General features: G+C 38.6%; 2 protein-coding genes across 2 annotated transcripts; both read left to right on the top strand.

Annotated features, from left to right (window-relative positions):
- Positions 1-15,803: 15,803 nt before the first annotated feature.
- Positions 15,804-17,309, top strand: LOC121987078 (zinc finger CCCH domain-containing protein 2-like). Its single transcript, XM_042540986.1, has one exon. It carries the CDS (start codon positions 15,895-15,897, stop codon positions 17,041-17,043), a length of 1,149 nt encoding a protein of 382 aa, XP_042396920.1. The 5' UTR covers positions 15,804-15,894; the 3' UTR covers positions 17,044-17,309.
- A 12,014-nt stretch (positions 17,310-29,323) lies between these two features.
- Positions 29,324-35,569, top strand: LOC122043977 (RING-H2 finger protein ATL40-like). The gene is made up of 2 exons (XM_042604532.1): positions 29,324-29,439; positions 34,969-35,569. The coding sequence occupies exons 1-2, from the start codon at positions 29,324-29,326 to the stop codon at positions 35,567-35,569; spliced, it is 717 nt and encodes a 238-aa protein (XP_042460466.1).
- The last annotated feature ends 36,520 nt before the right edge of the window (positions 35,570-72,089 follow it).

The following is a 72,089-nucleotide window of genomic DNA, read 5'->3' as shown; positions in this document are numbered from 1 at the left end:
CCTGGCTGGTCTCCAGCTCGCTAAGCTGTCTACTCGCTCGGCTAACTTGTCCGGCCGGCCTCTCGCTCGACCAATCGCTCGGCTAACTCACCCGGATGGCCTCTCACCCGACCAATCGCTCAGTTCGCTCGCCCGATCGGACTCTTGCCAGACGCTCGCTCGACCACTGTGAAGCCTGCGTTCGGCACTTGGCAGACACTAGTCCCTGTTGGCAGTCTGAGATTATTAACTCAGGTCATTTCAACAGATAAATTGAATTTAAGTTTATATATTTAAATTTGGCTAAATTCCCAAAATCTCCGATAGATTGTTTTGTCTAACATTTATACCAGCACTTAAATTGATGTAACATGTGGGGGTGGTGCGTGGAGTATCAGATTACGTGAAGCAGTATAATTATACTCAGTGACGGATCCAGGAATTCAAGTATGGAGGGACGATCAGGATAAATAAGGGGCGGTATCCTCCATCTCCACCGGTAGAACCCCATAATACTAGGGGTTCCACCGCCGACAAGGAGGGGGGGGGGGGCGACCGCCGATGCCGCCCCCCCCCCCACTGGATCCGCCCCTGATTATACTAGTACGGGGTATAGATGACGTGATTATCCGATATGATTGAAATACATCTATGTGACATTTTTCCTATCGTGACACAATGTCCAATTAATAAGGAAAGAGATATTATTTCCCCTTTAGTAGTATTATCAAGGAGTCCGTTCCATGGCAAAGATATGCTTACTCCTTACTCATACGTGCATATATATATACATACTCTTCATTAATCATCTACTGTTCATTTTCTCATTTCCCCCTCTCCCCAAAAACTGACTTGAGTGTCGGAGTTGACGAGTCAGGACATTATCAACCTCCATTCTAACCCTCTTTTTCTCCCTTTCTTTTTTATGATCGAACCTCAAAGACTCTCTTGGTGACTGACCCATTCTCTTCGGTGTACGGTGACTTTGTCAACACAAATGATAGTTCACCAGTTCATCCGTTGACGGTCCCAAACAGGATTAACAATTTTACCCTATATTGCAATCATCGCCTATTTACCAAAAGATCACACACAATATGATTTAAACTAGATTTGTTTATTAGTATAGTGACCATAGTGGTTGAACGGTGAATTTCGTCCATCCTAAAGGGATTCATGACTCATGAGTAGCGTCAAACTCATGGCGATCCATGGCTCCATGTTCTGTGATTGATTGATATTGTAACTTTATGTTTGTTTTATTATGTGCAATTTGATTGTATTATTGTTGTGATAGTCCAAACAGATCGACTCTAGGTTTTTTAGAGTTTGTGTATTTTGAAGTGTTGTGATATCGAGTTATGTTTATCGGCAATCCAAGTCATGCACACTGTAAGTAGGGCAACTTATAGCATTTGTAAATTGAGCAAAAGGGTGTAATAATTTGAAGACCATGTAGCCATTGATTATAAACATTAAGCATACAATCAAAACACTATAGTAGTGTTTGAGATGTAGTATTGGTGCAATTGTACTTTTGCATCATCAAACTTTTTTTCCCCCATTTTTTTATTAAAATTATTTAATTAATATGGTACAATAATACTTATATTTTTTTAAAATAAAATATAAGTAGGCAAAATGTAGCTTTACCTAAAATAACATTAATTAGTATTTAAAGATAACAATAAGAAGCATGTAAGGCTCTCATCCAGAAACCATGCCTCCACCTGTACCCATGCAAGTGGGCTTACAACATATCTAATGCCAGATTTCCTGCACTTCCATGCACCAACTCCCTGGATTCTCTCTAAATCCATCTAATTATTAATTCCCCTCTTACATTTCTTCCCATGTTCTTGCCCCTCTCTCTCTCTCTCATCTCTATATGTTTCTTCTGCTCGCGTTCTCTACCGGCACATAAGGCGTGTCCCATGGGTTAACTCATATCTACATGGATATTTATTTCAATGGAATTTTAATCCATAGTATAAAATATTTTATTAGATGTCTCATATTTTTTATATAAATAATCATTATTTTAAAATAAAAATATTTTTATAATTTATTTATCTATATTTTATCATAAGACTCAACAATACTGAATAATTTGAGAGGAATAATATCATCTTTTACTTTAATATAAATACATACACATAACATCCATGATCTAACACATTTGGTACCTGGTGTTGTTGTAATAAGTTCGTGGGGATTGATTCCCATCGTATGCGCAATGTCTTACTAGTCACTTGACCCATGCAAGGGTCACTATGTTGGATTTACATCCTTTTTAGATCGCATAGGGTAGTCTAGAGGACCCCCGGATAAGAGTTGTCATCTGTTACTGTAATACAAACATACACACATGCCCTCATGGACGTAGTCAAATTATTACGTAGATAGTAGAAAATTGCATCAGAGGAATAAAGTTTGAATCCCTTGGATTCATTCTCTTATATAATTAGTTTCTACCACCTAAGAGGTTGTTGGATACTGTGATTTATTTTCCTTCTATAAGACATTGGGTCGAGCAATAGAGGGACGCCTAGAGCAGGTATAATTACAGTTTTTTCTAATCACATATAAGCATATAGTGCACCATCGACGTAACTTGGTTGATATTCTGATGGTAAATTTATGCCACAGAAGAATGGCTAGAATCTTTTGGGGTTGATTCTATTAGGAAATAAATTTTGTACCGTGATTTAGGGGGTGTATTCAATGTTGGACTTTTAATTATTTTGAATGACTTTTGTGAATTTTAAAAGTCTAGGTGTATTTAATCTATACTTTTATAAATTTTATAGAAATCTAGTGGTATCCAAATTAGATTTTTATAGAGTTTTAAAAAGTCATGTGGTATTCAAACTTGACTTTTTAAAACTCTATGAAAATCTTTTGATATCCAAAGTTTCAATAGGTTTTCATGGATTCTTTTAGAAATCTTTGGATATAAATTTTAACCAATAATAACTCTCCAAAACACTTGGTATAATTTAAAAAAAAAAAAAAGTCTTCTCCTCATCCTTAAGATTTCTATAGACTTCAAATCGCTTTAATTTTTTACAAATAAGTCTTTTCTCTTCCCGCTCCTCGATTTTGATTATTTCTTTGATCTTAAAAGCCCTGTCCTTGTTCAACCGCTCGGCGACTTGCATCAACCTCTCAACATGAATTTCATGCGAAGTGGAGAGTCCTCTGAAATGTCATTCTCTGACATTATAATGGCAAAAGAATGGATCAGAATTGCTGGAACAGAACAGCGACCGTTTGCAGCCTTTTCTCCAGCGGCGACTCACGACGGCGGGCTGTAGGCAGAGATTTTTTCTTCGGTTGCTCGTGATAGGAAACAATGAGTGTCGTCCGGTGAAGCATGCGGTGCGCCGGAAAGGAGGAAAACAAATAGAAAAATTGTTTGAGGCGGTCGGTGATGCTTCCGTCGACTACTTGCAAGCAGGTTAAAGTCGAAGTTGATTTGGATGACGGCACTGTGTGTAGAGGGAAGAGAAACTTGAGACAGTAGGTTTTAATATAAAATATATATTAATAAATCAAATTAATTCTTAACTTAATTAATAGATAATTTAATAAAGTCTAATGAAATTTAAAAATATTCTATAAAATTTATTAAAATTTTAAAATTCCTAAATAAATTTTATATATTTATATTTATTTATTTTAATAATATTATTACTAATCAAATTAATAATATTATTATTAATTTTATTACTAATCAAATTTATCAATTCAATATTTTATTAAAAGTTTGACCAAATTAAAGGGTTGATCAACATTTCATGTTAATTTGGACCAAAATTATAAATAAAAATATTTAAAATTATTATAATATTGTTGGATTTAAAATTATATTATTATAGTTTTTTTAAAGTGAGATGTTATTTCTCTTTGTTTTTAGCCAAAACAAGATAAACGTATAAAAAGTTGAAAAAGTTTTTCATGGACAAGTATACTATTTATTATTTATTAAAAAAATAAATTTAATTAGGTATTTTAGGTTTTGTTTGAAAATAAATATCGTACGAGACCATGACCGCCTACACTTTTCCAAGATTGAATACCCCTTAAATCCACAAGTTTCCGTGAAATTTACTAATGTCTATAAAAGTCTTGCAAAAAAGTCTATAGAACTCCATAAAATTCTTTTAACAACTATATGAGATTCTATAAAAGTTAATAAAAATCTATCAACTACACAAAAATCTATCATTAAAAAAAAGTCAATGAAAGTCATTCAATTTCTTGATTGAATACACCCCCGTTAGTATAGGACGTGTTAATAACTTATGACCATTAATCTTATCTGAAGGCGCGAAGTTGGAAAGCCGGGGAGGTGAAAATTCCGCTGACGAGATGAAGACCTCGCTCTCTGCAAAACAAAACCAAAATCATAGAAGAGATCCCTGACGTTGGCCCTCCGACACTCAAGTCAGAAACAAGAGAGGAAAAAAGTGAGTACTAAGGATAAAGATTTTTCTTGCATTTCTTCTTACTTGGTGTGCCCTTTTTATACATTTTCTGATGACTCTCCATCTTCCTCTGTTTAATGATATTGATTATCGATAGAGAATATCTTTGTCTTGACTCCTTCTCATTTAATGATAGATGGAGTGTTCTATTTGGTTTTCACTTTTCTTTATTAATTATCTGTCTTTTCTTCTTTATCATTTTATTGATTCATTAAGTGTATAATACCAACGCTATTCTTCGAGCCAGACGGGTGGCCCGCTCGGCTCGGGCTCCCGACCTGCTTAGCTTATTCTCCTGCCAACCGGGCTAACTATACTTGTTTACTCATATGGCCGATCGGACAAGTGTCCCTCCAATCAACCGATGATCCACTTCCTGCTCGGGTGCAGCTGAGCCTTGCTTAAGCCCTGGTGTTGACCTCCTTGAGTTTGACCTATATCGTGGAAATTGACTCGTGCCAGGTAGGCTCTTCCTTATCGCTGGATCACAAGCCTCCCCTTCAAGTATAGTCGAAGGAGGCTGCAAGTCCGACTGACTGAACAAGATGTTGTTGGCGACTCTGAAGCCTGTTCGACCGAAATGCTATAGTATCCGATCGAACTGTGCTCAATCTGTAATCACTGGTTGACCCACAAGCCAACTCCACTCAACTACATTTTGTCGTTGTCGAGTTTAGTCCTGTGGCTCGTTCCTTGCGTCAGTCGGGAAGATGAGCAACAATACTTGGCAAATTGTCTTCTGTTATGTGTTCCTAGGGTGAGTCTGGTCATGACTGTCATCATCCAAATTTCTTGAAGACTGTGCAAATCCCGGCTAATTATGGCCTAGCACGCGGTCATATCCTTTTAATTAAGATCATTAAATGTTATCCGATGATCGCAGGACACATGTCTCTTACTGCCACCGCACGCTCGATGTGACAGGCGGACATCCGCTTGTGATGAGACGTGCACCTTTTCAAAATCAACGGTTGGATTTGCTTCTAGGTTTACATAACCTTAGATTGGACGGCTGAGGTCGATCGACCACGAGGTTTATAAACCTCGCGTGCTTCGCCGTCTTCCTCACTTTGCGTCTTCGTCTTCGTCTTCATTGGTGAGCATGGTGAGCATCTCAGCGACACTACGTTCTTCGCCTTTTCTGGCAATCTCAACGATCTCTCTAGTAAGCTTTCGTCTCCTTTCAATCGAATATGTTCATTGTTCTTAGCGTCCTCTCTTTCAGTCGAATTTCTTCATTATTTCCCGCCAACTTTTGTTTCCGATGACAAGCTCCTCTCAACTTCCTGTTTCCGTCCCTGGGCTCTAGTATACATCCATTGAGTCCAGGTTCGACAGAGGCGATGCTGAGAGTTTGAGAGCTGCCTTTGACATTCCTTCCGATTATCAAATTGGTCTTCCTTTGGCTTTTGACCACCCGAACAAGTCGCCTCTGGGTTTTGTATGCTTCTTTAGGGACCAATTTATCGCCGGTCTGTAGTTCCCGATCCACCCTTTCTTCTCTGTCATTTGTAAATGTTTTCATATTCCTCTCCATCAACTAGTGTCGAACTCCTTTCGGCTGTTGTGCGAGGTCATCATTTTGTTTCACCTGCACGACATTTCCCTTACTCCCCGGCTCTTTCACTATTTCTATTATCTCAAACTGTCTGAGCTGGGGACTTTTCTCTTCCAAGCTCGAGTGGGCCTAGTCTTATTTGACAAGATGTCGTCCTTCAACAAATATTAGAGGAACTACTACTACTTCGTTCGCTTTTCCGAGCGGCCAGATTTCTTGACCCGGTGTCAATTAGAGGTGCCAAACCCTCTAGAGCTCAAGAAATACAAGAGCCGCTTGGACTACCTTCATGCAGCTTCCAGCTTGGTCGGTCAGAAATACCATATACACAAGTTGCTACTAGAAGGTATCCTCTACGTCTTCGGCCTAAGCCCGATCCGCACAAGGCTTCCGTCCAGCCTAGGTACGCTCCTTCATGGTCTAACTTTTGAATCTAACTGATTTCTCCTTTTCTTTTGCAACCCAAGTCATGTTGCATGCACGTCTGGTCGACAAAGCCAAACTCGCGGATGCAGAGATCAATGGTGTGGTTGTGGCTGAGTTGGAGAGCCATGGCTTATAGTCGGCCGGCTCTTAGGAGGATCCTCTCGTAGAAAGCACGGGAGCCCCAGCTCAAGGGAGCGAAGGAGTATCCAACCACATAGTCGGTGACGAAGTGGTTATCGCAGTGAATCCCTCGCCCGAGCTGCTTCCGGCAATTCCAATTGCCGAGGCTTCTAAACCGGCTTCTTCAGGGGAGCCGCTGATAAGTCGGAAGAGGCGCCGCATGGAGATTGCTGCCCGATCCACAACCTCTGCTACACAAACTCCAACCAGGACAAGTCCAAGTCTATCATCCAAGCGGGGCGAAGCCTCCATCCCTGTGCTCGAATAAGTGACGGCTGCCCCCACACACTTCGCTTTCATCCGATTGGACACCGTCCTTGTCCGGTCTGCCACAAGGAACAGTCTATCTGCCGTCGGTCGCTTTCCTACCTCCTCCACCGCTAAAGACTCAAAAGTCTCACATCCGCCCGGCGTCAACATCTCAGTCGGGTGGGAAAGCAACCTCAGCCCCGTCCGCTCTGAGTGGCCAGCGCTAGATAACGGTGGTCATCCATCTATCGATGGACGAGTGGAGCGACTCTGACAACGCTAAATCCCACGCCCCGAAGCACCAAATAATTATCGAGGGGTCGCTCGCCCAGATATGGGCTGACGCCCGAGCCTGTGCGGCGGTCATGTCTCCGGGGGTGCTTGCCGATAGTTATACCCAGATGCCCACTTGGGTAAGTATTCTACAAGTTACTATTTGTCGTCGCTCAATCCCATTTTTTTTTAATTTCCTCATAGTATTGGGTAAAGAGCCTGACCATGTGCTAAAGGCTCGTATTTTTGGAATAGGAAGTCAAGCAGCTGCGGGCCTCGAGCGGCCAATCATCTACTTCCTAAGCTCAGTTGGAGCAGATGAGTGCTAAGATTGCTCAACTAAGAGCCGATCTGAATAAGAGTTCCGAGCTGCTAGAAGCGGAGAAGAGTAAAGGTGTAGAGAAGGCTGCACAGTTGGCTTCGCTTGATAAACAGGTCAGCTCCTTCGAGTCCAAGCTTAATTTGGCTAACACCAGGAAGCTCCGAGCCATCGAGGACTTGGAGATCAAAAATAAGGAGTTTCGGGTGTTAGTCCAAAACCTAAAGGAGACTGAGGCCACTTTGAAGGCTGAGCGGGATGGGCGATCGGCATACCAGACCGCAGCGAAGACCCAGCTTGCCGAAAAAGATAAAGAGCAGGCCAAGTTGACAGAGGAGCTAAAGGATTCCCGCGTGGCCTTAGAGACTTACCAGGGAGCCGAGTTGAGCAGGTTTGATTTTATAAAGCAAGCCTACATCCGCTCGGATGCTTTTAATGATAAGGTCACCGATCGGGCACTCCGTCTATTCGACCTTGCTATCGACAGGATGCTTGATCAACTGAAGGAAGGCGGCTACCTCCCCTCTGTCCTAACAAGCAAGGTCATTAGTTGGGACAAGCTGACTAAGTTGTTTCCCAATGATGTCTTGGATTATTTGGAGTGAGCCTGTTAAGAGTTTTACTTCTGTAAAAATTTTTTTAAGTCTCTATGAATGTTTGTCCGTCCGGCTAATCATATATTTTTTCTCACCATTTTGGTATTTTAATTTTTTGAGTTGTATTTAAGTTCAAGCGTTGTCGCGTAAACTCAAGTGTGGCCTCGTTGATCGACAACAAGTCATCTGTGTTTAGCCAACCGATCATTTTCGGGCTTAAGGTCATCGCTCGACCATCAGTGAAGACATGGATTTAAGATCGCCGCTTGACCGTCGGTGAAGACATGGGTTTAAGGTCGCCGCTCGACCGCTGACAAAGACAAGGGTTTAAGGTCGTCGCTCGACCGTCGGTGAAGACATAGATTTAAGGTAGCCGCTCGACTGCTGATGAAGACAAGGGGTTAAGGTCGTCGTTCGACCATTAGTGAAGACATGAGTTTAAGGTCGTCGCTTGACTGTTGATGAAGACAAGAGTTTAAGGTCGCTGCTTGACCGTCGGTGAAGACATGAGTTTAAGGTCGCTACTCGACCGTCGGTGAAGACATGAGTTTAAGGTCGCCGCTCAACTATTAATGAAGACATGGGTTTAAGGTCACCGCTCGACTGATTTTGTCCGACCGACTCATGAGTCTCGAATGCTTGCGGTTTTATTCATTTTTGTCCTACATTTGGAAGACATGCACACACATACAGGTAAATATAACTATTTACACACCTCTTACTCGACCCTATAGGGTTGGAGGTGGTTCACACTCCACGACTGCTCGAGCCGTCTTCCATCTTTGTCTTTCAAATAATATGCTCCCGAGCGAAGTTTTTGCACGACCTTATAGGGTCAAGTTTGGTGACGTCGTCGACTGGGTTTATCTTCTTCCACACTAGATCTCCGACCTGGAAGGACCATGTGATAACCCTCTGGTTATAGCTCTGCTTCATCTGCTGTCGGTACGCCATCATCCGAACGGCTACCTTGTCCCTTGCTTAGTCGACCAAGTCTAGCCCCATCAGTCTCCGTTCACCATTATCCTTGTCATAGTGCTGCACTAGATCGGACTCCACCCTGACTTCCACCAGGACTAGTGCTTCACCACCGTACACCAGATGGAATGGTGTTACGCCGGTTGCCTCCTTCGGGGTAGTGCACAGGGCCCATAGGATGCTAGGGAGTTCGTCGACCCAGCTGCCTCCTGCGTGGTCGAGTCGAGCTCGTAATCATCTGAGAATCTCTCGATTGGCCACTTTCTCTTATCCATTGCTTTGGGGGTAAACCACTGAGGTGAACGCCTGCTGGATATATACCATACCCTTCATACCACTTTTTGAACCTCCGACCGGCGAATTGACTCCCGTTGTCTGAGACGAGCCATCGGGGATGCTGAGCCAACATAAGATATTTTGCCAGACGAACTTAATGACCATCTGTTCACTTATCTTTGCAATGGTTTGACTTCCACCCATTTTGAGAAGTAATTCACAGTGACGAGCAAGAACCTCCGCTGAGCTATCGCCATCGGAAATGACCCAATGATGTCCATGCCCCATTGGTCGAATGGACATGACACCATAAATGCCTTTATTTCTTTGGTTGGCCGGTGTGGAATGCTGTGATATTTCTGACATGAGAGGAAGATGGCTATTGTCCGAGCATCATCTTCTTGGAGTGTGGGCTAGAAATACCCAGTGAGAAGGATCTTCCGGGCTAATGAACGGCCGTCCGGATGATTCCCACAAAAGCCATATATGATGTACTTTTTGGAGGATGTACTCTATGTCTTCCGATCCGACGCACTTGAGCAGGGGTCTGGAAAAGGCTCACTTGTAGAGTTGATCTCTGATCAATGTAAATCGTCTGACCCTTTTCTTCAGTAGACGATCGGCCTCATAATCGGACGATGTTACACCTGATCAGAGAAATTCGATAAATGACGTCCTCTAGTCGTTTGGGAAGGAGAGACCTTCCATTCGATCAATGTGCGCCACCAGTAAAACCTGCTCGATCGAGCGTTCAATCATGATCGACATTAACGAGCTAGCTAATTTGCCTAAGTCATCTACCGAATGATTGTCTGATGGGGGATCTTCTGTATAGTGACTTATTGAAAACTTGCCCTTAGTTTTTCGAAGACTTCTGCGTACAGCTTGAGTCGGGAGCTATTTATTTCGAAAGTCCCTGACAATTGTTGAGCGACTAGCTGAGAATTCGAGTGAATGAGGACCTTTGTGGCCCTGACGTACCACGCTGCCTGCAAGTCGGTGATTAACACTTCATACTCGACTTCATTATTGGTGGCCCGGTATTTCAACCGAACGGAGAGCTGTATTCGATCTTCCCTTGGTGAGATCAGCAGTATGCCGATCCCGCTCCCTTACCGAGTGGAAGAACTATCCACATATACTCTCTAGGTTGCTTATGGTTCCGCGTTCTGGACTTTTGTAATGAAATCAACTAAGGTTTGTGCTTTAATCGTCGTTCGAGGTTGATATTGAATATCAAACACACTTAATTCAATTGTCCATTTGATCAGCCGCTCGGACGTTTCTGGGTTGAAGAGGACTTTTCCCAGGGTACTCTTGGTTATGACGATGATGGGGTGAGCAAGAAAGTAAGGGCGGAGTCTCCGAGCGGCAAGCACCATACCGTAAGCTAACTTTTCCAGACCAGTGTAGCGAGATTCAACATCTTTCAATATATGATTTAAAAAAATACACAAGCTGTTGTTCATGGCTGTTCTACTTGACTAATGCCGAGCCGATCGCATGCTCGGTGGATGACAGATAGATCTAGAGAGGTTCTCCGACGCTCGGCTTAGCTAGCACAGGCAAGGAGTTAAGATACTCCTTGAGCTCTTCCAAAGTCCGATCGCACTCTGCGTCCCATTGGAATCTCGTAGCTCGACACAGTACTTTGAAGAATGGCAGACTTCGATCGGACATCTTAGAGATGAACCTTGAAAGCGCGGTGATCCGTTCGGTCAGCCGTTGGGCCTCCTTCAAATTGCGAGATGGAGGCATATCTTGCAGGGCCTTCACCTTAATTGGATTTGCTTCGATCCCCCAGTTGGTCATGATATACCCGAGAAAATGACCGCTCCTCACGCCGAACAGGCACTTACTGGGGTTCAGCTTCATTCCATAGGTTCTTAAAGTTTGGCACGTCTCCTCAATGTCCATACAGAGGTCGGCCGCTCGGAGGGATTTTATTAGTATGTCATCGACATAGACCTCCATGTTTCGACCGATCTGCCTACAGAACACTTTATTCATCAGCCTTTGGTAGGTTGCTTCAGTGTTCTTCAGTCCGAACGACATGACGTTATAGCAGTAGGTTCTGTCTGCCATGATGAAACTGACCTTCTCTTGATCTTCTCAGGCGAGCGACACTTAGTGGTAGCCCTGGCATGCGTCGAGCATGCATATTAATTCGTAGCCCGCTGTGGAGTCCACCATTTGGTCTATCCGAGGCAACGGATAGAAGTCCTTCGGGCATTCTTTATTTAAGTCGCGAAAGTCGATACATACCCGCCATTTATTGTTTGGCTTGGAGACCTATACCACGTTAGCGAGCCAACTTGGGAATTTGACTTCCTGTATATAGCCAGCCTCCAGTAATTTCTCTATCTCCTCCCGGATGATCAAATTCTGCTCCGGGCTGAAGTCTCTCTTCTTCTGTTTAACCGGTCGGGAGTCCGGTCGGACATGTAGCTCGTGCTGAGCCACGTTCAGAGAAATGCAAGACAATTCGTGCATCGACTAGGCGAACACGTCATAGTTTCGTCTGAGGTAGGCGACCAACTTTGTTTTCTCCTCGCTTTCTAGATTGACGGTGATAATGGTCGTCACCTCTGATTGGTTTGAATGGATCTGAACCTCCTCCTTTTTATCGTAGACTAGAGCAGGAGGCTTCTCCATGATAGCGCTCACGTCCAAGCGAGGTGTCTTCTGAGTGGTTAGTGCTTCCGTTCTGACCATCTCGACGTAGCAACACCGAGTGGCCAACTGATCGCCTCTGACCTCACCCACCTTGTCCCCCACCGGGAACTTGATTGTCTGACAAAAAATGGATACCATCGCTCGAAACTCATTCAGCGCCAGTCAACCCAGAATGACACTGTAGGCTGATGGGATAAGGCTAAGAAGAGCAGCCAAAGGCACAAGGAATACCTGCCACTCTCATTCTGTAGTGGTCGTGTTCTGTCTCGCCGCATCCACCACGATGAAATTAGTCATTCGTGTCCTCTTCAACGGCTCTTCCCCGAGCAAGACGACCAGGCGTAGTTGGCCGATTGGCAATACTTCGTTGCCGGTGAACCCGTAGAGTGGAGTTGTCATGGGCAGTAAATCTCCTCGGTCGATTTGCAGTTAATCAAATGCTTTCTTAAAGATGATGTTCACCAAGCTTCCTGTGTCAAAAAATTTATGGTGAATAACATAATTAGCTATTACCACTCGGATAATCAGGGTGTCGTCATGGGGGATCTCTACCCCCTCCAAATCCTTCGGACTGAAGCTGATCTCAGGTCCTTCGGCCTTCTTCTTGCTACAACCGACTGTGTGAGTTTCAAGTCATCGTGCGTGCAACTTTTTCGCTCGATTGGAATCACTGCCGGTCGACCCCCCGACTATTATTCCTATTTCACCCCACGCGACATGACTCCTATTTCCTTCCTCTCAAGCTGAGTGTCATCTCTGTTCGGCCTGCTCCCAAACAAAGCTTGGATTGTTCCGTCGTTGAGATTGATTGCGGCGTGGTTCGACCGTTATCTTTTTGTCTTCCCTTCACTCAGTTGATCGACGCCTATATCTCCGATTAAGCGACAATGATTGATGATACTACCTTCTTGGGGCCGGTCTGCTAGCCAGGTAGTAATCTCGGGTATTATGAGTCGCCGACTGATGGAAGGAGCAAAACATCGATGTCCATATTTTGCCCCTGGAGGCTTTTGGGCGTCCGACCCCAACGTGCTGCACGACATGCATCCTAGGCTCGTGTTGTGTTTGAATTCCTCCTGATTGAGGCCTTTTAGGAGATTGATGGTTGCTTGATTGACGCCGCTCGGACGTCGCCGCTGGTTCGGCGGGTGCCTCCTTTTTCCTGGTCATCTGGGCTTTTTCTACATTGATGTATTCATTAGCCCTTTTTTTAGATGACCAAAGTCGTTTGACGACTTCCGAATGAGTGACCGGAAGAATTCTCCTTTAGTGAGCCCCTAAGTGAAAGAGTTTACCAATATATTCGAGGAGACCGCCGGGATGCCCATCGTCACCTGGTGTACCCTTTTTATACATTTTCTGGTGACCCTCCATCTTCCTCTGTTTAATGATATTGATTATCGATAGAGGATATCTGACTTCTTCTCATTTAATGATAGATGGAGTGTTCTATTTAGTTTTCTCTTTCCTTCATTAATTATCCGTCTTTTCCTCTTTTATCATTTTATTGATTCATTAAGTGTATAATGCTAACGTCATTCTTCAAGCCAGACGGGTGACCCGCTTGGCTCGGGCTCCTTGCCCGCTTAGCTTGTTCTTCTGTCGACCAGGTTAACTATACTTGTTTACTTAGATGGCCGATCTGACAAGTGTCCCTTCGATCGGCCGATGATCCGCTTCCCGCTCGGGTGTAGCCGAGCCTTGCTTAAGCCCTGATGTTGAATGCCTTGACTTTGACCTACATCGTGACAATTAACTCGTGCTAGGTAGACTCTTCCTTATCGCCACATCAACCACTATGAGATATTCATACATGTAAGGACATTAATATATATAAATAACTTATACCCACTATAGGACATTCATATGAAGGTTAATAATCCCCTAATGTTAGTAATCCTTATTCTAATCTTATTCTATAAATTTATACTTCTTATGTGAAGTATGTATATGAGAAAAGAAAGAAAAGGAAAGGGAGTCTAAGAAAGAAGAGAATAGTAATCTTTATCTTATTGAGAAGAATAAAAGAAAATTATCATCACACATCACTAGATTAATAGTTGAAATGTTATAACATAAGATAGTTTGATATATATGATTATCATCTTGATTACGAGTAGTTGGTATTTAGGATTCATAATAATTGTAAAAATTTACGGTGCCAGACATTAATGTATCACCCACTAAAGTATAAATTTAATTTTTATAAAATAGAAATAAATTTATATATTTTACTGTTATCAATATTGAATAGGACGTCTTGGCCGGATGGTAAAGGACGCTTAAGATGGGCATTATTAAGTTTTTTTTTTTTTTTTACATCATATACAGACAACTTAAGCACATCAACGGCAATCAACGCCAACACAGGATACATATTTACGTAATACAATCTCAACCCCCTTGGCCAAATAAAGACGATGAGCTCAAAGCCCAAATATATAATTATCAACTCCTGTTCCATGGCACGCATGGTGTTTTCTTTTAATTAATCCACATGACCTGAAGAAATCCTATTGCTGTAGACTGGATGTGATTGTTTAAGTGTTTAAGAAGCCAGGATGAGCTTTCTTTTCTTGTATTGGAATCCATGGCTAGCTAGCTGATGATTAGTTCAAGTCATCATGAAGCCTCTGGTTCTTGTCCCAATTGGTCTTCTTTAATGGCTCCAAAGTTGTATACGAGTAAAGAGGGTTTTTTTTAACTGAAACAAAAATAAATAAATAAATAAATAAATAAATAAATAAATAAGAAAAGAAAAGAAAGCAGCAGTGTTGGGTTCACGGAGACAGCAGGAAGAAAGGCAGGTTGAACAGGTACATTGCATTATTGAAGGAAGAAAGAATGCATTTATTTTGTTTTAACTCTTGTGTAGCGGGTCACTCGTGATAATTAGGTTCGTTTTTTTTTAGAGTTTTTATTATGATATTTTAATTTTAAATATTTTTTTATAAATTTAAACCTTTAAATTTGTGCTGCAATCGTGGGGCCGCATTGTGCCGTAAGTAGCCGTGCCCCAATGGCGTTGCGTAATTTGGCCGTCGCCATCTCATCGGTCGGGCGCCTGAACCGGCTCTTCGTCGAACCGAACCGAACCGAACCGGCCGGAAGTAAATATTAAGGAGCGATTAGTGCGCCCGCACACGTGTGCGCGCCTGGTTCGCCTAGCCGCGAGTCTGTTGGAATTTTTGGACGCTCGATTAATGGCGTGGGGCCCTTCTTAAATCGCTTAATAATGGCCGCTCATCATGACAATTGACGCACCGACTCGATTCGATCGGCGGCCTCAGGCTCGGAGATCCAGAGACCTACCTAGTCTAGAGTAGTGGCAGAAGCGTGATTCTGGTAGAACTTGGAGGCCACGGACTCCCGCCAAAAGAGAGGACGTGTTCGGCGTTCTGGCGCTGGGCCCCGCCTACCTCGCACTCCGCGCATGCCTTCGCCGTGCTCTGATCCTTCCACGCGTCCCACTCCCTCCATAAAACCAACTCCTTCACGACTAACGCCGTTACGCTCGTCCTATCAGATAAGAAGCCTCCCTCAAAATTGAAATATTTTATTTTACCTTCACATCTTATTTAAAATAAAAATAAAAATCTCTCCTTTTTATTACCTTAAAAAATATAGTAAATATGAGAGGGGCAAAATGAAATTGTAGCAAAATCTTATCGTGTCCGATGGTCAATCCACCGTCTTGTCAGTATACCGGGGACACCGTTTGCTTTGACGCCGTGGAGCTCCGTGGAATAAACCCTGGTTAGCGTATTACTCGACCACGGTTAGCGGCGCGTTTATATGGAGTCGTTCCCTCTCACCGTCTCCACGCACTGCCCTGAAATAGATAGGCACAGAGAAAGAGTCCCTCGACTTCCGTGAAAGCGAGCGGAGGAGAAAATGATGGTAGGACGGGAAACCGGTCGGCACCCAGATCTGATGGCTCGCGTACCGCCTTGGTCTTCACGCTTGGATGATCCGGTTGCCTACTGCCCGGCCGCCTGCGGCGGCGGCGGGGTTCATTTTCTCGGCGACTCGGCCCTTGCGGCGGCGCTGCAGAGGTACTTGCCTTGCAGCGGTGACGTGGTTGAGGAGGAGGATGAAGAGGCGGATGATGAGCCTGACAACGCTGTGGACTTGTACTCGTCGGACGAGTTCCGGATGTACGAATTCAAGGTCCGGCGGTGCGCGCGCGGCCGGTCGCACGACTGGACCGAGTGCCCCTTCGCGCACCCAGGGGAGAAAGCGCGCCGCCGTGATCCCCGGAAGTACCACTACTCCGGCGTGTCCTGCCCCGACTTCCGCAAGGGCGGATGCAAGCACGGTGACGCGTGCGAGTACGCGCACGGGGTGTTCGAGTGCTGGCTCCATCCCGCGCGCTACCGCACACAGCCGTGCAAGGACGGCACCGCCTGCCGACGCCGCGTCTGCTTCTTCGCTCATACGCCGGATCAGCTCCGCGTTCTCTCGCAGCAGCAGCAATCGACACCCACAAAGCTAGCAGTCGAGTCGTATGACGGCTCGCCGCTCCGCCAGCAAGCGTTGGAGTCTTACATCTCAAATCAACTCATCTCATCCTCGACGACCGCCTCACTGATGTCTCCACGGCTCTCTTCCCCGACATCCGATTCTCCTCCGACGTCGCCGTGCACGACGGGGCTCAGGAGGGCCTCGTGGCCGCCTGGTACATCCATCAACGACCTCGTTGCTTCTCTGCGCCAGTCGCAAATCAGCCAGGTGAAATCCCTACCTAGCTCCTGGGGACTACAACCAGGTAACAGTCTATTCGGCTCTCCTAGAGCCAAATCCGGCTTCTGCAGTCTGCCAACAACTCCAACCACGCTGACCGGCGGAATGGGCTGGCTCGATGCAGCCGAAGGCACAAGCTTCCCGAAAGGCGAAGAGCCGGAAGAGAGGGTGGAGTCTGGGCGAGCTCTGAGGGCGAAAATATTCGAGAAACTGAGCAAGGAGTGCGTGGTAGAGAGGTCCGTCGCATCTCTGGCACCCGCAACGCCGGACGTCGCTTGGGTGTCTGGACTGGTCAAGTAAGCTATCAAAAATTCAGAAAAAAAAAAGGAGAAAGATGAACGAGATGTGAATCTTGAACTCATAAAGCTCGGCGAGTTCAGACGACCTGTATATAACTGTACATAGCAAATGGTAAGCAGGAATAGGAGGTGGGCTTCTGGTTTGGCAAGACAGCGAAGACGACGAAGAAGAAGAAGAAGAAATTAAGATTGTTAATTGTGTAGATTTCTGTTTTGGATTTGAAATTTCATGTATTCTGTAGAATTTTGAATCAAGATGTTATCCAATTCCTGATGTCTGTAAGAAATGCTAAACTTGAACAAATTTCATCCTCTCTATGAATTGTGTGTGAAGATTAAAAGTGTCTGGAGCAGGCCAGAGGCATTTAGTTTATTCATTTTTATCGAATCGCCAGTTCGACGGCACTGTTTTTGAAGCAATGGCGGCAACAGGGCTGTCCGTACCACAGGAGTTGTGTGTTCATCGCACCCCGCCCTCCTTTTGACGTGGGAGTGGATAAAAGCTTAATGGTTAAAAATAGCAGAAGCTGATAATGCCTTGGTATGGGGGAGCAGCGATCTTATTCCAGTCTTGATAAATACTTTTATATTTAATGTTCCAAATTTCCAGAAAATAAGTTCCTCTTGCATTCTACTGATTTCAAATGTATTATTATTATTCATTTATATTATTGAAAATTATTATTTTTAATAATAAGAAGATTATTCTCAAACATGGGGTCCATGGAATGGGTCAAAGTTCCTTTTTATTTAATTAGTTAAAATAAAACAATTTAAATTATTAATATTGTTGAATTTTTCCTAACAAGATTTTTTTTTTTCACATTACTTCACATCAAATGGCCCCATATATATTGATTGAAATGCACCATTTTATTATTTGGATTTGTCAAGGAGGGAATTGGAATTTTGATAAGTGTGGGGATAGAAGGTTAATTGGCATCAAATCGACTTTGCTATCAAGGCATGGGTTTTGAATGAGTTCTTCTCTATTTGTCACTTTCCTATTAATTCTTTCATTTATCTTTACGAGGGAGGGGCCCTGCCTTAAAATAGTTTCTAACTTATGATTTTTTTTAATCATAAAAGTACAAGCTCGGGCTCCGTCCGCTCAAGTCCCTTTTTCCTCCACGATCTCAAGAGAGCTGATAGCAATTGTCGTCGTTTACTCAATCGAGTTACATTCGATTTCGCTGCTCTATCTGAGTTGAATGAGAGACGTAGGATGGTACTCAAATTATTTACCAAGTGGCCGATCTCGCTTCTTGACGGACCATACTTAAACCCCGAGCACCTTGACATCCCCGAGCATCCGGTATCCTCGAGTGCTCGTTGTTCCTGCACACTAAAGGTCCATCGTTGGATAGACATCCACAAGCACTATGGATGGGCACTCCCGAGCACCATGCTGGTGCTCGGTTTCCAACTTCTAGCAACTTACGTGGAGATTCCTATAACGACGGTCGGATATGATTCCCTAATTGCCTGTCTTGTGAATAGCTGATGGACACGTGACATTCTATGAGTGGAGACTCCCGTAACGGTCGTTGGATTCGGTCCTCTAACAGCCCCGCCGAAGGTAAAGTTGAGGTATGATTTTCTTATGAAGACAACTCTCTATATAGAATTCCCTCTTTGTTAGTTCTCGCTTCTTTTCTTTTGACTGAGCTAGTTATAATTTGAACGTCAGAATAATTGTGTTGGGAATGCCGACCAATCCGGATGTGCTTTTCTTCTCAGGCCATAGACTCTTAGAGCACCTTCAATGTACGTTTTGTCAAATGTTTATAAAATTTAAAAATTTCATTAAAAAAGTTTTTATGATTGTGTAGGTGAAGTTTCGGATTTTTAATTCAAGAACAGATTTAAGATTTTAAGCTTGTTTTTTTTCTTACGAAGGTGGAGCCAATAATTAATGTACATAATTGATCATTTTTAAATAATTTAAAAATAAATTATTTGATGAGCTAATTATAATGTGACAGTTTATAAATAATTAGTAATAATTAAAATTATATTTTTTTTTCTTTTAAAAATAAATATATTTGAGATAAGTTAAAAAATATACAAATGATTATAATTAAATTAAATTTATAAAATAATTAAATATTAAATAAAATGATAAATTATATTAAATTAAAAATTAAAAATTAATTAATTGTTAATTATAAATAAATTAAATTAAAGATTATAATTAATTAAAATATTAAATGAAAATTATATAAAGATATTAAATGAAAAAATTGTATGCAGGTTTTTTTTTAATTGTGGAGAGAATAGTAGATTTGTATTGAAGTTGATGTAATATGCATGGAGCCATGCAACTACATGTGGAGAGAATTACAAAAAAAAGCTCACTCAAAGGTTTAACGATTAGGAATGTTTCAATAAATTTTTATAATATTGATGTGACATGTTAGAATTATAAAAAAAGTTCATTGAAAGTTTCAACGATTGAAGATGCCCTTAGAACTTAGAAAGTGAACATAGCTTCTAGAGAAGAATGTAAGAGAAAAAGACACCACCAAATATTAAAAATAAATATAAAAAATAATTGGCTAAAAAAATACTATTAATCATGCAAAAATCTCTAAAAAATAACTTATTATCAGTAAATGTAAACTTCAATTCCATCAACAAAAAAAAAATTACTTACATAATAACTAAGTAATAACTTACCATCACATGAGATTCTCAATATTATTTCAATCCATCAAAATTCATTTAGTGTGAGTTGTTGGTGCAATCGTTCTCAGATTAAAAGTTGATCAGTTTAACTAAATTTGAATTGGCTCAACCTTGAGTTTCAATATTTAACAATATGTAAGAGAGAAGTCAAGTAGGTCAAGAGAGAACCGAATACCTGTATGAGATAGTTCTAACAGGAGGTTAAACAACAGTAAACACTTACTAAGTGAAGCTAAGCAGTTGAAGTCCTAATAGGATTAGGCAGAAGACCTAGTTGGAAACTAGGCAATGGAAGTCCTAGCGGGACTAGACAGTGAAGACCTAGTGAGTGAAGATAGATAGTGGAAGTGCTAGAGGGGCTAGGCAGTGAAGACTAGTTGAGTGAAGCTAGGCAGTGGGAGTCCTAGCGGAGCTAGGTAGTAAAGACCTAGCGAGTGAAGGTAGGTAGTGAAGACCTAGTTGCGAGCAAGGCAGTGGAAGTCCTAGTAGGGCTAGGCAAGTAAAAACTCCAATTGGGTCAAAGGTTGACTGGACACTTGGTGATCAGAAGTCTAACGGGAGTTAGCACAAGATGAAAAGTACAAGTGGCTTAAAGGTTGACATGACACTTGGTGAAAAAGCTTTGACATGTCAAGGTTGACCGAATGCAAGGTAATAGAAAATTCCAACAAGTCATGGATGACTTTGGGGTCGGGCAAAGGAACCCTAAACTGAGTTCAGAGTTTTAGGGTTAGACAATTGATATCGATTGGCCTTGGCCAAATCTATTAGACTAATCGTTTGGAAAGCTTTTTCGTGAAGCACAGAAAAGTATTAAATCAATTAGGCTAATCGATTTAGCATAACCTAGTTGATTGGGGCAAATCGATTGGATGATGTTTTGCTAACACAGAGAGGTGGTGAATCGATTATGATAATTGATTCAACCTTCCCTAATTGATGGCAATCAATTAGAAGCTGCCAAATTAATTTGTATGACTCACCAATTGATTGGATGAACAAAAAAGAGATGTTCTGTATATTTTGAATGGTCGACCTGACGTGACAATCGATTGAGAAGCCAATTGATTAGGAGGTGTAGAAGTAACCCTAGAAAAGTATTTCGCAAAGATTTGAAGTGATAGTTGTGTAAATACCTTGGATTAATGTTGATATGATCAACTGAAGTTAGTTAGTCTAGTGATCATCTTTTTGATTTTTGCGTGTAGTTGAGTCATATTCTCTCTCTTTTCCATCCAAAGGTTCGTTAGTTAATTTTTGAAGTTGTTCTGTCTTGCTAGCTTGGCCTTCGATGTTACTTCATGAAGCTCTAGGAACTTCTCTCAGAGTTCTTTGCAGAGCTAAAGGCGTCGATCCGGTTGACTTCTTGAGGTGGTAGTACACTTAGCAGGTGAAATTCTATTTTACCATTGGACACGAAGTCGGTCTGCTACTTCTTGTTACATTGGTGCTCTTTTTCTTCTTCTCTGTTCTCATCCCTGGGTGTTTCAAAATCATATTTAATTGTTAAAAGAATATCAAAGTCAGTTTTAAAAAATACCTCCATCTAGCGCTTCGAAAGTGTGAACTCCCTCTCAAAATTTGGTTGGTGAATGCTTGATTCGACTGTCTTTTTGTTGCTTTAGTTGGTGGTTAGTTTTTCTTAGGCACCCGATATTTGATACCACTTGTTGGATCGGGTGGGTCGACTAGTGAGGGGCGAAAAACCTGCAAATAAAATTTACAATTATCTTATTTTCTACTTTAGCAAAGACACACTAATTAATTAAAAATAATTAACATAACAATAAAGTAAGAAGGGACTCTGGATTTATTTGATTTACAACTGAGAAGGTTGTTATCCAAGACAATGAAAGCTCAACTAAGATCATTTTCATGAAAGCAGAGTATCCTCTTACAACGTTGAAAGAATAGAACGAAGTACAGAAAATGAATATGAAATGTAGAACAAGTGTGTGTCTTGAACTCCTAGCTCTATGGTGCTATTTATACCCTTTTGGGCAAAGTTACAGTTTTGTTGTTTATACCCTTCTGGGCAAAGTTACAGTTTTGTTGATATGGTTTGGAGGTGCCACTAATGTCATCTAGGGAGACCTCAATGTGATGTAGTTTCATCCACAAAGCAACGACTTTTCAATGGCTACTGTTTAATAGAGGCGTCTCAAGTCATTTAGAGACGTCGTTGCTACTGTTTATCTGAGGTACCTCGAGTCAACCGAGACGCCTCCGTTTCCTTTTGCGACAACTTATCTATTGGATACCCGGGGTGCCTACAATCCCATCTAAGGCATCTCGAGTACTGTTCATCCGAATGGTCAATTTGATCATTGATCATTTTTTTTTCGTTCGCTTGCTTGAGTGATGCTCTAACAGTCTAGAGTTGAGCTTACTTGAACCCAACTCCGGCCTTCTCCTCGAGTAAACTTCCCCTGACTTCTCATCCCCTAGATGCGCCATACACGCCCTTCTCACTCCACCGATATACTCTTTCGTGACTTCTCGTCCTTCGGATGCACTAAATCCATTAACTCCCTTCCCGTGCCATCCTTCTTACTCGCTGCATCTTCCATTCGACTTTATGTGTTCCTAAGTCCCTGCACACTTAGACACAAGATATAAAATAAACATGGCCTCATTTAACTCAGTTGATCATATCAAAACTAACTTAGGGTACTTACAATCTTCCCCTTTTTGATGTGCATCAACCCGAGTTAAGATTAGAATAAATAAATAATAATTAATTTTAAATAATTTATAAAATAATAAAACAATAAATAATAAATTTTCAATCAGTAATAATAAATTTGTAATCAGTCTTCTCCTTAACTTAATCCCTCGTACTCATAACTTCTCTCTCTTTGATCACATCAAAACTAGGGTAAACAAAATGAGAAAAAAATAAAAAAAAGTATGAAACATTTTCTAGAGGTTGTACATATAGTAAACAAGCCTATATATATTTTTCAAAGAATTATTTTCAAATATACAAATTTCTACAATTAAAAATCATATTTTCTAAAAAAAAATTGAAAATTATTTTTAACCTTTTAAAAATTTTAAATTTTTTTGTCAATATGAAACACGATAAAACTGATCTTAAAAAAAATCCATTGGAAAATTATTTTTTATTATAGTTGGAAAATATTTTTTGGATGTTTTGCAAAATAAATATTTAAAAATACATTTTTGCTTGAGAAGATCTTGATAATTTTTATGACCATTCAAAATCTAACCATTATATTTGGAAAAATAATTTTTTTCAAAAATTAATCTTAAAAAATTTTCAATTTTGAAATTCTATTTTTTGGTAAAATATTCATAATAAATTATGTAATGGTTAAAAAAAATTAAAAATTTTTCAACTAGCAAATAACCTATTTGTGCATCTCGGAAAATTTTATATTTTTTTAAAAAAATCAAACATAAAGTGTATGGACAATTAATTTAGCCAATGCTTTTAAAAATTTAACTAAATAAGTATCAGACATGCACATAAAATCAATTTAATAGGCTAGAAAAGATTTTAGTATCCAAAATAAATTATTAATTACTGAATTAATTAAATATTTTCTCAAAATATTATTTCTTACAACTTTTACAATTTGATCATATGATTTCTAATATACCAATTAAGCTTTCATTGTATCTACATTTCCTTTTTGGTGCTTGTAAGAAATTTGAGCATGTATGATTTTTTTTTTCTAATATTTCTATTTTATTTTTTAATTTTTCATTTTCGGTCATAACTTTATCAAACTCTTTCTTTAAGCATGCATTTTCTATTTTATTTTCTAAGTTAATATTAATTCTTTTTAGATTCACATAGTTAGTGCATAATTTACATAAGGATTTACTTAGCATTTTTATTACATATAATTGATCGGAGGGAAGGTTACATACCTCACTTACTATATCAGACTCTTAGATAGATGCTCCCCCTTCATCGATGTTCTCTCCAAAAGTGGTTTCGTCGTCTTTTTCTTGGTGGCTAGCTATTAGTGTTAGCGCGGTCTATTGATTCATTTCAGACTTTTCTGATGACAACTCACTCCATATTACTTGTAGGTTCTTTTGTTTGGATCTTCTTGTCCCTTTCTCCTTTTCTTTTTCTTTATTCTTCAATCTGGGATAATTGTTCTTTATATGCCTTTCTTCATTGTAGTTGTAGCACCTTACTATTCTCTTCTTCTGAAGTAGCTTTGTTACCTATTTTTTTTAATCAAAGTTGTTAGTTTTAAAAAATTTACTGAACTTTTTTACCATATATGCTTCTTCATTTTCGTCGAGGGATGACTCCGAATCCAGTTTGGCATTCTTGGCTTTTAGTGTTAAATTCTGACTTGACTTCCCTTCATTTCTTGAGCCTACACATCTAGACTCGTCGAATGTAGAAAATAACTCTTCTAATGTGCTTGTGGGTGCAATCAACCTCTAAGATTTTGATATTTGACAATGTACCTAAGTCTGGTTAGTTTGATTAATGTTGGATTCAAATAGGACTTAATGTTTTGAAGAAAGAAGTCTAGTCAGGAGTAGATGACTAGTAAGGATAAGTCCTAACTAGAAGTTAAGCAAGTGAGAAGCTTACTAAGTGACTAGTTCTAACTGGAGGTTAGCAAGGGTAAGTCCTAACCACAAGTTAGGTAGGTGAGAAGTCTACTAATTGACTAGTCCTAATTGGAAGTTAGGTAAGGAGAAGTACTGGTGAGTAAAACTAAGCAATAAAAGCTCTAGTGAGTGAAGCTAGGTCCTAATGAGTGAAGTGATGTGTACAATCTGTAAGTACACAATTGTCGTCAAATAATAAAAGATATCAAACCTACAAGAACTAGATATAAGCACTAGATACTCACACAATGAATTAGCTAAATGATTGTGAGTTGGGAATCTATGCACTTAAACTAGAGAGAAGTAAAGCAAGGAGAAAGAGAGAGAGAGAGAGCAAGAGTCGAAAGTTGGTTGAGGAACTTGGTTGAAGTGAGCGTTCTAGGAGCTCGATTTCATTGTGATGTTGATCAATGTACTAAGGATTGCCTACTACCCATCCTCTATCCCTATGAACGATTTGGAAGTTCAATTTATTAGCAACACTATCTTGCGGTGGTCATATCAGAGTGCTATCCCTATTAACATCCAATGCTAATGAATGAAAGTGATTCTATGATATCCGGTTCAAAGGATACTCTTGTCACTAGAGCCCCTCAATCATACATCCACAAGGACACACTAAGCACTTGATAGTATGGATATAAAAATAACCCATTAAGTCTAATTCTACCCTTCTTTGTAAAGGATTATTTTTCCTTTTCAAGGTGATACCTTGGATGTCTGGTTAAAGGATTACCCTTGCCACTAGGCCCTTAGATCATACGATCTAGAGCATCCCATCTACGGGGTGAACAAAACAATATAATTATTCAATTATACATGATATTTAAGCACAAATGCACCATACACACATAAGATCAAATGAATACAAGGCATAAGAAATGTCATATAGAAAAGAAATTGGCAAATCCAAGAGTATACATCAATCACATATCACAACTATTCCCTAATCCTAAAACAAGAAGATCTACTCCATAATAGGGAGAAATGAATCCAAAGACATTGAAATCATAAGCTTGAAACCCAATCTAAAGAGAAGAGAGGGAAAGAAGTTCATCAAAGACGTCGAGTGATCTTTGGATCCAATTCTTTGTTTCTAGAGGAAGGAGATGATGAAAATAACTTCGGATCTTCGATTGGAGTGTGGAAGAGGAATATATCTAGGGATGACAATGAGGCGGGTACAAACTCGACCCCGTAATAAACCCGCCCTAGCGGGGTGGGTTTAAACCCGCCTAAACAGGTCTAAGGCGGGTCCGGGGCGAGTCTTGGGTTTAACCGGACACGCCCCGAACCCATATATATAAAAATAAATATATAATTTATTAATATAATTATAAATTTTATTATATTTAATATTTAATATTTTAATTAAAATTTTATTTTATAATATTTTAATATTAAAATAAATATATTTTAAATATGGTGGGTCTAACCTGGACCCGCCCCACCGGGTTCACGAGGAGGGGTGGGGCGGGTCCAAAGGGAGGCAGGGCGGGTTCCGGGTTTGGCCAAACCCACCTCAACTCGGACCCGTTGTCATCCCTAAATAGATCTAGACCAAGATAGATCCCCTAAGAGAGAGAACCTTCCTCCTTTTGAAAAGTGGGAGAAGTCACCTTTTATAGAGCAGAACACGGGTTGCATACAACCTGTGTCACGACCATGTATGGTCGTGCCTTTTGGCACGACCTAGGCATGATCCTGCTCTGCTTGAGTGACACGACCATGCCTTTTGGCATGGTTATGGCATGACGTCGTTCTGTTGGAATGGCATGACTAAGGCCTGGTCCAGCTCTGCTTGAGTGACACAGTCGTGCCTTTTGGCACGACCAAGGCTTGATCCTACTCTGCTTGAGTGACACGGTCGTGGCATGATGCCATTCTGTCGGAGCAAAGTGCTGTTGCATTTTTGATTCAACAAGAGGCATTATAGAGCAACAAGAGATCAAAAGCAAGATATTCATTGTATTTGTATTTATTTCATTGTTCTTGTTGTATTCTCATGTTCTCTTTTTATATTCTCATGCTTGAGCTTGTATGAGACTTCTCTACTTCTGAAAAGGAGGTTTTCATAGTGCATTTATGAGAGTGAGGAGTGAACTCTTAGATTAGTCACCTCAAGGAGGTGGATACCAAGTAAAACAAAAGGTATTGACATTGCTTCAAGTTTTCTGCTGCCAATCAAGATCAAAGAAGCAATTAGAGTTATTCATCCCCACATCCCTCTAGCTCTCTACATGTCCTAACACATGGTATTAGAACAAAACTGCTCTTTATCGGACTAAACGCCGGAAGAAGCAAGAACTAGAGGAAGAAGAAGTTGAAAGTTGAATCCCTATTTTCAATAAGTCAAGAACTAATCATCAAGGGAGCTCAAGTTTAATGAATTTTTGAGATAGATTCAGATATGACATCCGAGCACCTCTACCCTTCTGATTGAGAGGATTAGACTAATGGAATGCAAGGGTTGAGAATTTCTTCATGATGAATATTGAAGAATGGTCCATCTTAATCGAGGGATTTGAATTCACAATTGATAGTTAAGGAAGACTCCTCAAGAAAAAGAAATGGATCGAGGAGCAACTAAAAAAATCGAGATGAACGATAAGATAATTAAAATTTCTCTTAATTTATTACCTAATAATATTTTATGTAAGATAGGTACTTACAAGGATGCAAGTTAGTTATGTAGCAAAATGGTCAGGTTTCATAAAGATCCATCCTTAATGGAAAATAATGAAAAAGGTAAAGAAGGAAACTCTTTATTTCAAGTATATGCGGATTCGGAGGTCGAGAGGTACTTAACATCCGATGAAGATATCGAAGAGGCATCCACCTCAAGGGATGAGGGTGTTGGGAATATGCTCATAAAATAGATATTTATTATTAATTGCTGAATTAAATAAAAGAAGCACTTATTTATTGTTTGATTGTTTTATGCTTACTTATATAAAAATGAATATCTATATAAAATCCATAATATATTGTTGTAACTATGATTTTAGTATATAAGATTGTTATATACAAGAGGATTAAAATCATAGATAATATATTTAAAATGTCCATGATTAATTAAAGTATGGATCTTTAATTGGTAATCATAAATGCAATCTGCTGACATTATGAATATGATAGTCTTATCCGGACAGTCAGTGTAATGACACTAAGTAGAGACATTTTATATAATATGATTATATAGGACAAGAACCAAATGTGATTTAAGTGTCTATGTTTAAGTATCGTTACAAAGACTCGAATCAACATCACTAAGATGATCATATGTAGATCAATCTAAATCCTGAGTTGTCATAGACTCCTTATTTGTATTAACATGTCTCTTGATTTGTTTGTTAAAACCTATTTTAAATAATAGGTGTAACACTTACATTTTGGAGACTCAGTTATACATTCAGCTGGGAATATGATTTATAGATACGGAATCCGTAACTTCTGAAAGGATGCTAAAATGGTTCTCTTGAGTGTTGATTCTAGCACTGAATAGTTTGAGCGCTCTAATTTATAATTAGATTATGAATTAACTGTTTACTAGTGAATCAATGGTACTTAAGGTTTTAGATACAAACAGAGAGATAAAGCGGTAATTTCACCCAGCTCTATTTGTGAACCATGAACGGAGGGTTGATCGACAGGTAATGATTATATCAATGGACTGTTCAAATCTTTTGAGTAAATATGTTCCATAATTCTCAAGAGTACAATTCCGGATTTTAGTGGAATAATCTTGGAGTTAATAAATTAGATAATTAATTAAAGAGCTTTAATTAATTTTATCTAAATTTATTGGAGCTTGAAATTATGGGTCCATGGTCCCCAAATCATCTTCGTATAATCATGATGAATACTCTTAAATAATTAATTTGATTAATTATTTATTCTCACAAAATTTATTAACTAATAAAATTGTTTATTATTTTAACTAAAGGGAATATTCTATTTGTAATTTGATTACAAATAAAATATAAAAGAGAGAAATCAAATGTTTGGATATTTTATTTGTAATTTGATTTCAAATAAAATATATATGAGAGAGAAATCAAATATTTAGGTATTCTATTTGTAATTTGATTACAAATAAAATATAAAAGAGAGAAATCAAATATTTGACAATATTATAAATATTCTCACAAAATATAATACACGTTCCCCTTTTTTCTCTCCGATTTTATAATATACGTTCTCCTCTTTCTCTCCCACTTTTATATATACTTTCCCCTCCCTCCTGTGTTATATAATACATATCTCTCTCTCTCTCCCTAGAAGTGGAAGAGAATTTTTGGTAAAAAATTCTATAGTTAATTTTTGTGAGAAAAGTTAGGAGAGTTAGCCCACACTGTTGTCCATCGGTTGATTCGAAGAATTGGTGAGGAAGATTGTGGAGTTGAAAGAACTTCGGCGACCTGCAAATCTTAGACACGAACTCAAGGTAATGATTCTAATTTTTTTTAGAGAATTGTAAATAAAATATTATAATGTTTGTATGTTAAATTATAAGAGAATTTATAAAAGTTCTTATAATTAAACAAGATCACTTGTTCAATCTAAACAAAATTGTTTTGTTTTGAAAAAATTTTAAAAGACGTTTAATCTATTTTTCACATCTTCCATTGCACATCGAATAGTCAAAAGCCAACAGAGGGGGAGAACTCATTGACACCGTAACAAGAAAAAGTCTCAACTTCCAGAGTTAATGAAGACATGGAATGCTCTACCTATACAAGTCAAGATAGCACAAATTACAAAGGTATAATAATTTCAATTGTTTAAAATAAAGATATTATATTGTGCTTTGAGTGTATGGAGAAGGGACACTATAAGAGCAAGTATCCCAATTTGATGTAGAAGAAGGTTCAAATGACATCTAAGGTCAAGGAAAAATCAAAGAATACCGGAACATTGATATGAAAGAGCAAGGAGCATATAGTATGGTTCTTGTGCAATCAAAAGAGACATTATCGGAATCAATGTCCAAGGATGAGGATTCCGACCAAGAAAGGAGGAAGCTTAAATCAATGGGATCTTCCAAGGGCAAAACTAAGATACCATTAGTTAATGGTACTTATTCATATCATGATAAAAAGTATGCAAAAAATAATTATTATAATTTTGGCGCTTTTATCATGAAAATAGGAAGTATGATACTTCTAGGAAAAATTATAAGTTATATCATGCTAGAACTACCTTACCTAAGTACAGGAAGGTAGAAAATAGTTTAGGCAATAACTTTAAGGAAATTAAATATATGCCTAAAAAGAAAAATATCCAATGAAATAATGAAAAATCCAAATTTAAGGATTTAAGGATGAAAAATTAAGTCTTGAGGTCAAGACTTGTGAAATCGGAGAGAACTTTAAAAAAAATGACAAATAACGTCAAATAGTCCAAGAAGCAAAACCTAGGTTTAGGAAGACAAGAGTCATTCAATGATAAGAGAGGTATGGGATATAAACTAAAAGACAAGGAGAATGTGCCCTCATACCATAGAGTTCCATATCACTATGAGACTAACCCTAGGTCTAAAACTCAAGTCAAGGTTGTAAGGGAGACTATTCCTATAGTTGACTTTGAGGAGACTAGTACGACTAATGTTTCTAAAAAGCCTAAGAAAGTCATTAGAAAGATTTATAGGGAAGTTATTACTAGTGAATACCTAAAATATCTCAGGAACACCAATAGATTTTGGATTTCTACGAGTGTGTTCTCTACGCACTAGATGTATTTAGAGTGTGTCATTTCTAATTGGAATGGTAGTTAATATAACATGGTAAAGTTGACACTTTAGGGTTTTTTTTAAGGTATTGTGACACCTTGAAAATGAGAAGTTAAAATTTTACTTTGAAGAGAGTAAAATTGTGCCAATTAAAATTCTTGAAGTATTGAGCTTGATTAAATTGACACAAATGGTATAGGCTTCAAAGGAATGCCAATTTGGGACTTTCACATTTTCTAAAGAGATGAGGACAACTTAGGTTTATTTTGACTTAGCGATTAATTGATAATACTTAGATAGAAAATCTAGAAAAATTCTTTGTGTTATAATTTCCATGTTTAGTATGTCCTATCACATACCATGACATCATGCTTTGCATGCATATTTTTATAAAATATATATTATATGTAATGTCATACATACATCATTTAGTGATCATAGTTTTTCTTTTTTTAAAAAATCGTATTTGATGTGTGTTATAATCATTATCATGTATTGTTTTAAATTCCTTGTAATTGCAATGACATAAATTGACATCCTAAGAAGGATGATCAAAGTTAAAATGTCTAGATAGAGATGTATGATACCTTAGTTTATGGAAAATATATTTTACATCTCATAATGACTATATAGTTGACTTGTATGTGTATTGAAATACATTAAATGCAAGTGAGATGTTAGGAAGATGAACAAGACTCAAGATGTTGATTTAATTCACCTAATTGAATTTTAATTTCATCAAAACAAATGATTATGTGAAATCCAATCATGGAGAAAACTAATGTATAGTCATGTGCATTTAACTCAAAGATCATGATTGAAAATTTATCTTGAAAATCATTTCAAAATCATCTTAGAAAACCTTGGTGAAGTCTATTTGTTGATAGGATTGACTATTGATTAGTTAGACACAAAGTTATAGTGAAACATTTAACTTTTCAATAGTTTCCAATTTTATGTTATTTTTTGAAAATATGATATATTTTTATAGAAAGTAATTTTCCCTAATAGTATATGATATAAATAATATCTACGCAAAATTTTATGATATTTCGATATCATAGAATTATTTATGAGTTTCTGAAATTGGATCTGAACTTGAATTAAAAAATTAGAAACTCCAATCGATTAGGCACTGTTGCTATTGATTGGGATGTGCTGTAATTGATTGGTAATGGGTGCCAATCGATTCAAATGAGCTACAATCAATTAGTAATTGAAACCAATCGATTAGCAGGGTTATTTTTAGTTGAAATGGTCTGATGTCAGTCCATTAAGCCATGTTTAGTCAATTTAACTATCTCTAACCCTCCAAAGTGTTTAGGTAAACCTTAATTTAAGAGTAATTTTCTTGATAAAAATGAGAAAAGAATGAGTAAAGAGGACTAATGTGAAGTGAAAGAGGAGGTTTATATTTAAGGGTGAATTCTTAATCTCGTGGCTTTAAATTTTAGAACTTTTAAAGGTTTAGGAATTAGGAACTCTAAATCATTGTTGGTGCAATAATATAAATTGGAGTATGCTTTGAGGGAGAGGTTCTCCTTAAAGGCAAGATGATAGATGGATGCTCAAGGATGAGGATTGGAGACAATGGAAGGGTATGAGACCTTCATTGTGAAGTTTGAATGATAAAAAATGAATCTTGGGGAGAATATTCTTGATGTGTATCAAAAAGGGAAAAAAATATAGGGTTCAAGTTAGAAAATCCTCATTTATGCTTTGACATAGAATGAAAAAGGGAGTTGGGGTAATATGGGTTAGCCTAACCTAAATATATAGGTAAACATCAAAAATAAGGAGAGAGAAGGTTGACCAGTTTGACTAAGCTTGAGTTGACTCGAGCTTGAGTTTCGATATTTGCCAATATGTGAGAGAGAAGTCAAGTAGGTCAAATGAGAACTGGATACTTATCTGGAAAAGACATAACTAAAGGTTAGGCAATGGTGAAGACCTAGTAAATGAAGCTAGGCAGTGGAAGTCCTAGAGGAGCTAGGCAGTGAAGACCTAGTTGGAAAATAGACAATAGAAATCCTAGTGGGGCTAGGCAGTGAAGACTTTATGAGTGAAGTTAGGCAGTGGAAGTCCTAGCGGAGCTAGGCAGTGAAGACCAGTTGAGTGAAACTAGACAGTGGGAGTCCTAACGGGGTTAGACAGTGAAGATCTAGTGAGTGAAGCTAGATAGTGAAAATCTTGTTGGGAACTAGACAATGGAAGTACTAGCGGGGTTAGACAGTGAAGACTTAGTTGGGAACTAGGCAGTAGAAGTCTTAGCAGGGCTAGGCAAGGAAAAAGGAAAATTAGGTCAAAATATTGACCAGACATTTGATAGTCAAAAATCCAACGGGAGTTGGCACAAGATGGAAAGTCCAAATGGGTCAAAAGTTAATCAGACACTTGGTGAGAAAGCCCTAATAAGTTAAGGTTAACTGGATGCTAGGTAATGGGAATCCCTAACGAGTCATGGATGCTTTAGGGTGGGGCAAAGGAACCCTCAACTTGGGTTTAGAGTTTTAGGGTTGGGTAATCGATTGACTCAATCAATTAGCTTTGGTCTAATTGATTAGGATAATTGATTGTAATGCTTTTTCATAAAGCACAGAAAGGTGTTAAATCATCCGCTAGGACGATGCAATGGTTGAGGCATGAGGTGTTGCCACATGAGGTTTTAGGGTCAAAACTTGACGTGCCCGAGCATGTCTTCCCGCATGCCTTAACCACCTGCACTAATGGCTAGTAGACACCCATGATTTATCTCCTTCGTGTTGGCCTAGGGACCGGTTCGCGGGGGTGCTAGGGGCGAGCGAATCACTTTTACCACATAGAAAGAGGCTAAATCGATTAGGTTAATCAATTCAGCATGACCCAATAAATTGGGAAAATCGATTGGATGGTGTTTTGCGAACATAGAAAGGTGGTTAATCGATTGTGGCAATCGACTTAGCCTTCCCCAATCGATTGTCAATTGAGACCTTTTTCATGAGAGAACAGAAAGTTCAAAAATCGATTAGGCAATTTTCTCTTAAAAACAGAGAGCTTTTGAATATATAGGGGCAATCGATTAGAAGTTACTGAATCGATTGGTATGACCCACCAATCGATTGAATGAGTGAAAAAGAGTCGTTCTATAGGTTTTGAACGGTCAAGCTGACGTGGAAATTGATTGGGGGCAAGTCAATCGATTATGAGATGTCTAAGTTACCTTAGAAAAAGGGATTTCGTGAAGATTTGAAGCAATAGTTGTTCACACTAGTTTTGGGTGATTCTGGAGCGAAGTGTTGCTTGCATTTCCGATTCAACAAGAGGTATTTCCAAGTAAAAGGGATCAAGAGTAAGATATTCTATTTACTTCCTTGTTCTTATTGTATTCTCATTCAAAAAAATGATCAACGCTATTCACTCCTCCGGTAACTCTTTACCTATCCTAACAAGCCAATTAAACTGACATAATAAAGTTGATGAGGCATCACATAATGTTAACTTTATTAAAGTTTTAAATAAATAAAAAATTATTTTAGATGGTTTGGTAATATGTAACTTTTGATGTTGAATTAGGACAATATGCACATCATTCTTCATCCTATATTGAAATATACATATAATAGGTTAGGAACTTAGGAGCTAGTCGCATTAATTTCAATAGACTTTTAGGGGAGTGGGTTAATTAAACATCACTATCTCACTAATTAATAATAGGATTAATTATGTAATCGAGGAAAAATGAGACTAAATTACAAAGAACTTATTGGTTATATCCTTGTGTTGCTATGGGATAGTGAAATTCACGAATATTGATTGCTTCCTAATTGGCCAAATTGATGATGACAAATAAAGTTATTTTTGTTTTTTTGTTTTATTTTCTCCATGGGAAGATAAACATTGACTAATTGTTTAATTTTGAAAGAGGAAAAAAATTTATTGATGAAATTAGTTGAAGAATTGAAATTTTGGAAATTTATTATTTTACGTACCTAAAGTTTTTTATTTTTTAAAATACTCACTGTACTTTGAAATTTATTAAATGTCATATTTCCTTAAAATAAAATAAATAAAATTTATTTCATCATATCTTCTCATTTTTTTTGAACTATATAGAAAATGAGTCTACTCAACATCACTCAAAATAGTTGTCAAAATATTGGAAAGTGACATACGAAATAGACAATTAAATCAAATAGAACAAAACCGATTAAACCAACTTTTTTAGATAAATGGAATTGATCAATTTTGTTATTAAAATAAATAAATCGAACAAATATAAAATTAATTAATTCGAATGATTACTGAATTAATTATTTTTTTTATTAGTGATGAGTCAATCAATTGATATTAGACCATCAAATTAAATTGAACAAATAAAAATTCATTATTTTTTTATAAAAATTTAATTAACTGATGCAACTTCTAAATAAAAAAAATAATCAAAGTGTTTTTGAGTTTTTTTAATTAACAGTGGATGAAAATACAATAATTAATTTAAAGATATTTATTCCTCTCGGTGTTTTGGAAAAAAAAACTCACTCCTTTAATGCTATATGGCAATGAAAACATGAGCATTTTAATTTTGTTAACTTTTCTTATATTAGTATAGTAAAAAGTAATTATATTTATCTTTCACTATTAATTTTTAAATTATATAAAAGAAGATAAATTATAATATTAATTTATAATCCGATCATCAAGTAATTAGATGATGAAAGGATTTTTTTTTTTTTATTATTATACGCTATGGGACAAAGTGTAATATACGGAACTAGTTTATTTTAGTTTCGTCTTGTGATCAAATTAAAGGTATAAATTGTCATTTACTCTTTTTTTTCTTAAATTAATTTTTTTAAAAATATTGCTCATTTTATTTTATCGTACCTTTCTCTTTTATTAATTACGATGTAATTGAGGCAGAAGAGTCAACGTCCAGCTCAATTGTCTGTCTTTAAGAAAAACGTTGAAAGTCAGCACGTCCAAAGACAAGACGGCGGCATCTCCACGGCGAAGCAGAGGACCAAGCGATTCCTCCAATCTGGATACCTCGATCCAGATCGTCGGCATCTCCTTCGGAGTCTTCCTCGTCCTCTACCTCGTCATCCACTACTCTCGCCCCTTTCTCGAGTGGTGGCGCCCGTCCCCCGCCGTAGCCGGCGCTCGCCCCCGGAGGCCGAAGACCACCGGGCTCGACTCCTCCGCCATCGCGTCGCTCCCCTCCTTTCCCTACCGCAGGGTCATCGATGGTGCCGCCGCCGGGGGCCTCCCGATGCCGGCACCAGACTGCGTGGTGTGCCTGAGCGCGCTGCAGGACGGGGAGATGGTGCGGGCGCTGCCGGGCTGCACGCACGTGTTCCACGCCCCCTGCGTCGACTCGTGGCTGCAGAAGCACTCCACGTGCCCCACGTGCCGCGCCGACGTCCACCCGCCGCCGCCGGTCCGAGCCGGCGCTGTTGTTCTTGACCTCGGTGAGACGTCGGGAACGAAGAAGGCCGAGGAGGGATCCACGTCGGCGATGTAATCCATGCGCTCAATGAATTCGTAAATTGTAATAATTTATAGAATTTAGTTCATAGCAAGCATAAAGTTTTAAATCGAATCTTAAACTGTATTATATTGTTATAAGAAAGCTTGATGATATATCGATCTACACTATTACAACTCAGTGAGATTTGAGGCTTTTCATTCGATCAATCCTTTAAACTCTGATCACTAGCTCCAAATGAGAGGACATAACTTTTATTTTACGCTCTGATTTTAAAAATTTTCATCGAAATGCCCGCTCCTCTGTCCGACTATCATTGACTACTAAGAGCTGACAATCTAAGTGCATGAGCATCGACATTAATTCTATAAATAAGCTAATTTTTTTTGTTAGTGTTAGTAACTAATTGTAATATTAGTTCTATTGAAACTTCCAGTGAAGGGCATGACTCTATCAAAATCCCTCAAGACACAAACACCTTTTCGTCGTTAAATTCGTATTATAGAATAATGCATATGACCAAATGTTTACCATGGGTTCATTAGAACAATACATATTTTGATGTTGAAGAGCTGCCCCTACTTAAACTAAATCCGTTCTTGACCTATATACATACACTCTATGAGTTTCGAACCTAGTTGGGAGAAGCGTCCTATTTCTTACCACCCCTCATTTCCTTGGGCCTTTACATATTCAATCATATACAAAATGCAAGGCTATATCGATTCTATTAGTAGTTCGATAAGATGGGCATATCTTCATGATTTAAAAATATATGTATAAAATGATATTTTAAAATTTAAAAAGACATTTTAAATTTTCACCAACTTACTTTAGTGGTGAATATATATATATATATATATATGAAGTAAACTATAGATGTTCTATTTTTTTTTATAGGATATTAATTTTAATATGTTTTTTAAATGATGATAGTTAGATGAAATGAAGAAAAATATTAGTATAGAGGATATTCGAGATCCTATGGTTATATGTATGTAAATTGATATGTATCCTTGATGGACATAAGGATGATGATGAAAATTAAAAATCCGATAAGGATGTGGATAAATATAATAAATAGAGATAGAGAAAGACGATATAAAATTTGATCTAAATCCGATCATTGCCATCCCTAAAAGTAAAATATAAGTTAAATTAAATTAACTATTTGAATTGATCTGAAATTTGGTTTGGTTTATTTAAAAATTTATTTTTTTATAAAAAAACTTTATTATTTCGATTTATTTGGTTAGTTTTGAAATTCAAAAATCAATTAAACTGATTAAATCGAATTAGTATTAGTTGACTATATTGTAAGCAATCGATTGATATTACTAGATACATGTTTTAAAACTATTCCTTAAAATCTGATTCTCTATTCAACTATCCAATAACAATAAGATTGATGTGCAACATCAATTGAAGGTTAAAAACTCAATTAATTCAGTAATTTATTAAATTAATTGATTTTTAATTGATTCAATTTGTTCAATTTTTCTTTTTTTTGACAAATTTCAGTCTATTCGATTTGTTTAAAATAATTCAGTTTATCCAATTTTGATTTAATCAGTTAAATTCTATCTACATCTAATATTTGTTGTGTAAATATTTGGAAGAATAGTGTTGATGTAATACCTCGGTTCTGAGATTCTGATTAAATATGATTTAAAAAAGTTAGATGGTATTATTCATATCATCAAGGTGCACCTTCCTTTTCGGAAGTCCAAACTTAAGAACTTCAAAGTTAAACGTGCTTGGCTTGGAGAAATCTGAGGATGGATGACCTCCTGGGAAGTTTTCCAGAATGCATGCGAGTGAGGACAAAGTACGTTGAAAGGACCTCCGGTGGTCTGTGGAGCTAGTCGTCAACCCGATGGACAATTTTGGTGGCGCTCCCGGTTTGGTCCGGGTGGGGCCCGCCCGGGCCGGGGCGTTACAATTACAACCTTTTTTTTATAATCCATATAGCTGGGTTTTCAGTTCAACTAGTCCTGAAGGTAGATGGCTAAACCCCACAAACTTTCTTGATTTTTTTATCACATTGGATGAAAATATCAGTATACTATAGTTGAGATTCGAGTCACGGATTTTGATAAACTACTTGAGTTTTATCGTTGCACCATGGCCATGCATGCAGTGTTATGACCTTTTTTTTTTATTTTTTTATTTTTTTATTTTTTTTACAATACATGTATCCAGGTCTTATGATCTAACTTAACCGTCGTGACCTGTTAGATCCTATCAAAATTTTCCATTGACCTTTAAAATAAATTCAAAAGTACAAGTGACAGTCGACACAATGATCCAACTATTCTAGTGGTTCAAATGGGTGAGACGACGCTCCCTGAGTTTTGAACTCTTGAGTGCATGAGGAGCTTCAAATATGCTTACCAATAAGCCATAGCCCCAGGTGGTTTGTTTTGACCTTTTTATCTCACTACGAGAAAAGATGGGATTATAGACCATTTTTTCCGTCCAATTTAACTTTGCTTAGAAAATAATTATAACTACTAGCCAAAATGAATTTTAACTAATAAATAATTATAATGACTGATCAAATAAATTTTGGTCGGTAATTATAATTATTTATTTACTGACTAAAGTTAAATTTGGCCTATTTGGCCCGTAATATTTATTTTTTTATTTAACAAATTTAATATTTAATTTATAAAATTTAATATTTAATTTTTTACCATCAAAATTAGATTTGATAGGTATTTAGCTGGTAATATGTAATTTATTACCGATCAAAGTTAGATTAAACTGATAATAATTAATTTTATACTGGCCAAAATTAGATTTGGTCAGTATTTTTAGTTTTTTACTCAATGTTAGATTAAACTGATAATAATTAATTTTATACTGGCCAAAATTAGATTTGGTCAGTATTTTTAGTTTTTTACTCAATGTTAGATTTGATCGGTAAATTATTATTATTATTTATTGGCTAATGTTATATTTGACTTCAGTAGTTATCAGATTTAGCGGATCCAACTAGACTTCCTGCCCGATATCAACCTATTTGATCTTCCTGTGTCAGTTATCAGGTCCTCCAGACCTAACTGAACTTCAACCTGGTATTAGGTCCCATCAAGTATTTAAGTTTTGCACATATGTTAAATATGTTAAAAAACACAACAATTAACTTTAAGCCATTTGTCATTTCATCAAAATCTGAGTTTGACTATCGGTGTTACTACATCAATAATCTCTTCCTTTTTGATATAATGATAACATGAGTTAAAATTAAAAAAATATGTAGAAAAAAACATAATGAATATGTTTAAGAGAAAAAAATAATTTAGTATTTTGTTCATCCTCTTAATCATTGTTGGGTTATGATTTTAAGATTTTTAAGAATTTTCTTATCTTAGGTTCTTACCCTCCCCTTTTGGCATATAAGTGAGATTTAAGTATACGCTACAAGAACATAAATATTTAGCAACGAAACTTTTTGTTGCTAATAAATGTGTTTTCGTCGCTAACAACTGTTTGCGATGATAAAATTTCGTCACTAGGATCATCATTATAAGCTTGTCGTAAACACATATTAGCGACACATTTTATAATTTCATTGCTAATATTTTAGCGACGTTAAACTATTCGTCGCTAAATAAAATTATTTCGTCACAAAAACTTTTGTGACGATTCCAATAATATCGTTGCTAAAATTGGGGGTTTAGCGACGAAATAAGCTATATTCGTCGCTAACATCTTTGCTACAATTGGTATAAATTCGTTGCAAATAGTTACGAGTCTGTGTATCAGAGAGGTTAGCGACGAAATATCATAATCTCGTCGCTAACATTGCAGTTTAGCGACGAAATCATCTTGGGTGGATTCTGAGTCTTTCACGTAATGTAGCGTTAGTTGATCTGGATGAGGAGGTGACATCTGAAAAAGTGGACCTAACTGGCTTCGGTCCACTTCTAAGTCCTCTGATGTATCGAGACCGAGTACCAAGGACCTGATACAAATTTGAAGATAATAAAACATATGATATGATGATATATTGAGCATCTATATAAGGATTTAACTTAACAGTAAATAGCAACCAAATAAGATGATTATGAAATGTAGATATACTAAAAAAATAAGATAGTGAAATGTAGATATAAGGAAAGCATGAATTTGAAAGAGCTTCAAGAGCTCTCCTGCAAATCAAAGTAAGTGGCTCAAGTGAATAAACTAAGGAAATGACTACAACAATCTAATCACTATTTTAGTTGAAGATTTAATTCAATTTGAACATTTAAGGTATAAAGTTACTAGATTCTCCAAATTTAAATAATAATAACAAGTCGACACATAATTCTCATGACCAATCTAAATACAGTACCTATTTTTGCACTATGTGAAACAAACCACTCTTCACTAGCAGATTAGATAGTGATGGAAGTCTATAAGTTTCTTCAAAAGAAACTAAAGATTACTATAAAAAAAGTGAAAATTGTATCTACGGTTATTAAACAATATTCTCGCGGACCTGATCACAAACTGTATCTAGAAGAAAAACATATTTATCATGTTCATAAAAATTAATCACCACTATCATCTGAAAGAGATAATTGATCATCCGCGTCACTATCAATTTCAGTATCTTCATCCTCATCGTTAAGAAAACTTTGAGCATCCCTAGCTAGCTCCACTTGTATATTTGACATATTTATATGTTGATGCTCAACATCTAATCTACAAAGTTGGGATATCTCTAATTCTGCACCAACTACTAAAGTTGCTTTATTAGAAGAATTATGTTAGTTAGTCTCAATGTTGAAATTATTTTCGGATTCAATTTCTTCAGATACTTCAACTTCAATTACTTCATATGTTTCTCGGTGTTGAGCCTTTTGTACTACCTTCCAATGGTTTCCATGCTTTATATCATTTAAATAATAAACTTTGTTTGCTTGGCAGCCAAAATGAATGGGTCATCAACATACCATGTTTTAGAAGTGTCAATAGATAAGATACCAAACTCTTCAACTGTTGATTTTTTCCAGATTACATTGGAATCATTCATACCAAAATAATTGTACTTTATATCTTGAAGAGTAAAATAGTTGAACAATATCCTTAAACACTCCAAAAAAATCTAAATTGTCATTGTCATCAGATGATGCTACGCTAACCCCTCTATTTTGAGTAGTTCTGCGAGAATCACTAGACCTTGTATGGTATCTGTAGGACCGTTGGGCCGGCTAGAAGGGTTGGTAAATAACCTGTCAATTAAAAACAGACAACCCTTCCTCGAACGATTAAGCTAACACTTGTAAAATGAATTAAGCAGATAAATAGAAGCATAAAAGAAAAGACGAGGCACCAGATGTTTACTTGGTTACAACCGATGTGGTTGTTAATCCAAGGAAGATTAAGCTCAAAAACTCCTTCAGGCGGAGAAGCCTCTACAGCGTTTACGCACAGAAAATAGAAGCTTAACTACAACTAAAGCATACAAGTGTTTGGAAATAGAATGATCGTGATTGTTGAAAAGCTTCTGGACTAAGGCTATATTTATAGCCTTGGTCGAGGCGCCTGGAAGGGTTCCGGGTAGGGATGGCAACGGGGCGGGGCCGGGTTTGCCATTCCCATCCCCGCCCCGTTTTCATTTTTTCGGGTTCGGGGATTCCCCGAACCCGAACCCACGGGTTCGGGGATTCCCCATCCCCGCCCCATTTCTAAATTAATTTATATTATTATTATTATTATTATTTAATAATAATTATTAATAATAATATTAATATTAATATCAATATCAATACTATTATTATTAATAATATTTTCAAAAATTTTAATATTAATATTAACACTATTATTAATATTTTTTTAAAAAATTATATTATTATTTATTAATATTAATAATAATAATATTCAGTGCGGGTTCGGGGATGGGGATAGTATTCCCATACCCGCCCCATCCCCGAAAAATCGGGGATCCCCATCCCCATTTCGGGTTTTCCCCGCGGGGCCCCAAACCCGCGGGGAAAATTGCCATCCCTAGTTCCGGGCGCCCTGGGGGGGATAAAACTTTATCCCCCAACGTCCAGAACGCAAAAGACGTGTTCTAGTCAAACATCAGGTTCCGGGCGCCCCGAGCTGCTCCGGGCGCCCCGGACAGTTCCGGGCGCCCAGGAGCAAAAGTCTGTTGGTGCGGCTAGCACTAACGATTTAACCCAGGTTTTGATGAATGACAAATAGGTTAAGTTAGTCTTGTTGTTGTCTGACACTTTGATCGAGTGTGCAGGAGAAGTCCAGACAGGTCGATGGGCTGACCGGATGTCTGGCACGAAGTCTAGCTAGGTCGACGGGCTGACCGGATAGCTGGCGAGAAGTCCAAGCGGGTCGACGGGCTGACCGGACGCTTGGCGAGAAGCCCAGCTAGGTCGACGGGCTGACCGGATAGCTGGCGAGAAGTCCAAGCGGGTCGACGGGCTGACCGGACGTTTGGCGAGAAGTCCAGACGGGTCGACGGGCTGACCGTCTGGCCGGTAAGTGAGGTAAGTCACCGGAGGGAGTGATCGTGAGGACGCGTTCCGGGAAGGGACATTAGGCGTCGATCCGCTTAGATCCATTTCGGATGTCTAAGTCGAGATCGTGACTAGATTCCGGAAGACGGAATCTAAGTCATACTCTTTATCCATTTGTGAACTTAATGAACGTGCTAACAATTTGTTTTACAGATGTATATTTGCCTCGGACTAACCTTGTTTTGCAGGAAAAGGAGTCTTTCCGGAACAAGGTGGTCGGGCGCCGGAGGTCCGGCGCCGGAAGGGATCCGGCCCGGAAGGCGAATTTTATCCGACAAGTCGCCGCCACGTGGAGCATCTTGGTTTGAGCAGTTACGTCACACTCCAGGCGCCTAGAATATAAAAGAAGCCCCAGGCAGGAGCTTCAGAATCAACTTTGACTAAGAACTCTTCTACTGCTGATCTTGCTGCTCGACGTTCAAGTGCGACGTCAACTACGCTCCGACAAAAGTGCTCTTCCGGTTTTTATTTAATTTTTCTTTGTCGGTATTGCTTTATTACTAGCATTTCCTGTACTTATTCTGTAATCATATTTCGACTTGTTAGTGATTGCCCAACGAAAGTGGTCAAGGACCACGGGCCTTCGAGTAGGAGTCGTCACAGGCTCCGAACGAAGTAAAAACATCTGCGTCTATTTTATTTTTCCGCTGCGATTATACTCGTCTTTTTCGAATCGATATTCACCCCCCCTCTATCGAATCTAACAGTCCTACAAGTGGTATCAGATCAGGTACCGCTCTAATTTTGTGCAACCACCAATCAGACAAGGGGTGAATTTTCTCTTGTTTTTTTTTAATTTTAAAACTGGTATTTCGTTAACTTAATCAATTTATATTAGTGCAACACGAATCTAGATTTATTTTTCCTATTTTTCTCTTCCCGCACTACTAATCCAAGACCAAGTCTTGGGATATTTTTGGTTATTTACCTGTGCACAGAATGTCTCAACAAGAAGGATTCAGCACAGTACGACCTCTACTCTTCAACGGGGACGACTTTCCATACTGGAAGAAGCGTATGGAGGTCTACCTCAAAACCGACTTTGACCAGTGGATGAGCATTACGAGACCTTACAAAATTCTGGCAGACACCTCCGGAAATATACTGGATCCTGAAGAGTGGACAGCTGACTTGAAGAAGAAGGCGTCAACAGAAAACAAAGCGATCAACACTCTACAGTGTGGACTAACAAGAGAAGAGCTAAACAGAGTCGGTCCACACACAAACACTAAAGAATTGTGGGACAAACTGATCGAGCTGTACGAGGGAACAAGCGACGCTAAGGTAACAAAACGAGACCTGTTTTTAAATAAAATTTTTAATATAAAAATGCAGGAAGGAGAAACAGCGAATCAACTCCACGTGAGGATCAAGGACATCCTCAACGGGCTTCATGCGATAGGCCACCAGATGGAGAATAGAGACTTGATAAGGTACGCATTAAACGCCTTTCCACGTAATAGTTTGTGGGCATCAATAGTGGATGCCTACAAAATTTCTAAGAATCTTTCTAAATTAAAATTAGATGAGCTTTTCTGTGAATTAGAATTACACGAACAAACTAATGCTGGAGTCGAGAAAGGTATAGCTCTATTTGCAGGTTCCTCCAAAGAAAAGAAAAGCAAGCCTGAATTTGAAGAAGAATCTGACCAAGACTCCGAAGACGAAGAACACCTGGTGAACTTGGTAAGAAAAATGTTCACCAGGAGAAAGAGGAGCTTCAGCAAAAAGGACCTTCAAAAGATCAGCTCTCCCTCAGAACAAAAGAACGTGACTTGCTACGGCTGCAACAAAAAGGGACATTACAAGAACGAATGTCCAAAACTGAAGTTCGACAAACCAAAGCCAACCAAAAAGAAAGCACTTAAAGCAACGTGGGACGACTCCTCGGACGAATCGGAGGAAGAAGAGCAGAAACATCAGAGCCACCTCGCACTGATGGCCCGCGAAGCCGAAACTGAAAATGAGTCGGAAGATGAAGACGGGTCCGAACCCGAAACAAGCCACGAGTCCGTACTCGTTTCCGAAGGCTCGAATGAGGTATATTTTAATTTAAACAAAAATTTTTTTAGAATCATTTCTTGTTTAAATAGTAAATTAACCAAAGTAGAAAATGAGAACAAATTACTTCTTGAGGAAAATCAGAACCTCAAGGAACAATTAAAAAATTCGAATCCAACTCAAGATCTAACACTTGAGGAGGAGAATTTATCATTAAAAAATGAAATAAACAATTTAAAGGAGATGTTAGAAAAATTCACAACAAGATCAAAAAATTTAGACCTAATCCTAAATAATCAAAAGCATGTTATAATAAAACCGGACTAGGATATAAGTCAAATTCAAATAAAACCTTCAAATCATTAATAACCCAATACAAGTCAACCAATTTAGCTTGGGTTCCGAAAGCGTGTCTGACCACGCAAGTAGGACTTAATCAATATTATATACCTAAAGAAAAAATACATTATATAAAAGTGTATAAACCAAACCAAAATCCAAAATACAAACCTAAATCAAATTCAAAATCTAAACAGTTTAAAAATCAACAAAATTATCACCAAGTTAACTATAACTATAAAAGAATCGACACAAGCCTAAAACCAAAATCTAAATTAATGGCCAATAATTCAGGGGGAGGCTCCAAAATAACATCCGACAGGGTAATCCAAACAAATTAACCCGGCAGGGTAATTAGGATTAGTTAAAAAGAGACCAAGTTTAACTTGAATCATGGTACTGGTGAAATTTTTGGATGATAGTACGTTAGGGAAGCTTAGGCATCGCATGTCTAGAAAGATATGGCTTCGATCTGGTGCATTTGGCCAAGTGGAACTGACCGAAGCTACCCTTAAATGAATCCTAACCAGTTAGACCAAGATTTAGCTCTAAGTTCCGTGGATAGGACTATTCGGAAAACCTCGAAAGGTTGGTTACTTCTAATGATGTCCATGTGACTCACCAAGCTTAGAAGTTTATCCGAAGAATGCCTACTTGTGGAAACCAAAACTAAATCTGAATCTAACACACGTTAAACCAAAACTCCATAATTAAAAATCCAATTTCATCTCAAGAAATTATAGGATTCCCTGATTGAAAATATAGATCGGGTGAGATGAATAAGGTTTTAATTTTAAACTTAAAAATTAATTTAAAAATTTTAATTTTAAACTTAAAAATTAATTTCAAAATTTTAATTTTAAACTTAAAAATTAATTTCAAAATTCTAATTTTAAACTTAAAAATTAATTTCAAAATTCTAATTTTAAACTTAAAAATTATTTTCAAAATTTTAAATTTTAAACTTAAAAATTATTTTCAAAATTTTAATTTTAAACTTAAAAATTAATTTCAAAATTCTAATTTTAAACTTAAAAAATTATTTCAAAAGTTTAATTTTAAAACTTAAAAATTATCTTCAAAATTTTAATTTTAAACTTAAAAATTAATTTTAAAATTTTAATTTTAAACTTAAAAATTATTTCAAAATTTTAATTTTAAACTTAAAAATTAATTTTAAAATTTTAATTTTAAACTTAAAAAATTATTCTCAAAATTTTAATTTTAAACTTAAAAAATTTATTTCAAAATTTTAATAAACTTAACTTCAAACCTAATTTAAAAAAAAAAAAAAAGGTTCAAAAACCAGGGGCGGGCGCCCCTGGTATTCCTCTCCGGGGCGCCCGGAAGGGAATCCGGGCGCCCCGCCCTAACAACCCCGGGCGCCCGGAAGGGATCCGGGCGCCCGGAGTCCCCTATAAATAAGGGGCAGCAGGCGCCCCCAAGCTTTGCCCCACTAATTCTCACTTTTGCCATGGTTCACTTTGAACCTCAATGCGAAAGTACTCTAAATCAAAATTTTCTTGCGGTGAAGACGCTGTTGCGATTCAACCGAGGTCGTCAAATCTATATTTTTCGATGGCTCCTCGGTAAAAAATTCTTCCCCTCTCTAAAATTTTATTTTTTGTCTTCTCAATTTTTTTTTGAATATTCTTTTATTTATATACAGTAGGAAACGAACAAATACTGGTGCTGGACCCTCCAATGCTAGTACAGACCCTAGGTTTCCCACAGACGAACTTAGGATTAAATTTGAATCCACCATTTATAAGGCCATTAGGACTACCTGCATAGATAGATCGTTCTTTCTAAGGTCATGTCCCTCTGCTTTAGAGGTCATAAGCCACTATAATTTAAGGAACCTTGTCGAATGTACCAGTCTAATAAACATAAGTCTGTGTGCCGAATTTTGCAATAACCTAGTAAAAGTAGACGATCTCACCTATACCACTAGGGCAGCAGGCACCGATATCGTATTTTCCCCTACGACTATCCGAGAGTTTTTAGAGTTGCGTCCATCTACTTGCTCCTTTTTGTGCTATCCTCCGAGGGATCTACCGTTCGAAGATCCCTACTCACATATTACTCTCGATACGATTTATTCATATTTTTTCGGGGGAGAGAGAGATCCCACGGTGACACAGTTTAGATCAGTAGAACTTCGAGTCCAGGACTACGCTCTTTATAGGGTTGTAGTCCTTTGCATTTTACCACTGACTACTCGAGATATCGCTGTGATGCGCCCTTTCCATTCGTTCTTACTTTATGCCCTGATTCATAGGTTAGAAATTGACATCAGCCTATATATCTTCTCCATCATCATCTACTCAGCTGGATTCGTGACTGACAGTCGAGTCCATATGCCATTTGGTCACATTCTGACAGCCTATATGTCCTCGTTGCACATTGATGTCACTAGAGGAGACGTTGCCCATATGACCGAGTTCGATGTTATATCCTCTCGAAACTTTTCCCTAGCCGGCATCCAGATAGATAGAGATGACGGGACTATGTCTTGGCGGAGGGGGGCACAGCACCAGCCCGATCCAGACCCACAGATGGACGAGTTCATGCTCGCACTATTTCCAGAGGAAGCCGCACCGGCTCCACCACCACCCCCAGCTCGAGCACCACGACACACTCCCCGCACTCTAGCCGACCGTATGACCGGACTAGAGAGAGCTATGGCGAGTCTCCAGCAGGAGAACTCTGATTTTTATCGGGACATACGGCGAGAGGTTGCCGAGTTACGAGCTGCCGGGGACACCCGACACACTGAGCTGATGGCACTTCTTCGATCCTTGGGATCTGGACCACCCCCTTCATCATCTCAGTAGCTTTAGTGATGACCTACTTCTGTAGCTACACTACTTGTAAAATATTTTGGATTTATCTAGTGGCATTTCAAACTTACATTGAATATGTTCTATCTTAATAGGCTAGGATCTTTCAAAAATACTTTCAAAAATGATTTTACCAACTTATAGGTTAAACTTATTTGTTTTCAAAACTTTCCATTTTTAGACTTTCAAAAACAGTTTTGACCTTAGACTAGCTTTCCATCCTTAGAAAGCATGTACCCATAGGACTAGTTTTTGAGCATCTCACCAACACCTTAGGTTTACCTTGCTTGTGTTTGATAAACATAGAAAGGGGTGAGATGCATAGGCCAACTGTCTAGACTTAAGATGCTTATTTCAGTGCATCAGCATAAGTCTGGACGTTAAATACAATTCAGATATTAATCAGATTAAAGTTCATCAGTCAAGTCAAACACTGACTGGTTATAATTAACTTAATCTGACTAACCAAGTGAAAGCTACTATCTTCTGATAGTTAGTTAGTACCTAATTGGTTAGACAGCTGGTTAGAGTTAAGTATCAAGTTCAGGGGGAGAATTAACTCAAAATTTTGTGTGTTTGAAAAATGCTTTTTAAAACCTAACTTATGTTTGAACATTGATTTACAAAAAGTTAAATTTAACTAAGTATTTGAAAAAATGTGAAACTTTAATCTCACCTAATTTTCAAGCCTGATTTGAAAAGTTAACTATTTCCAAATTTAGCTTTTATCAAATTAGCCTTAAAAATTAATTTTTGACAAAAAAAATTTTTCTTGAAAAATTACTTAATTTGTTTTTTTTGATTTGAAAAATCAAAGTTGAAAAAAATTTACCTTTTTGAAAAGTAAATGTTACTTAAACATAAAAAGTAAATTTGAAAAACCTATTTTGAAAATTTCCACACGCTTGAGAGTTAAACTTGATTAACTTTAAATCTATACTTTTCAAAACTCAACCTGTCTCCCCCAAGTCAACTTGACTATTTTTTAACTTGGTGTTAAAAATTGCACTCTTATCTTTCAAATTTTGAACCAAACTTAGATATCTTTCAAAATTTGATTACCTGTTACAGTAACTCTTCACTATGATTTTTTACCTTTGTTTATTTTTTTGATGAATGCCAAAGGGGGAGGAGGGTTAGGTGGTTAAGTTAGCTAAACCAATTTGAAAACACAAACTAACTTTAAAACCACACAAATGCGTTGTTTCTTGCATATGCTTTCACTAACTTAACCAGGTTGTCATTCCATCAAAAAGGGGGAGATTGTTGGTGCGGCTAGCACTAACGATTTAACCCAGGTTTTGATGAATGACAAATAGGTTAAGTTAGTCTTGTTGTTGTCTGACACTTTGATCGAGTGTGCAGGAGAAGTCCAGACAGGTCGATGGGCTGACCGGATGTCTGGCACGAAGTCTAGCTAGGTCGACGGGCTGACCGGATAGCTGGCGAGAAGTCCAAGCGGGTCGACGGGCTGACCGGACGCTTGGCGAGAAGTCCAGCTAGGTCGACGGGCTGACCGGATAGCTGGCGAGAAGTCCAAGCGGGTCGACGGGCTGACCGGACGTTTGGCGAGAAGTCCAGACGGGCCGACCACGCCCGCGTGTAAGTGAGGTAAGTCACCGGAGGGAGTGACCGTGAGGACGCGTTCCCGGAAGGGACATTAGGCGTCGATCCGCTTAGATCCATTTCGATGTCTAAGTCGAGATCGTGACTAGATTCCGGAAGACGGAATCTAAGTCATACTCTTTTTATCCATCTGTTGAACTTTAACTGTGCTAACAATTTGTTTTACAGGATGTATATTTGCCTCGGACTAACCTTGTTTTGCAGGAAAAAGGAGTCTTTCTGGAACAAGGTGGTCAGGGCGCCCGGAGGGGATCCGGGCGCCCGGAAGGCCAATTTTATCCAGACAAGTCGTCGCCACGTGGAGCATCTTGGTTTGAGCAGTTACGTCACACTCCAGGCGCCCAGAATAGCATATAAAAGAAGCCCCAGGCAGGAGCTTCAGAATCAACTTTGACTGAGAACTCTTCTACTGCTGATCTTGCTGCTCGACGTTCAAGTGCGACGTCAACTACGCTCCGACAAAAGTGCTCTTCCGGTTTTTATTTAATTTTTCTTTGTCGGTATTGCTTTATTACTAGCATTTCCTGTACTTATTCTGTAATCATATTTCGACTTGTTAGTGATTGCCCAACGAAAGTGGTCAAGGACCACGGGCCTTCGAGTAGGAGTCGTCACAGGCTCCGAACGAAGTAAAAACGTCTGCGTCTATTTTATTTTTTCGCTGCGATTATACTCGTCTTTTTCGAATCGATATTCACCCCCCCTCTATCGAATCTAACGGTCCTACAAAGTCAACTCTGGTTGACTTTTGCGTCCGGGACCTCTGCTCCGTTTCAGTCCCGCCTCGGTCCGGGTCTTCCGCTCCGGATCCGCTTACTTGGGTGATCTCTGCCATCCGGAATAGGGCTCACCCGAACCCATCTTCCGGTCTTCTCGAGCGTGCTTCCCTCCGGCTTCTCATCCCTCGGAATTGCCGCGTGTTCCTTCTCGTCCACCAGGGTACTCATCCGCAAACTTCGTCCCTCAGTCGCACCCCGTGCCGACCTTCGCGCTAGCTGCGTCTGTTGCTCCCCGAGCAATCTTCCGCTCCGGCTTTCGTACCTCGGAACCTCTCGTCCTCCGGTGTACTCTTCCGCAGCACCTCGTCCCTCGGACGCACACCGTGCCGTCCTTCTCGCTAGCTGCGTCTTCCGCTCGAGTACCTGTGCTCCTAAGCTCCTGCACACTTAGACACCAGGTTAGAAACAGCGCAGGACCTAACTTAACTTGTTGATCACACCAAAACAACCTTGGGGTTCCAACAATCTCCCCCTTTTTGGTGTGATCAACCCAAGTTAAGCTAGGGTCAACAATAGATATGAAATTAAACAGTTTATTGCAATAACATGCAACATGATAGAAGAAATTAAATTTCAAACATTTCAAATTTTAATTTTCAATTTTCTACCTCCCCCTAGACTTATACTTTCCTTCTCCCCCTTTGATCACAATAAAAATGGGGAACAACTAAAATCTAAGGGTTGACATTAAAAAAATTTGAAAATATATTTCAATAATTTTCAGGGAAATATTTCTAAGTCAAGACAAATTTCTAAGTCAAGAAATAACTTTTTTTTAAAAAAAAAAATTCAAGTATTCGTCATCAATAATTAAACACTTTCTAAGCCGAAAAATTTATGCAAGAAAATTTTAAGAGAATTGATAACATTAAAAGAAATTTTCTATGCATTTATTTATTTATATATTCTAATGCTTTTATCAGAAAATTTTAAATTTTCATTTTAATTTATCATAATTTCTTAACTTTGAAGCAAGAAATTTTGAGCATGTAGAAATTTGTGCAAATTGTAACATGTCATTTTGAATTCCTAATTTGCAAAGATATTTCGATAATATAAACTTGATAAAGTTTTTCGACAATACTTCTGATTTGCAAACTTCGTTCGACAAAATATTTTGTAATTTGCAAAAGTATTTTGACAACATAAATTTGCAATAATCTGTGGATAATAGATTTACTACTCCGAAAAACTCTTTCGATAATATCTCTAATTTGCAAACTTTGTTTAAAAAAATGTTTCGTAATTTGCAAGATTCTTTTGTCAAATTATTTTGCGATTCGAAAAACTCTTTCAACGAGATAATTTGTACTTCGGAAAAATTTTTAGATCCGGAAAAAGTTTTCAAAAAATTACTTTGTGATTTGCAAGAATCTTTCGTCAAAACACTTTGTAATTCGAACAAATTTTTAGATCCGGAAAAAGTTTTCGATAATATTTCTAAGTTGCATAATTCTTTCGTAAAAATATTTTGTAATTTGCAACAATTATTCGACCGAAGATTTTCTAATCCGAAAAGTTCTTTCGATAATTCAAATTTTGGTTCGCAAAAATCTTCAGGTAATTTGATTAATTGAACCAGTTGTTCAGAGGGTAGAGGCCATACCTTACTTACCTCGTCGACCGTTGGTTCTCCCCTTGTTAAATTAATTTCTTCCGAAGATTCTCCCCCTTCATCGATCTCGGGATGTACTTCGGCTGTTGGGGTTGTCTTGGTAATTTCTTTCGTCTCGGATTCTTCTGATGACGGCTCGATGTCTATTGAGGAGACGACTTCAACCGGTTCTTCGTAGAGCATTAAGAACTTTTCCCAAAGTTCTTTCGCGCTTTTGTACTCTCCGACTATGTCGAAATCTTTAGTTGGTATTGCGCTTAGAATGTGAAACTCTGCCCGAGCATTTGCCATGGACTCTTCACGTTGCTTCTCGTTCCAGAGGCGTATGCCGATTTTCTCTCCGTTCATGTCTTTCGGTGCTTCATAACCTGTTTTCATTATTAGAGAAATACCAATATCAGAGTTAAGAAATACCATCATTTGTTGCTTCCAAGAAGCAAGCTCCCCCTCGAATGCTGGTGGGTAGTCGCTAGATCCGGCCATTGTTTTGTAGCTTCAGACGGCGGTTAGTCCCTCTGAGGCGTACTCGGCTCTGATACCACTTGTAGGACCGTTGGGCCGGCTAGAAGGGTTGGTAAATAACCTGCCAATTAAAAACAGACAACCCTTCTTCGAACGATTAAGCTAACACTTGTAAAATGAATTAAGCAGATAAATAGAAGCACAAAAGAAAAGACGAGGCACCAGATGTTTACTTGGTTACAACCGATGTGGTTGTTAATCCAAGAAAGATTAAGCTCAAAAACTCCTTCAGGCGGAGAAGCCTCTACAGCGTTTAGGCACAGAAAACAGAAGCTTAACTACAACTAAAGCATACAAGTGTTTGGAAATAGAATGATCGTGATTGTTGAAAAGCTTCTGAACTAAGGCTATATTTATAGTCTTGGTCGGGGCGCCTGGAAGGGTTCCGGGCGCCCTGGGGGGGATAAAACTTTATCCCCCAACGTCCAGAACGCGAAACACGCGTTCTAGTCAAACTTTAGGTTCCGGGCGCCCCGGGCTGCTCCGGGCGCCCCGGACAGTTCCGGGCGCCCTGGAGCAAAAGTCAACTCTGGTTGACTTTTACGTCCGGGACCTCTGCTTCGTTTCAGTCCCACCTCGGTCCGGGTCTTCCGCTCCGGATCCGCTTACTTGGGTGATCTCTGCCATCCGGAATAGGGCTCACCCGAACCCATCTTCCGGTCTTCTCGAGCGTGCTTCCCTCCCGAATTGCTGTTCCTTCTCGTCCACTGTACTTATCCGCAGACTTGCCCCTCGCCGCACCCTGCCGACCTTCGCGCTTAGCTCGCTGCTCCCGAGCAATCTTCCGCCCGGCCAGACTGGAACCACCGCGCACTTCCTTCTCGTCCGGCGGTGTACTCTTCCGCAGCGCCCGTGCCGTCCTTCTCGCTAGCTGCGGCTTTCGCTCGAGTTCCTGTGCTCCTAAGCTCCTGCACACTTAGACACCAGGTTAGAAACAACGCAGGACCTAACTTAACTTGTTGATCACACCAAAACAACCTTGGGGTTCCAACAGTATCGAATACCATTTACAATGCAGACATCATACAGTTGAACTTCAACATCAGGTCCTATTGCTAAATAATATAACTCGTTTGTGATTTCTGAATTTGTTAAATTCTTTAACTTTATCATTCTATCCCTAAACGACTGTGGAAAATCTTGCTCATGATATTGGAGAAGTTGATTTGAATGAACTTTATGTCACAGAAGTTGTAGATGTTCACTGCATAAACAAATAATTATGTTACAATTGTATAATGAAATATAAACAATAAAATTACATAATGTAAAAACTACCTTCCTATATTAGTCAACTTCTTTACAATTGTTGAGAATATATCAATGTACTTTCTTATACAAAGTTAAAGGTAATTTCAGATTATGTGGGTTGCCAAACACTCTTGTTTGTTGTGAGAAAACACTTAAATGACATGTTACTGGTTAAACATCTTGTTTGTTCTTGGTTTTGTGCTGACCCGAGTCGGAGACACCTTGAGTTCTCTATTTGCGGCTATATATTTCTGCGAGTTTCGCCCACGAAAGGGGTGAAGAGATTTGACCTCAGAGGTAAGCCAGCTCCGCGGTACATTGGATCTTTCCAGATCTCGGAAAGGATTGGAGCAGTAGCTTACTGGTTGGCACTATCGCCGTCCTTGGTGGGCGTGCACAATGTATTCCACGTATCTATGCTGAGTAGATACGTACCTGACCCGACACATGTGCTGACAGATGTCTTAGTTCCAGTTCAGCCTGACGCCACTTATGAGGAGATTCTGGTACGGATTTTGGACCGGAAAGAGCGTCAGTTGAGGAACAAGACTGTCCGGCTGGTTAAAATCGGATGGCAGCATCATTCGGACGAGGAGGCTACTTGGGAGCTCGAGGATATCATCCGAGCTCGATACCCTCATCTTTTCACTTAAGGATGTGAATTGTTTACCGTTCAGCATTTATACTTTATATCTGTTGTTAGTACTTGCTGATGGTAGATAACGAAATTTGGGGACCAAATTTTTATTAGTGGGGGAGAATGTAAAATACCAGAAAATAGAGAAATATTAATAAGGGAATTTTCCGAAATTTTTGGAAATTTTTCGGGAATTTTTCGGAGCTCGTACGAACGAGTTAACGGGGATGGAAACGGGGCCGGGAAAAGCCTGTTTTGGGCTACCCATTTAAGTGAGGAATTGTTTATATTTATAATTCCTTTTTTTTCCGTTTCTTTTTCTTTTTATTTTTTTTTATTTCTTCTCTTCCTCGCCGAAAACCTGCGAGCCCGAGCCCTTTTCTCCCCGACGCCGCCCGCGCCCTCTCCGAGCCCTAACCGCCGGCTGTGGCGGTTTCTCTCTTCATCTCCTCCTCTTCTCGGTGAAGCCGAAACCCTAATCTCCCTGCCCTAGCCACCCGGCGCCGCTCGATCGCCGACTACCGCAACCGCCGCCGGCCATTTCTTCATCTTTTCTCCTTTTCTTCCTCCCGAGCCGCACCCCTCGGTGCCCTAGCCGAGCTCACCGACGCCGCTGCCTCCCTCTTCCCTCTCTGGATCACGGCCAACAGGGGCCCACTGACGCCGGCCATCTTCCTCTTCATCATTTCTTCCGAGCCGCACACCGCCGGCCGCTTATCCTCAGCAAAACAGCATCGCCACACCTTTGCCAGTGCCGAGCCGTCCAATTCTGTGCCTATTTTGGGTTCACAGTCGGCCCGATCACTGCCGACCTCGCGCATCACAGCAGAACAATCCCTCACTGGTCTCTTTTGATCTGCCCTCTTCTGTGCTTAGTTTGGATCCACCTGGTCGCTGGTGCCGATCACCAGCAGAGCCAGCACAAGGAATTGGGTAAGACATTTTGATTTTTTTTATATAAGTTTGTTGAGGTTTGGATGCAAAGTGTGTACATTAAGTGAGGATTGACTCAATTACAGGATTGGGGCTGTTTAATCTGTGCAGCTTGAGTAGTGAATGATTAGTTGTTTGTTTCAGGTGATGGATCATGATTTGAGTTTTATGCTCAAGGGTTAATGTGTTGATTTTGATCCAGAGTGCAGATTTGGGAAATCAACAACTTCACCTTGTCAGTTTGCAACGACCGGCATCACACTCTTCGGCTGTGAGTCATTAGAAGTGGCTGTGAATTGAGGTAAGAAATAGAGGGTTGTATTCGTGTTGTAGATTGAGTTGGAATTAAGAATAGATTGTTATGTGTTGATTAGGGTTCATTAATTGTGTTGGAAGGATTAGTTGGATCCAATTTAGAATGTCTTTAATTGGATTAGAATGTAGTTTGGCTAATTGTGATATTATAGAAATAGCTAAACTAGACATTATGTTTGATATACAGGACCTTGACGCGAGACGAGTATCTCGACGTCGGATTTGGACTGATTGGACTTTTCCTATTGGAGGCGGGTACTTTTGACTTTTTGTCTTTGATATGCTTAGTAATGAAATTAACATATTGCATCAATTGTGTTTCTTATCTGTTTCGGTTAATCACTACCCAAATCTTGATATATGTTTGATTGATTGATTTGTTTTGCATCCCATGTATACTTTACCTGTCTATACATGCTTATACGGGTAGTGATATACCATGCTTCACCATGTTCAGGACCTAGGTTTTTATACCTTCTGTGTACCTTTGATTTGATATGATTCGTTGACCTAGGGTGCACTTTTCTATATATATGGATTAGGTCAGGATGTTTATATGGTTATTGCCATGCATCATTTGCATGATTGCATGCTGTGCGATAGTCCGCTCCATTATTGTTGAGCACATCGCCAGTTACATGGATCTCCACACACCACCACTCATGGGTTAGTGGTCGATTCAGGCAGAGTGTGTTGCAGCAGGGACTCTGTTAGGCACCGTTGGTCCGCTCATGGGTAGTGTGACACAACGAGTTATCCGGCAGGGATTCCTCCCCGTCATCGTGTACCGGGAGTTGAGAGCATTCGCGCCCCCATCTATGATTTGGGGTAGGAGGATAGGTGTACTCGACAACATCCCGTCCACCGGTCACTCATCAGGAGTAGTGACGACAGAGTGCACGGTTGTCACCGCACCCACCCGGCCTCACTTTTGTATGAGATGATCGACCGGCGTCGGGGTGAGACGGATCATTGGCATCATATGCATGATGCACTTATTGCTTGTGTTTGTGGTTGCTGCATTTATATGCTGCATATTGTTTGGATACCTATGTTTGACATGCATACAGGATCCCTATACCACTTGGACTGTTTGACCTTATACTCAGGACCTGGTTAGTACAGTATTCTCCTGTTTACTTCAGATGCATTTTTATCTTTCTTATCAGGAGACTGTACGCATGATTTGTGCTAGGTGTTGTTTCTTTACTTTGCATATCAATTGTACCTGCTGAGTGTTGGACTCACCCCGCCTCCATTGTTGTTATTTTCAGGTTGATGCTGTCAGGAGGGAGTTTCAGTCGCTAGTCCCCACTGCACGTAGTGCTACTCCTCTGCTGGTTTTTGAGTTGTTGTTTTACTTTAGCTTTTCGCTATCAGACTTTGTTTTAGTTTTGTTTTGGACTTACATATGGATATTTTATGGAATCTTTCCATTGGATGAACTTTTAGTATGATTTGGATTTGCTCTACTACATGCCTGCCTGGACGGCAGAAGAGGTAAGAAAAATCGGATTTGGGCTTTACGAGTGTAGTTGAGTAGGGTTGATTTCGAGTCAGAGTATTACTATGTTGTTTATTTTATTAACTGCGTGGTTGTGACAGCCAGAGGCTGAATACATATATAAACTGCGTGGTGATTGATTTTATTTACTGTTATTATTCCAGCCGCCTGTGGCTGAGGTATATGAGATGTAGAAAAGTTTCAGATTGTCCACCATACAGGGGAGATGCTGCCGAAATTTTCTCGGACAGGGACTCCTCTGGGGGCGTGACAATTTAGTGGTATCAGAGCGCAGGTATACGATCTTTTGTTTTCGTATTTTGGATGTTTGGGATAACCTGATACCAGTTTATTTACTTGGTATCAGAGCGCCAAGTTGGGCGATACTTGTTGGATTTTTATATTTTGGATTTTCGAGATTTATCTGATACCAATTTATTGGTATCAGAGCAGGTTACGATACCTGCTTTTGGTGTTCTGGATTTTTGGATATCTATTTCAGTTTGTTGGATTTCCGAGATTTGTCTGATACCAATTTATTTGGTATCAGAGCGGGTTATAATACCTGCTTTTGGTGTTTTGGAGATTTATCAGATACCTGTTGTTGGTATTCTGGATATTTGGGTTAGCCAGGTTTGCGAGTCAAACTGGGCATTTTCGGATTTTCGATATGTTTATGTTTCGGATTTCCGTTTCGGATTTATATGGATTTCCGACGATGTTTCTCGTTCGGAATTTTGAGGTCAAAAGTTGGGGACTGGATAGCGATGGAATATCTCCAGACAGCAAATAGGTATGATGTTTATTTTATGATAGTTATGACATGTATTAGCACTTTATCTTTAGTACCTGTCTGGTTGTTGTAGCCATATTACATGTGATGGGTTAGCCACTGATCTGAGTCGACCCTCATAGAGATCAAGGATTATAGTCTCTGGTGATTTTTCACATCATACTATCATTAGTGTTAGCTTCTGTTACTACTCGTAGGAGATGGAGGCACATACCAGCCTCTGCTATTGTTAGCTGGGTAGTGGATGATACCTACATATTCCTGTTGACTTAGCCAGGAGAGTTTTATACTCATATCTTTTGGATATTAGGGTACCAGGTACGATGGAAATTGGTCATTGGGAGTTACCATATTTGATCATTGTTGAGAATGGTTTGAGGTTGAGGGATATTGTGATATAAGATATTATGATATGTTGATTTCTAATGATTTATGAGAGTAAATGTTATGTGGTTGTTTGATGATCCATTATTAGATATTTGTTTTGATGATCTATTAGTGGATAACTATTTTGATGATTTATATTTGGGTTGTCATTGATGGTGACATAGTGAGTGTCATTTATAATATTCACAGGTTTGATGATTATGGTTAGTGATCAGATTATAAATTGGGTGCTAGAGAGTTTATGGTTGAGTGTGCCTATGAGCTTTTAATAATCTGGTTAGTTGTGGTTAGTTAAAAGGATGATAAAATGGATAATTGCTTCCTCTGATATTGGACTTCGTGGATAAATAATGATTTGATGTTTTGAATGCTAACTTGCCCTCATGGGGAGTAGAGACTGATTCATCTGATATTATGTGGGTTGATATTTTTGAGGATGAAAATGAGAGTGTCTTGATGTTCCTAAATATTGACTTTTTCTTTTGGGTTGTACACATTTATACATATGATATTATGTGGTTGGATATACCTTAGTTGCTTGTGGAGGATTAAGGTATTTTTGATTAGTTAGTAGATGAATGATTTAGTTTTGTTGGGTGATCAGTAGAGGATTGCCATATTCTATTTTTAGAGGTTCAAACCTTTAGGTTATTTGTGCTTAGTTATGTATCTAGAGCACATTTGAGTACATGTTTTGTACTGACGTGAAAAATGACTGATTTAGCCATATATCATTATCGGCTTGGATAGGTTATAAAGGATCGATGTATCCTATTCCATGAAGATTTTGACCGTGGATTGTATATACCTGGTGGGATAACTTAGAGGGTGCTTTGGGATATGTGACCCCGCTGATGTAAGGAAGTGTAGAGCTAATTGCTTAACACTTATGGGATACAATAGTTACTAGTGTATACTGGGAGAGTACATTTGGATTTATGATGATAAATTTTCCCTATTAGATATAGTCTTGGTAGTGTATGACATTGACTGGCAATGTTATACCACGGTGTGTATATTTTTCTTGTCCGATACCAGTTCCTTTGAACCTAGAGCAGGGTTGTTACTGGCGGTCCCGTTTAGCGATTTTCGGGCGCGATCGCAGGACAATGCCCCTTGCGGGGTTAGAGGCAGTACCCCTTCTCGTGAAATGAGTATCACGAGTATCCTACTATGATCTAACATCGCCTTAAGCCACTGTCCCAAAACAATTTGGGTGAGAACTTGCCGTTTTGGAAAAAAAAATTCGGTAGTCGAAGCCTACAAGTGTCGTAGCACTCGTTGTTTCGTATGAGAAAAATACTCATAAAAACCATAAAAATCGTAAACTTACAGAAACTTACAGATATGTAATTTTTCATAAAAATTAAAATAAAACAAGTACATGCTTCGCACGTGGCTCTAATACCACTGTTGGGACTTTCGGGCCGCAAAAACCGCTTTTTGCATTGCGGAAACCCCGAAGTCTTGCCACGGATCCGTGCGAAGACATATAAAATAAATCATGTACATGTTTTATCCTAGATCTACACTAGATCTACATGAAAAAGGGAAGTATACCTTTGAAGCGAAGCCCTTCGCAAATCCCGCTCATCCAAGGTCCGTCGGATCTCAAGTGTGTTTAAGTGTACACACCTTTAGAAGTATCCACACGAACAAAAGATAGAGAGGAAACCTTAGAGTGTGCTAGCACCCCAAGGAGTCTCGACCAAGGAGGAGAGGGAGAGAAGAGAAGAAGAGAGGAAAGAAGAAGATAGATTGAATGAGCACACAATGCTATTCAAGCACCATTATGTGGCCGACCACATTTAGAGGGTTTTAAACCTCCATGGGATACCAAGAGTCATGGCTCTTGGTCTCTCTCATGAGGTGGCACTTGGTCAAGTCAATCTTGACCGAGTAAAGAAGCCTTGATGATGTGGAACACCATCATTGACCGGCCCCATGCCATGTCACAATGAGGTGGCATTTGGTCAAGTCAAACTTGACCCTTCATCTTCCCTTCTCAAATCAAGTCAAACTTGACCTCTTATCTCCCATGGTTGATCAAATCTAACCATTTGATTCGAACCAATTTAATTTAATGAATCTATATTCATTGAATTAAATTGACTCAATGAATCATAATCTAATTAGACTCATTGGAAACATGAATCAAATTGAGTCCAACTCCATTAGTCTAATTTGGATTACTCTTAATCCAATTTGGTTCATCACATGAACCTAATCCTCTTGGTCCATCATATGAACATAATCTCCATCTAATTGTCCTTTGTGTGTAACCCTATAGGTTCTTGTAACGTTGACAATGTTCCTAAACTCATTTAGAAACATAAGTAATGAGCGGTATCTAGCAACACATCATTACTACCCAAGTTACAAGAATGTTGAGATCCAACATCACCTTTGTGACTACTAATTGTGACTCTCATAATATGTGACAATGTCCTTCTATCTTTGACATCTAGATTGATCAATTTGAGGCATAGACCGTGTCATCCTCTAATCAATCTATATCTTGAACTCCAAGTAGACTCACTCTAATCAAATGAGCTCAATATCTCATATTGAATCATTTGGGCATGACCATGCACTTAGTGATCTCACTCTATCAAGAATAATGATGTCACTCCCGTCATATAGGAGGGATAGATCCCATCTACATCACTCACATCCCTCCGTATAATTTTTTACATACCCAGTAATCGCCTTTATAGTCCACCCAGTTACGGGTGACGTTTGACGAAGTCAAAGTATGCAACTCCTTATGTAGGGAACCATGGTGACTTCAGGTCCAAGGACTAATAGTCATACTAATAGTCACATGAGAAAGTATATGACACTCATATAACGATCCATGATACTTTCTCATGGCGGGTCATTCAGTATACATTCTCCAATGCATACCCATGTGTCAACTTGATATCTCTATATCCATGGCTTGTGAGATCAAGTCATCGAGTTGACCTACATGCTACTCTCGTCGCATTAACATTGTCCCTGAATGTTAATACTTGACTAGGAATGATTAAGAGTAGTGTTCTCTATATCATCTCATTATCGATTCAACCAATCGATTGATATAGATAAGAACCTTCTACTCAAGGATGCTATTATACTTAGTTATTTGACACCAATACAAGTAAGTATAATAATCATAAAGAAAATATCTTTATAAAAATATAGGAATATGATACATCGAGTCCATACAACAATCATCATATGATTGGCTCTAGGGCTCTAACTAACAGGAATAACTCAGATTGTCTCTCAAGGAAAGTAGCCGGTGAATTCAAATATTAGGATTGAATTTATTTAGACTAGGGTTGGGGTTTTCGAATGCTTAAGCTAAGAGCAAAGAATGAACATGAATGCAATGGATAGAAATGGAAATTTACTAACTACAAACATGGTGAAATTAACATAGACAAATTTAAACTAACTACGATCATAGAAGAATTCTTGGCAATGAAAGCACAATAGTCAAGTTTGATCTAACCTACTTGTGGTAAATGAGAACAAGGAAGCTAAACTACAATTGTGAACCAAGCATGTAAAATAAAGAAGACAAGCAATTGATCTTTCCATAACTACTGCATTGGAGTAACAAAGAACAACAATCAAACCCTAGCCAAACCTTTTAACACTAAGCAATTAACAATCTGGATGAATAGTAGCTAACTAAAACTGAATTGAATACTAAAGTCTATAAAATCCAACTACAACTAACTAGAAGAAGATTTGACAACCAAAAACTCTTACAGTGCAAACTAGGGCAACCCCAGCTCGAAGTGATCTAGATCGGAAAAGATAACTTGGCAAAGATGGTGATCGGTGACAGTGATAGTGGTGAAATAGGATGGCATCGATGGAAGGAAGATGGATTGGGAATTAGGAAGGGAAATCCTTTGACCTAGTTCTGATAAAGGTGATAGATGGATCGAGATGGCCGACAATCGGAAGAGGAAGCCAAGTCTCTATTTTGTGTTGTGATGTGGATGTTGAAGATGATCGCTAAAGCTTGATGGAGTGGACGAGGTAGGAAAAGCCCTAAACCTTAGTGGATGAGAAGGATGAAGCTTCGGTGGTTGGCGATCGACGATGGATCATGAAAGGAGATCGCCGATCTCCTATGCTTCGCATGCCTCTGCTCACTGTTCCAAATTGACAATTTATGGTGGATGGATCCAGGAGGAAGGAGATGCCGGTAGATGATGGTTGGGGAAACCCCCTTAACCTTCGTTGGTGGTGCTCCAATCATTTTCCTCCTCCACTTCCCAACCTGTTGACGAGTGGCTCATATTTGGATGAAGGGATGTCATGGAAGAAAAATCTGTTAAGATTTTTCGTAATAAAATTCTGTTAAGATTTTATATAACAGAATTTTGTTATGTTTTTCATAACAAATTCTGTTACGTTTTTACCGGGTCTGGGGGTTTAGTAGTATTTATAGGGATCATTGTAAACCCATTGTAGATCAGAAAACACAAGAATCATTAGATGTGATTCTTTTGTGTAGAAGAGAATTCTAATAAAGCTTCGGCCGTTTTGTGGAGTAGGCAAGTCGCCGAACCACGGTAACTCTTTTTCTTTCTCTTCTTCTTCTCCTTCCTGGTGTTTGCTCTCTTTTGTGCGTCTTTGTCTTGTTGTTTCGCGCGATCTCTTTTCTCTCTTCCTCTTCTTCCGCGGTTCAGAAAGGTTGAGAGGTATTGCCCCCTCTTTGCACAACAATTGGTATCAGAGCTCCAGGTTTTTGGCAGATTTCTTCAACATGTCGGGGACGACTTCTGCGAAGTTTGATATGGTGAAGTTTGACGGAACTGGAAACTTTGGATTATGGCAGAGAAGGGTCAAGGACTTGTTGGTGCAACAAGGCATGACGAAGGCGCTAGGAGAAAGAAAATCGGAAAGCATGAAGAAATCAGATTGGGAAGAACTTCAGGCGAAGGCAGTAGCAACAATCAGGCTTTGTCTTACGGATGACGTGATGTACCATGTCATGGACGAGGAGTCACCGGTGACAGTTTGGCAAAAGCTGGAAAGCCGGTACATGTCAAAATCATTGACAAACAAGCTGTATCTTAAGCAGAAATTATTCGGGCTGAAGATGACAGAAGGAACCGATCTGAGCCAGCACATCAACGTATTCAACCAGATTGTAAATGATCTGAAGCGGATTGATGTGAAGATCGAAGACGAAGACAAGGCGCTGATGTTGTTGAATTCTCTACCTTCATCTCCTACGTACGAGAATTTGGTTACTACTTTGATGTAGGGTAAGGAAACTCTCAAATTGGAGGAGATCACAAGTGCGTTGCTAGGTTTTCACCAAAGGAAGAAAACAAGCGATGAAATTTCTCAAGGAGAAGGACTTGTCGTAAATAGCAACCAAGAGCGTGGTAGGAGCAAATCTCGACATGGATATGACAACAACAACAAGACTCGTTCTAAGTCGAGAAGGAAGAAGGTGATCACGTGCTACAAATGTGGAGGTAAAGGTCATATCAAGAGAAATTATCCAGAGATAAAGAAATATGTTGCAGAGAACAAAAGTAGTTCGGCAAAGTCTGCAAACATGGTTGAAGAAGAAAATTCAGAAAGCGGTGATGGAGATATGCTATCAGTTATGTCAAGTTCGGAGCAGCTGACGGATGCATGGATTTTAGACTCTGCATGTTCATATCACATGACTCCAAACAAGGATTGGTTTGACACCTATAGGGCAGTGGATTCTGGTTCAGTGTTGATGGGAAACGATGCATCATGCAAGGTTATCGGCATAGGGAATGTCAGAATCAAGATGTTTGATGGTGTGATCAGAACTTTATGTGATGTCAGATATATACCAGAGCTAAGGAAGAACTTGATCTCACTAGGCACATTGGATGGTATTGGTTGTAATTACAAATCAGTGAGCGGGGTGATGAAAGTCAGCAAGGGAGCTCTGACGGTAATGAAAGGACAAAAGGTAGCAGGAAACATCTATAAGTTGATAGGGACTACAGTTGTAGGTGGAGTCTGAATCAGATAGTACTGTCTTGTGGCATATGCGGCTAGGGCATATGGGTGAACGTGGGATGCTAGAACTTCACAAGAGAGATTTGTTGAAGGGTGTCAAAACGTGCAAGCTTGAATTCTGCAAATTTTGTGTTCTTGGGAAACAGAGCAAAGTGCAATTTAAGACGGCAACAAACAAGACGGAGGGGATTCTGGACTACGTACATACGGATCTCTGGGGACCGGCCAGTGTAGCATCACGTGGAGGGCACTTGTATTTTGTGAGTTTTACTGATGATTTCTCACGAAAGGTATGGGTATACTTTATGCGTCACAAGTCAGAAACTTTTGCAAAGTTTAAATTGTGGAAAACTGAAGTAGAGAACCAGACCGGAAGGAAGATCAAATGCCTTAGGTCAGATAATGGGACTGAGTACACAGATTCAAAGTTTCAGGAATTCTGTGAGCAGCATGGGATAATGAGGCACTTCTCGGTTCGCAGGACACCTCAGCAGAATGGGGTAGCGGAAAGGTGCAACAGGACAATCATTGAGAAGGCAAGATGTCTCAGGCTGAATGCAGGGCTTGCAAAGAATTTCTGGGCGGAAGCAATTAATATGGCATGTTATCTCATTAATAGATCACCAAGGGCAGCACTAGAAGGCAAAGTATCAGAGGAAGTATGGATAGGGAATCAAGTATATTACTCTCATCTTCGAGTTTTTGGATGTCCAGCCTATATGCATATATCTAGTGAGGAAAGATCAAAGCTGGATGCAAAGTCAAAGCAATGCATTTTTCTGGGCTATCAGAAAGGAGTTAAAGGCTTCAAGCTTTGGGATCCTAAGGCAAACAAGGTGGTGATCAGCAGAGATGTGGTGTTTGACGAGAAAGCTATGTTACAACGTACTCAGGAAGAAGGAAAGGAAACACCACAAAGCAACAAAGAGAATGATATTGTGCAAGTGGAGCTAGAGACTCATGACTTCGATGATTCTAGCTCAGAGCACATGGAGCATCGCACTATAGCTAGTGGTAGAACGAGACGAGTCGTAAAACCACCCACTAGATACGGATTCGAAGACTTGGTATCTTATGCACTTACCACTAGTAGCGGAGACCCTACATCTTTTCAGGAGGCAATACATAGCTCTGAGAAGGACAGGTGGACGGGTGCTATGGCAGAGGAGATGGAGTCGTTGCATAAAAACCAAACGTGGGATCTAGTGGAACTTCCTAAAGGAGAGAAAGCTATAGGGTGCAAGTGGATATTCAAGAAGAAAGAAGCAATGTCAGAGGGAGAAGAAGTGAAGTTTAAGGCTCGGTTGGTAGCAAAGGGGTATTCACAAAGAAAGGGGATTGACTATGAAGAAATTTTCTCTCCAGTGGTAAGACATACGTCAATTAGAGCGGTATTAGCTTTGGTGGCACATCACGATTTGTATTTGGAGCAAATGGATGTGAAGACGGTATTTCTTCATGGAAATTTGGAGGAGCAGATTTTTATGTCACAACCTGAGGGATTTAGTCAGTCAGACAAGAGCGGTTGGTTTGTAAGTTGAAGAAATCGCTCTATGGACTGAAACAATCTCCTAGGCAATGGTACAAACGTTTTGATTCATACATGATTCAAAACGGATATAGGAGATGCGAGTATGACTGCTGCATATATGTGAAGGGCCTTGAAGATGAATCACTGATTTTCTTACTACTATACGTAGATGACATGCTCATTGTTGCGAAGAAGATGAGAGAGGTTGACAAATTGAAGAGGCTACTGAGCAAGGAATTTGACATGAAAGATTTGGGAGAGGCCAAGAAGATTCTTGGGATGGAGATTCACAGGAATAGAATTGCAGGGAGATTATGGTTGTCTCAACGTAGCTATGTGGAGAAGGTGTTGGATAGGTTCAACATGAAGAATGCAAAGTCGGTGAGCACACCCCTGGCGCATCACTTCAAGTTATCCAGTACACAGTGTCCAAAGACGGATGACGAGATCCAAGAGATGTCAAAGGTTCCTTATGCCAGTGCAGTTGGTTGTCTGATGTATGCCATGGTTTGCACGAGACCAGATTTGGCGTAAGCAGTTAGTATGGATGCAGTGAAATGGATTTTCAGATACTTGAGAAATACAACTAATTATGGCATCATGTTCAGTAGACAACCGGAAGATCCTTTAGTTGCTGGGTACGTAGATGCAGACTATGCAGGAGATTTAGATAACAGGAGGTCTACTACAGGATACGTATTCACTGTGGCAGGAGGACCTATTTGTTGGAAATCTATGATACAATCTATTGTTGCATTGTCTACTACGGAATCCGAGTACATGGCAGCAGCTGAAGCAGCGAAGGAAGCTTTATGGCTTACAGGGTTGGTCAGAGAACTGGGTGTTCAGCAAGGTGGAGTCAAGTTGTTATGCGATAGTCAGAGTGCTATCTATTTGGCGAAGAATTAGGTGTATCATGCGAGAACCAAACACATTGATGTGAGGTTTCACAAGATCAGAGAGTTGATTGCTTCCGGGGAAATTCAACTTGAGAAGGTTCACACTGCAGACAATGCTGCAGATATGCTGACAAAGCCAGTGACCACAGAGAAGTTTAAGCATTGCTTGAACTTGATCCATATCTCTAGATGCTAGAGGAAGGAAGCCCAGGCCCAGAGATCCAGATGGAGTTTTGTCCAGATATTCGTATTCTTCGAAGGGGTGAATATTCGCCAAGGTGGAGATTGTTGACGAGTGGCTCATATTTGGATGAAGGGATGTCATGGAAGAAAAATCTGTTAAGATTTTTCGTAATAAAATTCTGTTAAGATTTTATATAACAGAATTTTGTTATGTTTTTCATAACAAATTCTGTTACGTTTTTACCGGGTCTGGGGGTTTAGTAGTATTTATAGGGATCATTGTAAACCCATTGTAGATCAGAAAACATAAGAATCATTAGATGTGATTCTCTTGTGTAGAAGAGAATTCTAATAAAGCTTCGGCCGTTTTGTGGAGTAGGCAAGTCGCCGAACCACGGTAACTCTTTTTCTTTCTCTTCTTCTTCTCCTTCCTGGTGTTTGCTCTCTTTTGTGCGTCTTTGTCTTGTTGTTTCGCGCGATCTCTTTTCTCTCTTCCTCTTCTTCCACGGTTCAGAAAGGTTGAGAGGTATTGCCCCCTCTTTGCACAACACAACCTCATGCCCATCTCCTCTGTTTTGAAGCGAGAAAATTCATCGGACCAAAAAAGCACCGTAGCATCTCATTTTGAATCAAATTAGATCTCGATCAACAGCTAAGAATGCTTTAGATGTCATCTAATGGATGGATCACTTTAGATCTGGATCAAAAGCTCTAGATTTTGATCAATGGCCTTGATCTAACCTCTCTTTGACTTGGATGGAATAAATCTTTGATGGATGACTCATATCTCCTTGGATCTCGGATGAATGTCCTAGATTGCTTCAGAATTTGATTTCCCCAATTAATATCAGAATTGAGCCCAATTTGGATTAATCTGACTCGAGTCCATGGCCTTTTTTATCACCTACATACCACATTCAAATGATTAGCCATAATTCCACAAATAGATGATATATTTCATCAAAGCTCAAAATCAATCCAAACTCTTAACATGTGATATAAATGTGGATTTAAACACGCAATCAACTCAAAAGCACTAGTTTGGGATCCTAAATAATGTGACAAAATGATGATTATCAATGATTCACTTTTTGATTATCATTATGTTGTTATGTCCTGATGATCGTTGTCTCCTATTCGTGGTTGAGAGAGTTACCAATGACCATTAGTATATCCTGTCGACCACTGTCTCCCATTTACGGTTGAGAGAGTTGTCAACAATCATGATGCATATGACAGTCCATGTGAGCATCTGTGGTAGCGTGTTCGCCAAAGTCCGTAGCTAGATAATCACGTATATACCCTATCTGCCCACAGGACCATCTGTAGTAGAGCGTTCTCTCGCAGAGAGTAACTATTTACATACTCTGTTTATCCACCGGACCATCCGTGGTAGAGTATTCTCCCGTATATAGTGATTATTTACTTATTCTGACTGTCCACAAGACCCATTGAGTGTAACCAGGACTTGTTAGATACTTGATATATGCTAGTTGTGTATTTATTTGTACAGGATTTGGATTGTACTATATGTACACCCTACTTTATTGGCTATACTTGGAGGAGCAGGTTAGTAGGTGACATGTTATTGGTTTTGCTTTTGGTTAGTATATGATTATATAGGTGCTCTTACTTTTGTAGTAATTATTTACCTAAGACTGTATCCTTTGAGCTCCTCATATTTAGTATCATGCACTATCTTTTTATACCCATTGAGTTGTTATACTCACTACCTCTTGCTTTTCTTTTGTCTTTCAGATTAACAGATAGTGGATGTGTTGTGTAGATCTAAGGTCTTGCCTGCCAGTCCCACCTCCCACTTGAGATTGTGTTTTCCATGTTATGTTTTATTGTTTTATACTTGTACTTGATTTTGTTTGTGGATTGTAGTCTTGTGGTGTACTTTATTGGGTCGTGATATTTGTTGTGTTACATCGTGCCAACATGCATTCCATTTATGTTTCCTGTGCTGTCTGGGATTGTGTAAATCCCTCTATTGCATGGTTGGATATCTTTTATCTTCTGCTGTGTTTATTTCTAACCGTGTGGGTTGTATTATGTTGTATCGTACATTGTCACTAGGGATACCATCCATTCTATCAGACAAGTGTACCTTCGGAGCGTGATAATTTTATTGGTATTAGAACTAAGTTTGCGAAGCCTATTTTTATTTTGGATTTCGTGGTTTGTTTTCTCGTTGTGATTTTTGGAGTTTTGGGACTAGACAGTGATAGAACATCTCCGAGCTATATTTAGTTTACTGTTAGACTTTGAATGTCCATTAGGTACTCACTGATTTAGTTTAGCGTAATGACATTTGGTGACTGGGCAGACTTACAATCATGGTCGAGGACGACTACGAAAGTGACAATTTTAACATAAAAAAAAAATGAAACTCAAATGAAGAACATTAGTTCAGTCACGCATACCCACCTTTACCTTTCATAACCTTGGTTAGGAATTTACTTCAGTTGGTAACATATTGGATACAATCATGTGATGCCTATGGATTGTTAAGGTGGTAGTTATCATGCATTTTGGTGGTTATGTTTGTGAGAGCTGAAGTCCAGGCTTTTTAGGAGTCTTGGAGATCAAGAATGTCTCAGCTTTCTGAATTCTGTGTTACAAAGGGATTTAACTGGTAGTTCTTGAAATATTTTAGGAAGAGATAGCAAGCCAGTTTATGAAAAGGTAACTATGAAACACCAAATGGAAATGATGAATGGCTCCACTATGTGGTTGCAATGTTTCATGTGGAATTTGTGACGCAAATAGCAAATGCTTATGAATAAAGATAAATCAGAAGCTTGTACGATAGAATCAACATGAAGCTAGAGAGTGAAAGGTTCTGAACGCCAACTAACTTGAAGTTATAACTCAAGTAAAGATCAGGAAGTAGTCATTTCATAATGTGATAGTTGTGCCATCCTCCATGCCCAAAGGAGACAGTTGGATGTGGATAGAATTTAGTGAAACTGGGAGCACAAAAATCTGATAAAGAAAGTATCTTTTCAAGTGAACATCCAAGAGGTGAAATTGGTTCAACCTCAGTCCACTACAAAAAATTGATTTTTAATGACGAAAACTTAATGAGGATATGGAAAAATGGTCATTAAAATCATAATTGTTGAAGTTTTTATGAGGGTAAAAATAAGCATGGTTAAAAAGTTAAATTATTAGTGACGAATTTTTAATTTTGTAACTATAGATAACAAATCTCGTCATTATGTGAATGCAAAATAAATCCCCTCATAATTGAGTATTATTTTTAGGCGCCAAATTTTTCACCAAATTTTTCAACAAATAAAATTTTTATTAATATTATATTATATTATATTATATTAAAAACATATATAAAACAATATGCTTGTACGTTATCTATAGTTCGATTATATATAACACAAACATATATATGTTTTGCAAACATGTCTTGCAAGCTTCTACACGTTCGTTTGCATTCCAACTACTCCGGCTTCCTGCTGGTGCTCTGCTACGATGTTGCTACGTCTGATTACTACTGAGTCATGCAACACTGACCTTGATCTAATCATCCATGAAGGTGTTGGGTAATGAACTTTACTATTGTACTTAAATTGTTGCATAAAGAAAAGTGTAGCGTGTTATACTTTTCTGATTCTTCTTTTGTATTCGATCCCCTCTTCCGATGGTTTCAGAAAAGGCTATTAGTGGATTATCCATCGATAGATCTGTAGGATCAGGGTCTTGGAGTAGGAGTTGCCGAAGACTCCAAAACAAGTAAAACTGCTTGCATTCTTGTACTTTCCTGTTTTCATTTTTTCTTCTATGCGTATGTAGTTTGTTTTTAAAAGTAAAAGAAAAATTTTAAAAACCATGTGATTTACCCGCCCTCTCACGTACGTCTCAATCCAAGAATATATACATGCAAATATTCAAAAAAAAAATACACAAATATAAATAAATAACTTAGATTGATCGAGTTAAAGGATATCTAGGAGACATGTTTGTTGTTAGGGAGGTGAATAGAGGAGAAAGAGGTGTAAAAGGTTGCTAGAAGGCTCCTTCTCGAGTAGATTTTGCAAACAAAGCAAAGTCTTTGTTCACTGATAAAATCTGGGTTAGGCCAATGGAAGGTGACTTCCATGCATTATGAAGGGTGACTTCAAACGCATTAAAGGCATCTTCAGTCGGTTGAGCAGGAGTTTTGCCGTCCTTCTGAGGGTGCCTTCAATTGTATCGGAGGCACCTTTAACACCAGTTTTTTAAGTTAAGTTTTAATTTCAAGTTTAAATTTTAATTTAATTTTTCATTGAAGTTAAATTTTAAGTTTAAATTTTAATTTAATTTTTAATTTAAGTTTAAGTTTTTATTTTAAGTTTAAATTTAAGTTTAAGTTTTTTTTTATTTTAAATTTAAGTTTAAGTTTTCATTTTATGTTTTAATTTAAGTTTAAGTTTAAGTTTTCATTTAAGTTTAATTTTTTTTTAAGTTTTAATATAAGTTTTCATTTTATGTTTTAATTTAAGTTAAATTTTACTTTAAAGTTTTAATTTTAAGTTTTAATTTAAGTTTAAATTTTAGTTTAAGTTTTTAATTTAAGTTTTCATTTTAAGTTTAATTTGAGTTTAAATTTTATATTTAAGTTTAATTTGAGTTTAAGTTTTTAATTTAAGTTTTCATTTTAAGTTTAATTTGAGTTTAAGTTTTTAGTTTTAGTTTAACTTTTTAATTTAATTTTAGTTAAAGTTTTAAATTTAAATTTAATTTAATTATGATTTAAATTTAATTTCATTTTCTAATCATGTCACCCAGTCTTAGTTTTCAGACAAAGGTATCATATCATTTTGTGAAATGAGTTAAGTTTGATTTTTGAGAGTTGATTTAACTTGGGTTAGATCCAAGTTTAGCTTTGGGTTAATCAAGCAGGTATTCTTTGAATAAATTTCTAGGTTGTGGTGAGTCACATGGATATCATTATAGTAACTACGTACTTCGAGATTTTTCAAATAGTCCTGTCCAAAGAACCTAGTACAAAATTTTGGTATAACCAGTTTAGATTGGTAAGAGGTAGCTTCAGTTAGTTCCACTAAACTAAATACAACAGGATGAATACATATGATTCTTCCTAGACATGTATATACAGAGCTTCCCTAACCTGCTATCATCTTAAACTTCTCTAGTACTATTTGCCAAGTTAAATTAGTCCATAATTTATCTAGTCCTATTTACCCAGCCAGGTAAATTATTGTTGTGGAGTTGCCAGCTAATTTGGTATCTTCCCTTAAATTATTAATCTTGGGTCTATTTTATGTTTTAGGATTATGTCAATTTATTTTATAGTTGTAATAAACTTGATTATAGTTTGAGTTTAAATTGGATTTGTTGTTATTTTATTTAAATTAGGTTTCTGATTGGAGTTTGATTTAGTTTTATGGTTTGGATTTAAATTAGTAGTTTTGACTTTTAATTTCAGGTTTGAGTTTGAATTACTTGATTATTTTGATTTGATGTTAAGTAGTGGATTTTCTTTTTGGGTATATAGTATTGATCGAGCCCTACTTCTTTGGTTAGACATGCTTTTGGAACCGAAGCTTTTATTGGTTTGTTGTCTTGGGTTATGAGTGATATAAATATTTTATTCGGGTTGTTTTTATATCCAAGTCTGCATTTGTTATAGACAGCTCTTTGTGATCCAAGAATAAGGTCAAGATTTTTGAATCTTGTTGTAAATTTTTCAAGTAAGCTTTTAACGTTTAATATTTCAGATTTTAGTGTGGAATTTTCTTCTTCAAGTTTGGTATTTTGAATTGAATCTTCAAGCTGACTTGGTTTAGGGTTTGATTCAAGTTGTTCTTTTAGCTCCTTATTTTC

This window comes from Zingiber officinale, chromosome 1B, assembly GCF_018446385.1.
Source record: "Zingiber officinale cultivar Zhangliang chromosome 1B, Zo_v1.1, whole genome shotgun sequence".
NCBI classification, from domain to species: Eukaryota; Viridiplantae; Streptophyta; class Magnoliopsida; order Zingiberales; family Zingiberaceae; genus Zingiber; species Zingiber officinale.
This window is presented reverse-complemented; position numbering and strand designations above follow the sequence as displayed.

Bases quoted from the DNA above. Each gene is read 5' to 3' on its own strand.
- LOC121987078 (XM_042540986.1), top strand. From the start codon at position 15,895: ATGATGGTAGGACGGGAAACCGGTCGGCACCCAGATCTGATGGCTCGC.
- LOC122043977 (XM_042604532.1), top strand. From the start codon at position 29,324: ATGTCCAAGGATGAGGATTCCGACCAAGAAAGGAGGAAGCTTAAATCA. The intron at 29,440-34,968 runs GTATGCAAAAAA...TAATTGAGGCAG, and splicing joins TATTCATATCATGATAAAAA to AAGAGTCAACGTCCAGCTCA.